Source organism: Macrobrachium nipponense, chromosome 42 (genome assembly GCF_015104395.2).
Source record: "Macrobrachium nipponense isolate FS-2020 chromosome 42, ASM1510439v2, whole genome shotgun sequence".
In the NCBI taxonomy this organism is placed as follows: Eukaryota; Metazoa; Arthropoda; class Malacostraca; order Decapoda; family Palaemonidae; genus Macrobrachium; species Macrobrachium nipponense.
Window position 1 is genome coordinate 51180643 of NC_061103.1, and position 67500 is coordinate 51248142.

General features: G+C 38.4%; 1 protein-coding gene across 1 annotated transcript; it reads left to right on the forward strand.

The window, feature by feature from the left end:
- The first annotated feature begins 38356 nt into the window (after positions 1-38356).
- On the forward strand, positions 38357-56593 carry LOC135213208 (cyclin G-like). The gene is made up of 6 exons (XM_064247189.1): positions 38357-38727; positions 39117-39322; positions 47359-47499; positions 47756-48241; positions 51789-52003; positions 54006-56593. Exons 2-6 carry the CDS (start codon positions 39170-39172, stop codon positions 54208-54210), a joined length of 1200 nt encoding a protein of 399 aa, XP_064103259.1. The 5' UTR covers positions 38357-38727; positions 39117-39169; the 3' UTR covers positions 54211-56593.
- The last annotated feature ends 10907 nt before the right edge of the window (positions 56594-67500 follow it).

Sequence of the window (67500 nt, forward strand, 5' to 3'; positions counted from 1 at the left end):
GAAGAGGAGATTTTGGAGGGTCACAACTAATTTTTTTTTCTTATTGTTGATGATGTTATGCACTATTGTGATATATTTACTCGACAAGGACACCATACTATAGTTGAAAATGTAAACTTGATAGAAATGAGGCTAGTGTTGAATATGAGGTTGTGAGGAAATTATTGGTGCATTTGCATATATATATATATATATATATATACAACCAAGGGGCAGGCAGGTGACGACCAAGGAATACATCAAATCAGGTGTTGACTGAAGGAAACAGGCCAATCTACATAGTTTTTTTATTCCAACGTTTCGTAATAACATTTATTACATCTTCTGGGAATCTGTCAATTAATTAAAATAATAATATTATAAAACAATCTTAAATTTACTAAAAAATTAAAAAAATTGTAAAAAGACTAAAATTTACTAAAATATACAATTACAGAAATTATTATTTAAAAGCTGGAACCGCCAACCAACCTTAAGTTAAGAGAGAGAAAGACTGAATGATAGGAGACAACAAAAAAGGAGACACGTTAACTAAGGTACAGTTGGATGGAGGAGGTTTGGGTATTCAACTGGGGAACCAGCTGCTTAATGAGTAATGACTCTAAAATGGGGTAATTCTTTGGGGGTTTGGTGTTTGCACCCTATAATTGCAAAAATCGTCTCTTCGATATGTGTTTTGCAGATTTTTGCATGGTTTCCTGATATTTGAATGTTCAGGGTTGGAGAGCCTACTTCCTGTTCGGAAGCTTATTCCACGATGAGAATCGATTCTGACCTTCAGTAACTCTTCGTAGATCACGTAAGTCCCGAGTTACACTTTGGGCAAGTTTATATATACTACATTTGAGGTCAAGAAGGGACTCAATCGATCTTTATATTTAAAGAAAGACCCAATTGTTAATGGATTTTTTGTATTAGTTTAATACTAACTGCACCATAGTGTTTTTCCATAATCTGAGTAAACTTTTTTCTGAAGGAGTCATCATGTAAAAATGGAAATTTTGCATAAATGACTAACCTTTGGTACCGTGATAAATGTTTTTTCGTATTGTTAAAAAACCGCTTATTAAGAAAACTCCGAAGCCTCTTATAAATAGCTTTTGAGGGAAGCAATTATTTTTAAAATATTCCCAATAGGTAATTTATTTCTGATTGAAGGAATGCCAGTTTGATGTGATAAAAAATGCCCTATGTAAAAGATTAGTTGACAATGAATTAAGCTTAAAATTATAAAAACATGAGCTGTAATAATTAGATCCTAGACCCGTAAAAGTTTCTTCCTAAAACAGAAGTGTTAAAGAGCCATTCTCTCGTGTAACGAGTACATCTAAATAAGCCAGTTGACTATTTTCCTCTCTTTCGACCGTAAACTTAATTATTGTATGTTGGGAATAACATACGCTAAGAAAGAGTCAATATCAGAGTTTCTCTTGAATAATGCGAATGTGCATCCACATACCTTCACGTAAAAAGTAGGGTGAAACCTAAGAGGACAATCATCAAGCATGCGCTCCTCCAGGGTAGGACATGAAGATGTTAGCGAATGTCGGGCCCAAAGGAAAGAGGCCCATGGCTACACCGTCTGTTTGTTTAAAAAGTTTTACCATCAAAAACAAAGGCAGTCCCGCACTTGCTAATTCTAAAAATGTTTTTAAAATGAGACCGGTTTAAAATTGCTAAAAACAGAATCGGGTCAGGAAATAATTTATCTAATATGATGTCAATTGTCTCCTCCACGGGGACATTTGTGAATAGAGATTCCACATCTAAACTGGCCATTATAAACCTGAGTCTTGTGATAAAATTTTTGTCTTTAAAATGGTACGAGTTATTCAGAGTAAAATTATTTTTTGTTATGTGGTCAAGTAAGGGTACCAAAATTTAGCTAATTTATAATTAGGCCCGGCGTATTGTATGATGCCAGAATGGGCCTCAAAGGAGTATTGGGCTTATGTATTTTTTGGGCAGCCCATATAGAATTCCATATGATGATCCAGTCACAAACAAATCTTGATATGTGTTTTCATCAATGATTTTCTCAGCTTTTAGTGTTCGTAAAAACCTGTTTATTTTGTCTTCATTTTTAATAATATGATAAAAGTCAGGTACTCCAATTTCAGTGAATTTAGTTTGATCACTTAAAATATTATGCATTTTATTTGTATAGTCAGTTTTTTCCAGTATGACTGTCCTTTTCCTTTGTCTGGTCTGGTGATTATGAGGTTTTCTTTACTTGCCAATTGTTTAATGTGTTTCATGATCTTCCTTTCTGAAAAAAGGTTTTTACGAACACTAAAAGCTGAGAAAATCATTGATGAAAACACATATCAAGATTTGTTTGTGACTGGATCATCATATGGAATTCTATATGGGCTGCCCAAAATACATAAGCCCAATACTCCCTTTGAGGCCCATGTTCTGGCATCATACAAATACGCCTAATTATAAATTAGCTAAATTTTTGGTACCCTTACCTTGAACCCTACCTAAAACAAAAAACTAATTTTACTCTCGAATAACTCGTACCATTTTTAAAGACAAAACATTTTTTCACAAGAACCTCAGGTTTATTAATGGCCCAGCTTTAGATGTTCGGAATCTCTATTCACCCAAAATGTCCCCGTTGGGGAGGAGACAATTGGACAATCAATATTAGATAAAATTATTTCCTGAACCCGATTCTGTTTTTTAGCAATTTTAACCGGTCACTCCATATTTTCAAAACATTTTTAGAATTAGCAGTGCGGGGACACTGCCTTTGTTTTTGATGGTAAAACTTTTTTAAACAAAACAGTACGGTTTGTAGCCATGTGGGCTCTTCCTTTGGGCCCGACATTCGCTACAACATCTTCATGGTCCTCCCTGGAGGAGCGCATGCTTGATGATTCGTCCTCTTAGGTTTTCTACCCTACTTTTTTACGTGGGAGGGTATGTGGATGACCACTATTCGCATTATTCAAGAAGAAACTCTGATATTGACTCTTTCCTTAGGCGTACTTAATTAATTTTTTTTTTTTTTCCCAATTCCAACTAACAATATTTAAGTTTAACGGTCGAAAGAGAGGAAAAATAGTCAAACTGGCTTATTTAGATGTTACTCGTTACACGAGGAGAAGGCTCTTGTTAACACTTCTTTTTTAGGTTTTTACAAGAAAACTTTTACGGGTCTTATGGATCTAATTATTACAGCTCATGTTTTTACAAATTTTAAGCTTTAATTCATTTGTCAAACTCTTATAGCATAGGGCATTTTTTATCACATCAAACTGGCATTCCCTTCAATACAAGGAAATAAATTAACCTATTGGAATATTTTTAAAAAACTAATTGCGCCCCTCAAAAGCCTATTTTATAAGAGGCTTCGGGAGGTTTTCTTAATAAGCGGTTTTTTAACAAGTAAGAAAAACATTTATCAGGCGGTACCAAAGTTAGTCATTTATGCCAAAAATTTCCATTTTTTACATTTGAATGACTCCTTCAGAAAGAAAAAAGTTTACTCAGATTATGGACAAAAACACTATGGTGCAAGTTAGTATTAAACGAATGCGACCAAAAAATTCCATTAACATTGGGTCTTTTTCTTTAAATAGTAAAGATCGATTCGAGTCCCTTCCCTTTTGACCCTCAAATGTTTAGGTATTATAAATATACTTGCCCAAAGTTGTAAACTTCTGGGACTTACGTGGGGATCTACGAAGAGGTTACTGAAGGGTCCAGAATCGATTTCTAGCGTGGAATAAGCTTTCCGAACAGGAAGTAGGCTCTCCAACCCTGAACATTCAAACATACAGGAACCCATGCAAAATCTGCCAAAAACACATATCCGAAAAGAGGACGATTTTTGCATTATAGGGCAAACACCAAAACCCCCAAAGAACTTACCCATTTTAGAGGTCATCTTACTCATTAAGCAGCTGGTTCCCCCAGTTGAATTACCCAAACCTCCCTCCATCCAAACTGTACCTTAGTTTAACGACGGTCTCCTTTTTTGTTGGTCTCCTATCATTCAGTACCCTTTCGCTCTCTTACTTAAGGTTGGTTGGCGGTTTCCAGCTTTTAAATAATAATTTTCTGTAACTTGCTATATTTTTAGTTAAACTTTTAGTCTTTTTACAATTTTTTTTAATTTTTTAGTAAATTTAAGAATTGTTTTATTAAATTATTATTTTAATTAATTGACAAGATTCCCAGAAGATGTTAATAAATGTTATTACGAAACGTTGGAATAAAAAACTATGTAGATTGGCCTGTTTCCTTCAGTCAACACCTGATTTGTATATATTATATAGATTATAATTTATATATATACATAATATATAAGATTATTATAACTAAACATATATATAGAATATATATTTATATATTATATTATATAAGATCATAGTGAGTTGATTTAAAATGAATTGAAAAATTGAACTCTATCACTTTCAAGGCACGGTTTAAAATAGTTAGTAGTTATTTTCTTTTCCTTCATTCACAAGTCGACAAATATACGATTGGGAATAGTATGTTTTGTCTTTTGCCCCCCACCTAGGGAACCCCACCACAGGCTTAGTCGTTGTTTACGCGTAATGAAGTTACCATAGTTATAATCAAGGATAGTCGAAGTTACATTTCCATGGACTGCGGTATGGCCCGACTAGATAGCAATGCCTTGTTATTACTAGATTGGTGGTTATAATATTTACATCAAAGATTGCAACAACCGAACTGAGATACAAGTAGGAAGCAGTAGTAGGGACTCAAGTATTGGTAAAGGAAAGGAACTTAATAGCCTTTTCTGGTATGATTTCGGAGATCAATATTGAGCCCATGTTTTGTATGATATATATATAGACTATATATAGATATATCATATATTATATATATATATATTATATATAAATATATGATACATGACCGAGGTTATACTAACTTCAACTTTTAACTTAGCGTTCGAACAAACAACTTTTTCGGTCCATTACACAGTTTCTTCCAAGACAAACCAACCCTATAGCCCAAATGAAACCGGCCGATTTCACAGGAAGGGTTAAAACAAGGGGACGGAAAAATTTGGCCTGGGCGGGTCCATATATATAAAAGGATTTGCCTTGCAGGTAAAATTGGTGGGGGGGGGGGGGGGGTTGATCAGACTAGAGACGCGTAAAGATGACGTATACAATAAAAAAGTAGGTCTAAGATAAACATGCCGTTCGACCTATTAGTTCATTTCAATTTGTTTATAAACATTAGATGCCGAAGCTCCCTAGCTTGAGAACAACTTACCCCGACCTATAATTCAAACGGCCTACGTGATCTGTAGCGTGTCTTATTTTGATTGTGTGTTTCGTTATGAAACTAATGTCATTTGTAATGTAGGTTTTACATATGTTCGAACTACTGTCTGTTCCTTCATAACTTTGTAACAGAAGATGGTAGACAGGCAGAACGAGTTAGCCTATCGTACATTTAGAAGACCTGTATTCTCGACCTAAGCTTATTTATCCATGTTAGAGAGAAACAGCAAAGTAGCCTATCATCGTTGGTCAGAAGCGATCAAGCTATCGTTATTAGAAAGACTTGTTACCAATCATACCTGATCTTCACCATGGTAAAACCTTCAGAAGAATATATAGAATTTTTATTACTTCGTGGTTTTCTAACAAGAACCTCCTCACCGAACCAGAACAGTGAGTTTTTTGCAACACAATCGATCGTAATAACCAACAAGATAAGACCGACGTTCGTTAAGTGATCCTACCACAAACCCTCCCCCAGACACCTCCATTGAAGTATGGAAGAAAGGCAATACCAAACCGGACTTCAGCGTAAGATTATTACGCCAAGTCCTAAACATTACCTCATAAAGGGCGGGCCCTTATCATACAAGGCACAAGCCCTACAAGACTTGGTGGCAAGCTAATGTACAATTTGTTACCAATTTTTCATTTCATTTGGAGTTAACTTTGAGTGTTTCCTTTGCAGGTCGAATTTCGTTTATTATCCTGGGCTGAAGTTACGAGACATTCTTAATCTTACCTTTTTTTACAGAAATTATCTACATCATTGAGATTTCGGCTACTGCGAGATTTTATTTTTTCTTTGAGGTGTCTGTTTCCCAGAAAGTTTACTAAACTAAAAATTATCATAATCATCATACTTATGATTAATTTTAATTTTTTCTTATTTTGGGCCCTAAATGCCTGACCAGGGATAGAGCCAAGGATACCCTCACTATTTCAAATTTTAGCAAAAGAATTGAAGTACAAACAGTTAATTAACTATTGAATGCAGTAGATGATTTAACTTGTCCTTAATTAGTAAATCGCTCAGTTCCTAATTAATAGTTTCGCTCATTCATTTGCTTTATTTTAATCGTAACCAGCAACAATTAATGCAAATAAAACACGACAATACGTTGCCGATGGGGGTAAAAATTTTTTTAAAGAGAAAGGATCCTAATTATTACAAAAAAAAGAAATAGAAACAGTTTAGCCCGTTCAGAATCAAACAAGCAAAACTCCGGTGACTGTCGTCACCATAGTCAAGTAAGCGGTCAAGGTTAGTTTAAATCTCGCCCGAGTTGTTCAAAGCATAGCAAATTCCATTCCACCAATAAGCGACTTCCTAGCCAGCAGTGGGAAAAGGCGATGTTTGGTTCATTACATGCCAATATCTTTTTGAATTAAAAAGGATTTTTCCTATGAAACACCTAACACCGTACCCATATTAAAGTAATCAGAGCCGGAGGTTTTCGGTCTTTTTTTTAATACGGAATGTTTATTATAAGTTAGTGGTGGATTGAAAGCCCAACTGGTATCGCCGCCGTAAAACTTTAGAACTAATCTAGTTTTATTTCTGTTTAGGTACAACGTAAGATCCTGTATTTTACGGACTCAACCGTTCTGTTGTTCGAACTTCCCTAATGAGAAGTCCGGATAAGCCGAAGCGTTTACAGAATACCGTCTATGAGTTATAAACAAAAACATTGATCTGTACTCTAGGTATAAATTGGTAAGAAATTCACTAGGGAGGGTATACCAAAATAATTAATCCTACAATCCTGCACAAAATAAAGGTCGTGTTTAGCAAATGAAATCCTAAAATCCCAAAACCTTCAAACATATTGAAAATCCCTGTGAGGAACAAAAAAGAACAAAAGAACAGTTAATCAAAATAATAAAACTTATATAAAGGAACCATACATTTTGTTCTCATGAAATAGTAACATTGTTCAAATGACCCAACAGAATTTCTCCACCCAAACCGCAGTCGTAGTTTTGCCAACGCAAAATCTAGAAGCAAGCATGCACCCTCAAAAATGTCTTAGAGCGTGTAAAAGACTTTGATGGGAAATGAAATTTTAAAATCCTTCCCGACACTCTGGAAATATAACGATTTGACCGCTGAACAAAGCCCTAGAAACACTGTTGACTCACAGCAACAAGTTAATCTATGTGATCCACCCAAACGTAATACATAATCCGTGGATACGGAGGAAGTTATAAATATCGCATTCCTTTTTTTTATTGTTGCTAATTTTTAATCCCGCCCCCAAACCAGTCCGTAGAATGGGAATCTCTACCTGATAATCCTATCTAATAAATTAATTATCCGTAAAAGTCATAATCAAGCAGAAGGTGATTCAGCAGAATTGTTTTTTTTTATCTTTTACCCTGAATACCAGGAAGTTTCTCCACTAGCGAGTGATCTCTGGGGAGAACAAAAAAACGGATGTCCATTTGAAAAACTAAATTACGGTTCCTAAGGGAACAAACATAAAGCTATAATATACGGTACCTTTCGTATAGACTCTTCAATGAAATTTCAAAATAGAGGATAAGAAATGGAACGAAGTTGAAAAATGTTAATTTAATAAGAAGTCATTAGCGAAATCAAATAAGACCCTGCCCCACCCGATTTTTCCCCTCCCAACGTACCCCCCCACCTTACCCATATAATTGTTTCCCCAAACGTCTATGCCATAAAGGATCGGGGACTGGACGTATCTGAGTAGATTAGGATTTCTGTCCGTAATTAAACAATGGAAACGGACTCCCGAATAGTTTCCAGGGCCATGTTACCGATGACATCGTTATCTTATCTCTTGTTAGGTTAGAATAAATTTTTCACGCCAGCTTGGGACTTACTTAAAGGCTTTTTTACCTGATACCATTACCTAAGTGATTAGTACCTTCATACACCGTTTTCCAGCACACTCAGGGGACGTTCATCCAATTGTTTTACGTAATGCCTCCCGGCTTACGCTTACGGCCCCAACTTAAAAATATAGTGCTTTTGGAGACTTTTAGGGGATACCCTACATGCTTATATGGTTTGGTTTATAATCTTTCTAAATTACCTTAGAAGACTTTCACAAATAAACCTTAGAAGCTATTGCTTACACAGAGACAAGAAAATAAATCCTCAGAGTAAAATATCTAAATGTGAGTTTTAAAATCCGAACATGTTTATCTAGGTTATATGTTGACTAAAGTAACTGGTTTCTTTTCCTTAATCCAACTTTCTTTCAGTTTTCCTTCTCTTCTCTTTACTTCTTGCTTCTTCCTTTCTTAAAATCTTTCTTTCTCTCTTCTTTTTCTCTCCTCTTATCTCTCTCCTAAACTCGTTTGGCCCTTTTTAAAAACCTTAACTATTCTTTAAAACTTCTTCGAGGTTCCTTTTTGTCCCGTCTCTTTTTTTCTCTTCTTTCTTCTTTCTTACTTCCTCCTTTTTTCTTTATTTTTTCTTCTTCCGGATTATTAAAGTAGGTCCAATGGTATAAGGTGTGCGGCTATTCATAACTTTCCGGTACTTATTAAACGTAAAAGCGGGGATACCAGCACTTTTGCGCTGTAGTGGGTATTACAACTCGTATGTTAAACATATTAAAACTTCGTCAATCATGTAACTGAAGCTTCCTTTGCCCAACCGATCTTAACGATAGAAGAGCGTAGATTATTTTTATGGTCTAGAAAAAGCATCAAACAGGCGTTCGATAATACCTAAAAGCTGAAGAAACAAGCAGCTCACCATAAACTTAAAAATCCCTGATTTAAATAAGGCATTTTTTTGTTTTTTTTTTTATTGCAATAGACGCCTCAGAACCAAAGGGGTCAACGAAGGGAGATCTACTTCAGCAATCAGGATAAACAGTTTCTTTTTGCCTAGAGCTTTTTATTCATGTAAACTAAAGACCCCTCCGGAAACAGTAAATATACAGGTAATAGGCAAGGAAGGGCTAGGCTATCCGTTTAAACTCATTACGTACATTTTAGTTTCATAAAATTCTATGGCTTATAACTGATACAAGTCCTTACTTGAACTGACATGGAAGTCCTTTACCGGAGTTTTTCAAAGGCTTTAATCCCACCGTCCAAAAGGTAACTCGGTGACAAATGATCTCATTCAGGTCTTTGGAGGCCTAACCATAATAAGATGCTAACCAGGGGAAAAGCAAATATCATAGCTGACGCATTATTCCAGCAATACCCGCACCATACTGCAAAGAACCATTAATTGGACTAAAAGCTATTAGAAAACATTCCGTGACCGATTGTTAAAACCCAGTATCTAAAACAAGAAAATTCCTCAAAACCAAGGAGATCGCGAGAATTGAATATCTGGGTCGGAGCGCAGAACTGTTACAAAAGCTGAACAAAGCAACGAGTCAACAGACATAACCAAAACAATAAACACTTCGGGACGGTAAACAGGGTCCAGCGACTACAAGCAAAAACAATACAAACACTTCCGAGCAGAAAAACCCTAAAGCAAAAGTAATATTTTAAAGTAATGGTTTATGAGAATAATGTAATCAAATTGTAATATTAGATGTAGGTCCGTGACGAGGGAAACCCCGAAGAAAACAACAACGATGAACTAAACGACCAGGTAGTCAGTAATAATCTCTTTCATACCAATCGTCATAACTGGTTGCATTCCGTCATCCCAGGGCTTTACCCTACTATGTCACAGAAATCCCAAATCAACTGTTTACTGGCCTACAATGGCTTACAGATATAAATTAAAAAGCACATAACTGATTGTAACAACGTGTCATGTTAAAACAATGGGAGACACTAAGACACCTGTCAGTTTAGGAGCCATATCCTGTGCCGGAAACCTCAATCCTTGAAAGAAATATAACGTTAGAATTATTAACAGAATTACGATGTTCTGACAGAGGAGAATAAACAACTTCTTAGCGTTAATAGTTCCTTGACACCCGTTATATAGAAGTAATAGCACTAAAAAACAAACACCGCAAATTGAGTCGCATTAGGTTATCTCCCCCCCTTCTTCTCGGTGGGGTTTCTAATATTTATGAGCTGCCTAAATCAAGTAAAACATGGAATTCAACACATGATAAATGTGAACCTCGGGTGGTGGTTTGGTTGTAAAAAATCAATAATGAACTCCCTTCAAACATGTTTGTGTGAATTCCTTTCCATTAACGAAACCAACCAACCACTAATTATTTTATCACCACCCAGACGATCAATCGGGGTTTGGTGCAAGAATAACGGAATAATTTACAAATAGGAACGTTGTCAATTGTTTCTTATCGAGTTACAACTCCGTGAATGGTTTGGTATCGAACTGGATTATTTAGCGGTTCTTCTCGCAGTTTTAAATACCTTTATCATTTATAATCTTGGATATCTATAGAATTGATGCCCAGAGCAAGTAGCCTTATACGGTACGCCGCTAGAACACTTTTTCCAACAGATGTTCAAGCCAACCAAATTAACTTTATCAAATTTTTAATTTTTAGTTAAAAAAATAAAAAAAAATATAAAATAAATAAATAAATAAAAATAAAAACAAAAACAAATATGGATACGAAAGTGGGAGGTCGAATATAATACACCTCCGTAAGAAGGCTGGAACGGGTTAAACAAACATTTAATAAAAAAAGCGGAATCACGATAAAATTCGATATAAGCAAGACGTAACAACCATAGATTAATTAAAGAATTGCCAATATATATGCGTTACAAAGATTTTGAACTCTAAACTTAAACGCTTTAAGTAATTGTACAAATAAGCTACAAAAGTTCAAACACATATCCCAAACCTACTGACATATTGTCTGTACCCGAGGTGATTTGTATTCGTAGTCAATGAAAAAATAAAAATAATAATAATAAATAAATAAATAAATAAATAAAAATACGAACTATAAGAGATTTTAAAGTCAGGAAGTTCTAGAAGTGAAAATGTTATTTCTATGGAAATAATCCTAATATGAATCTTATAACAGGGCCTAATAACTATAGTTATGTGAGAATTTGTATGGAAAACCTTTTTCATTAGTTTGATAATTGGATTAATTTAATTTTAACATCAATTACAAATTATGCAGACTTACCAACATGAAACTATAATTAATTGTTCCACTTTGGTTTCTATCTGGTTTTTTTTTTTTTAGACATCTCTCATGTGGGTCGAGTATTAAAAAACAAAACCAAAAAAAATTTTTCATCCTAAAGTCGTATCTCTTACAGCAAGTAACGTAAACTTATTAACTTGGTGACGACTGTACATCAGTTCTTAGAAGGTTCTGTCGCCGTTTCGGCCCCCCCGTTATCCAGCATTGAATTGCCTTTAACCTGCAAATATCTGGCTTTGCACAAGGCGTTCATCTCGGCGCTTGCAAAGCAGATTGACATGGAGAAAGGGAACTGCTTAGAGCCCGAACTTTCTTCATGGGCAAGGCAGAAGACGTTAGGTAGCAAAGTGTCTGATTGGTTTATGCGAGAAATGCCAAACTTGCAAATCATTTTAAAATAAGAAAACCAAAATAAGGAAAATAGAATTTCTATAATCAGCAAAATGAATTAATTTTTTTTCTGAACCTCATAGACATTTAGAAGGTATCCACGATATGGGATTATGGATTATTTACTTGCCAAACAAAAAAAACATTAAGCTTATTACAATCCAGGTAAAATCACATCATGGGAAAATGTCACAAATTTTCTTGAAAAACCCAAAGTTATTTTATAGAAGAAATTAGTCTTACCATAGTGGGTTTTTCGTTGCCCATCTCCTACCACACTTAATAATGGTTTTACAAAAGTTAAACCTCAGAGGATGCGCGCCGAGAAAATTGAATATGAAAACTTTTGTTTGTTTAGGGCACATAGGATCAGATTATTTATCACAACCTTAAATGTTTCAGTTTAGCATAGAGAACTACAGAATCATAATTAATCTTCTCTTTGACTCTTATGTTGCCTGGCAATCTTACAATTAGCTCCCCCCCCGGTTTTCCACTTCGTTTGTCTAGTAACTTACTCACCAGTAATATCGAATTTTCTTTGAGATTCGTAATGGATATCCTTATTTATTTCTTTTTTATTAATTATGGATTAATTTTTACAAGTCCCATCATAAGACCTGGATAGGTTCACTCATTGTTAAAAATGCCATGGATAAAAAAGCTTGTACAGCGGATTCTTTTTTGAATTCCAAAATAATCAGCGAAGTTCAATGTTGGGTTAGCGTCTGGTCTAAATGGCTCTCTTCCCTCCCCTGTTTTATTTGGATGTCGTTATCTGAGAATTTACTTTTGCCCTTGTTGACCAAGTATAATTTCACTTGCAGGCTGATTAACTGGCAACCTGGTTGACAGTAATCCTGCAGTACGAGAGTTTTTTCACATCGCAAACTTTCAAACAAAAATCGTTCGTCGCCAGCGGACGACTACAGGTCAAGTTAAGCAACCGCCTACAATGGTGAAAGGAATTTCCATGGACTTCTTCGACCGACCCCACCGTATCTCGTCGTTCAATCTAGTTTTCATGCGGAAGGCGCAATCCTTGAGCGACCTGTCGGAAATCGACTTACGAAAGGGACAAATAACTTCCGAAACAATTACGACACCCGGAAGGATATTCAAACCTACTTTACTTTGGCGGAAAAGAAGGACTCGTGCTGGTGGGATGGTTTTTTTATTCATCGCAAAACGTTAATCGTGGTAGCTTTAGGATGGCAGAGAATAAGTATTGAAGCGCAAAATAGAACGTTGCGACCCCGCCCAAGGCAAATTTTACCCCTTGTTTTAACCCTGTGAAATCGGCCGTTTCATTTGGGCTATAGGTGGTTATCTGGAACTGTGTAATGGACGAAAAGTTGTACTTCGAACGCCTAAGTTCAAAAAGTGAAGATAGTATAACTTTCGGTCATGGTCAATCATATATCATATCAAGTATCGTGTATCCCTATATAATGAATTGATCCATAAACTTAACAGAAATCGGAAATATATTTTTGCTGTTTCTGTACCGCACCTAAGAAATCTATATAGAAGAAAATGATCATAAATTAGCAGATCGAAATAATATCTTTACGTTGTAACGCAATAGGAATCTATTTAAAGTGCGATCATATATTAATCAGAACTTAATAGGAATCCATATACATATGTATAAAACAAATCAGGTAGCCTATAATCAATCTGTTACCTTTTATCTTAACCAATATCTGCAGTTTATATATGAGTAGTATATTGATAAATGAATCAGATATATAATTTATTTAGCATAAAAAATCAACGAATCAATCAGCATAAAACATTAATAATTTTATTCAATTCATATATGAAATTTTTTTATCAGTTAAAATATGATTTTTGTTTTTTATCATGTTAATCTTCATTCTATGCAATTGTCAGAGTACATTAGTATTTTCAGTAGCATATGTATCTTAATGAAATGAAGTGAAAAACTGTATCATTTATATATCACGTGATCACTATTATTACCAATATCATTTGTTTTATATTTTATTACTTGATCAATTCATGTACACCATGAATTTTTATTTACTTATATATATATTCACATAGTGTCCTGTATCACATCCTATAAGTCAAATGCAAGTCAAGTTTGAGTAATATTCAGTCGTTGGTTTTGGTAGCTGACCGAGCTAATGTAGTGTTTACATAATAAAAATATGGAATGTTAGTCCATATATATAAAAGATTGCTTGCAGGAATGTGATCAGACTAGAGACGCTAAAGATGACGTATAACAATAAAAGTAGGCTAAGATAACATGCCGTCACCTGTAGTCATTCAATTGTTTATAAACATTAGTCCAAGCTCCCTGCTTGAGACAACTACCCCGACCTATAATTCAAACGGCCTACGTGATCTGTAGCGTGTCTCATTTTGATTACATTCCTGCAAGCAATCTTTTATATATATGGACTAACATTCCATATTTTTTATTATGTAAAACACTTACATAAATATATATATATATATATATATATATATATATATATATATATATATTATATATATATAAATACATGCTAGTGGTTAATAATGTGACAAATTTCAATTGCTGAAAGGAAGATGAGACCCACATAGAGGAAAACTGACCAAACATTAGTGTTTCATGTAACCACACGGCAAGTTCATCAGCTGTGCGTTGGCCAACGGTTCTACAACAACCGCCTCCCCGCTTCCCCCCCCCCCCCTTCCCTCTCCATACATACCCCCCTCCCCAATTCTCTGCTATCTTTAGCGCATTCTCACACTCCCTAGATACTAAGGCCTTCTGTTGGAGCGATTCTCACTCCATCTCGCCAACAGTTTCTGGGTCTATCTCTTGTCATCTTTTCATCCGACGCTTTCGAATGGCAGTATAATTCTTTTCATCTTCCAATCCATCATTTAATTCACACTAACTTGTTTACTACTGTTCTGTGTAAGTCACTCAAGAACTTCGCCGTTTTAAATACCATATATTGAAAAACCTCAAGTGGCTAGAGTCTAAACTTGCTGATGCACTGGTTCTACTTTACATTAGGAATCTTACTACCGTAATACTATTCTCCTTGCATATTACAACATTTTTATCTTTGTATTAATCTATTTTTTCTTTTATTAATAAGCGAGATTTCTTGAGCCTGTACTTCCCTAGACCTCATCTTACTTGTTCCTAATGAGCACCTTAATACACGTTGGGAGATTGAACATGAATTCATGTTAATGACCCTTGAGGTGGGATTGTTCCATATGAATAGCTTTCATCTCCTGAATAATAATAATAATAATAATAATAATAATAATAATAATAATAATAATAATAATAATAATAATAATAAATCATGATCATGCACCAGGTCAACCTTTCCTGTTCTAAACCACTCAAGGAGTGTTGGTTCTGGTAATTCATTGAACCTACATTCTGTAGAACTGTGAAAACGAGAGGGACACCTCAAAACGTAATAGAACACAAATCATAATAGAAAAAAAGAAACAGAGGAAGATACATGGCATGGCCTTTTATCAATAGAAATTGAAAGGGCTTTAACTGAGGGCGAGTTAGCTGCTCTCCTTTTCTTTTGAAATTTGTCCTTTTTCTGTTGAAAACTTGGTCAATAATTTCTTCTTCTTTGCAGAGTCCCATGATGCGATGTTCTCGAATTGCAGGAGGACGCTATTCGAACAGTAGACATATTTCTAACTGACAATTAACAATGGGTTAGGAAAAGATATAAAATTTTACGTAACGAAATCACAAAGGTAGGCCTCGGTTTCGATATGGTGTCATTCCAGGAGCATTTTCCAACAGGAAAAATACATTTGATTACTATTTTGGGGCCAGCGCCTCGGTGGCCCCACTGACACTGTAACGGAGAACGCGCCCCCCCCCCCCCCCCCATCCCTTGAGGGCGTCACGATGACCTACTTTGCCCCCTGTGAGCTGCCTCACCCTTTACCTAGTTGCAATAAATGGCCACTCATAACGGAGGCTTGTTTCTCTGGCCTCTTAACATTTCTGTTCGAGAAATATATCGGGAATGCCTCTTAAGCAACACCTCTGATACAAGACAGCCCATTCATGAAATCATTATGCTCAAAATTGGCCGGCTACGGTTTACCTATGTTGTCTTTACATAATTTCATTTAGTCAAGTAGTACTACATCAAAACAGCATGCAATATATCATTCTCTATAAGAGACTGAAATTAGTGTCAGTGCCAAGAATTTGCTCCTGAACCACATGACATTCCAATGCCATGGTGAATATGACCCTGAAAATATAATTTAAAACGCCATATAGATGTCTATACATCGGTCTAAGAAACATTGAGAATACAACCATTTTGTAAACCATGAAAAAATACGATTTTGGTTGTTATCTACATTAACCTTCTAAACAAGCAAAATCAGGTCTTATGTTATTATTGAAACACAGCTTATCAGAACTTTGACCAGAGGAAGCGTCATGAGTAGAATTTTGTGTTACAACATCCTGCATCCTTTTATTGTATGACTGTACTTTCGAAGGGCCCATTGAAAGTCACAAGGTGCAAGCATAATCCCACAATGGTTTGAAAAGGAGGAGACGCCACGATAAAGTACCTTTAGAAGAAGTGTGTGGCACTAGAGAAAATTATATCTTGTGCCACCGTATATCAATTTATAACCATCACACGCTTTGATTTTTGTGAGGAAGAGAAAAACTTGGGTGTGTGGTTCGAGTTCAAAGTGGAACATCAGTTCTGGTCACAGATGAATAATCTCCTGCGGAAGCTGTATGGATCAACCAGAAAGTGAGTGTACAGTCTCCTGGGAGTTTCCAGTTTGGTCATCTTCGTTGTATCCGGCCATCTTGCAAACAGCTTGACCATCCACAAGGTGTCAGTCAAGTTAGCGTGTACTGAGTCAGCAGTGCCGACGCCCACTGTCTTGGCTCATTATCTGGTGTTTGTCATTGAAAACAATGCGAGGAGCATCGTCGTTCGTCTGTTCGCAGGCACTTGATGCTTTCATACGTCCAAAATGGCAGCCATTCTCTTGGCTTTCTCGTGCAGTTTGAAGTAAAATGGTGCCATCTCTCCAGCCAACCATTTCCAGTCTCTGCTGGTTCAATGTTGGGGGAAGATCCACAGACATACTTTCTAAATTGATTCACAGCACCTATCAAAAGTTATAACTTTCATCACACCTCAGTTTTACCCTAAGAAAAGTAGTGTTACCCTAAGAAAAGTAGTGTTCCTAATTCCATCACTAAACATCGTCAAGCGAATGAGTTAAGTATTTTAATCATGTGTTTCAGTAAACTTAATGCTAAAATATATATAGTGAAATAACCATGAAATTTTCCAGTCCTGTGATTGGCTCATCACTAGCCAACCAGAAGCGTCGTAACGTATGGAGCTGGATACCAAATGCACGGGTGCTGTGAATTAATTTTAGTACCTCGGAGGAACGAATTTTGTAACTTTCTGCATTTTCTGTATACTGACAACATCTATAAATACTCCTTAATCGCTTCATTAGTGATGTGTAAACATCTCGATGTTTATCACCTCGCTCACCCACCCACCCAACTAAATCTGCATATAATGTTGCGAAAAATCAAAACTCTATTCTGTACATAATGGCAGCATCAGATACGTAACCTTCAGTAGGTCTAAGGATATCATTTCTCTGCTGCGAGGCCTTCTAAAAAGAAACAAGTAAAAAATATTAGACGCAATCGAGTTTTCTGTCCGGTGGTGGCCTGTGCTATTGTTCACTATAATGCTGCCAGAAGTACAATGATGGCTAACTGTAACCTTATATAAAATTAAAATTACTGAGGCTAGAGGACTGCAATTTGGTATGTTTGATGTTTGGAGGCTGGATAATCAACATACCAATCGCAGCCCTGTAAAATTCAAGCTCTGACGGCGGACGGAGTTCGACGGAAAGACAAAGCCATAGTTTTTTCCGAAGCATCTCTGTCGGTGTTCGAATTCATACCTTTCGAAAATGAAGTTAGCAACGAATACATAACGCAGCTCAGCTCAAAGTCAAGGGTTCGAATTCTGATCAGGATGTAGAATGTTCTTATCTAATAATGAGATGACCTTCAATGTCAGTCATTCCGAAGGCCGAGCGAATTCGATATTTATGGCTTCTTGCTGCGTTCAGTATTTAGTATTGATTTCTGTTTGCTTATTCGGAAGATGAAAGCTACCCATATAGAACAAGCCCGCCATAGGGCCTATTGACTTGGGTTCAAGCTTCCAAGGAATATGGTGCTGATGAGGAAGTGAAGAGAAGTCAAGGGAAATAATACAGAGTGAGGAGATCTCACTTATTAAAACGAAAAATTCAGTCCATAAATAGATATATATATCTCTACACACACACACACACACACACACACACACACACACACACACACATATATATATATTATAATATATTTATATATATATATATATATATATATATTATATATATAGATAAAGTGCCCATAAAACAGTTTTTGAACGTTGCAAAAAACATATTTCAAGCACTTATATATATAATCGTAATATAGGTATTATATATAATATATATAAGATATAATATATATATATATAAAATATAAATTATGTACATATATATGTATGTATATATATAATATTATATATATATATATATATATATATATATATATATATAATATATAGTTAAATGTATATGGCATATAAATATATTTCTTGCAAACGTTTATATTGTTCCTGAGACAGGAAATTCATTCGACAAATGCATACGTCCCGTAGTCTCAATTTTGAATTCGCTGAAGTTCCTGGATTGACCCGGGCCGATGTGGAGTCTTTGTCGTCCCCTCCCCAAAACGAAATGACTGAGAGAATTCCGTGATGCTTTCCACAACACCCTCCGGGGTGGTGAAGGGGTGGAGGCTACCCTCCCAGGGCGTAGATAACCTTGAGTGAGAAGCCACTGAGGTCACCCAGAGGGTATTTAGACTCGCAGGTGGCTGCTGCTTTTGGGGGGTAGGGGGTGGGGGAAGGAACGCCGTTGTCAGGGAGCGCCTTAGAGTGCCACCTCCGAAATCTTTGTGTTGCTGGGAGAGGAGGCCTTGGCACCAGGGCCAAACACGTGACGGTCTCACTGAGTGAGAGAGAGAGAGAGTGAGAGAGTGAGAGAGTTGGCTCCTCAGAAACGTTTGGGTCTCTGGTCCTTCCTCCCTTTTGACTTAGGTTTCATAACCAAAGACACTTTGTCTGAATTTGCATTTTCTCCCGACAGAAACGGACAAATAAAACTTGAAGCTGATGAAGTGAGACTCGATTAAGGCATCGTTTCTGTGATGGGAAGTGCGTTTGTTTCGTGTTTTGAACTGGCGAAGGACCTCCTTCTTCAGGATTGGCAAGGAAACGGGGTGGGAGGGGGTTTTGGGCGGGGGGGCAAGGGGCTGAAGGGCAGCAACTTTTGGCGCCGAAGCGCTCCCGAGAGCCTCTGTCCTCCTCCCCTCCTCCTCGTGCCTTCGTTTTGTCTGATACCATCGCTAGTCAGCAATCGTTTCGTGTATTTTGATGCAAAAGCTTCCTTTCTTCATATTTACATACTTTTGCATATATATATATATATATATATATATATATATATATTATATATATATATATATATATATGTATGTAATAATATATATATATATATATATATATATATATATATATATTCCTAAGAAATCACTAAGAAATCTCAAAAGTAAGCGCGTAATTTTGTTTATCAGCTGAGTAAACAGGGAAAATTTTAAAAAGTAAAATCAGAGTGCCAAGTACTTTCGTGTATTCAACACATCTTTGTGGCCCGGAGATGTGTTAAGAACACGAAAGTACTTGGCACTCTGTCGTTCCATCTTCACACACACACACACACACACACACACCTTGAATCTTTGCATTTCCACAAATATTTTCCAAGACCATAATTAGAGTTAGTTCCTATTTTCGTCTGACATTTTGTCATCCAAATCAATTATCGTGATATTATTGAGGGTAAGAATTTCCATTGCTTGGATATGGCGACTTGCATAAGTTTAACTGCAATGACCAAAGGTCCTATTGTAACAAAGAATATTTACCTAAAAGTATATTAGATCTATAAAATAAAATACAGTCTACAGTGATTTTACCAGATTTTGTCACGTGTTTACGCTGTCCTTTGGACAAAGAAAGTGAGAGACTGAGAGTTCAATGTTCATGCGAGGCTCTTCCTCTCACCATGATCTGCGGAACGGCGATCTTAGTTAAACTCTGTACTGCAGCTTCCCTTTCACTTCCGGGCTGTTTTCAGTGCAATTTGAGGCCGTCAAGCCAAGCACTGGGACCCTCTTATTATGCAGCGTTTAAGACCGTCATCGTTAGAGAGGCTAGATGGCAAAATCTGGATAAAGTTAACGGAAACGGAGGTCGAGTGAAAGGCTAATAGTGGGTGCGTCTAGGGATTGAAATATCTACTGTGCACCGGGTGAGAAACACTGGCGGCACTGACAGGCTACGTGGAACTTCTCAACTCCTTTTATTATATGATTTAGCAGAGCATTTGTCTTTTCTTTATCGGACGATATTGTCCTTCAGTTTGCCTTGACTGTCATATACATATTTCCCTCTATACTCTGTTTTTTTCCGTCTGTCCACCCGCCTGTGGTGTTTGCATATGGTAACACTGCGTTCCGGGCTTTAGATAGTTACTCTATGTGTAAGCTTTAGGTAAATAAAAGGGTATCTGGGTGTACATTTGCAACTGAAAAGTGTTTTAATAATTTACTGTATGCGAATTACACCGTTAATATCCGAAATAGGATATTGTTATTATTGCTGAATGTAACTATTTAAAGCCCGGGATGCAGTGTTACCATACGCAAACACCACAGGCTGGTGGACAGATGGAAAAAACCGAGTATAGTACTATATGCCTATACTCATTTCTATGGTACTCAACTTTTCAGAAAGACATTTCAGTGCCGCTCTTCGTTGGTTTTCTGTCATGGCAGATCATGTAAGTATGCCCTCGTGAATGTCTTTTCTTGACCTCAGAAGACCCAGAGCTGAGAGGTGTTTGTCAAATCCCTCGTTCCTAAAGAGGGACGCATTCCTCTCCCAGTTACATTCCCGTATTTCAATGAAAAGTTCCTTTTACAAAACCAACCTGACCACAGTAAGACATGGGAGGCGTCTTGGAATTCTTTGTGGTTTTCAGCAATTCGTGAAGCCAGCCAGGAGGAGATCAGGGGCGTTATTTCAGATTTTTCTTTGGTTGCGGGCTGGGCGCAGGGGGAGGTATGGTTGGGGCGGAGAGCGAAGTGAGCCGTACTATAACTGATTCACTTAAGGTAGATTCCCGGATGAGCCTTATTCTTACGAGACGTTTGTTAGGTGGCCGCTGATTGGCTGGTACCGGGAAGTAGGCAGCTCCCAGCCAATCAGCGGCCGCCAAACTAACGTCTCGTAGGCATAGGGATCATCCAAGAATCTACCTTAAGTGAACCAGTTATAGGTTGGGGGTAGCGGGGCCGCTGTAAGACCCCTGGATCATTTTTTATGACTTTTTTGCGTATCTTAGAGCATTTTGAAGCCATATGAGATTTAACTTTGAGTGAATTTAACTGTTGTTATTATTGTTTTTTTTCAAAAGCTGAAGGCAAACCAAGTCTTAGGGCGGGTCATCAGTGTCTTGAGGGGGGCAAGTGCCACACCTCAGCAGCCCCAAATGACGTTCCTGAAGGAGGAGAGACTCCTCGTAATCCCCCGAATTTTGCAACGATTTTGTCAAGATGCGGAAAACAAACTGAAGTCTTAAGGGCCCCATACACTGAACGATTGTCATTATCGACACACACACTCACGCACTATTCAGACAGTACGAACAATCTCCGCACCGATTTCAGTCTGAACAAAGATTTTGTCTCGAGTGGACACGGCATATCTCTAGAAGAGATGTGCGCGGTAGCATTATATTGGTAGACAAACGCATCCATTGAACGACCTGTGTATGACAGACTTAAGTCTCAAGCCAGCAACCTGGTCGTGACCACGGTCTAGATTTCCGCCGAGATCGTTCAGACACGAAACTCCGCCCACTTAAGCATTCAGACAAGCCTATACACCGTGTTTTTGCGAACGATACAGACAATCGTTCAGTGTATGGGGCCCTTTAAAGATTATTGACGATTTTCGACTCTCTAAAAGTCTTGATCAACGAAGACCTGAAACTAAAGAAAGAAGTCTTGACGCGCCATTTTTTTCCAGTTATTAAAGAGATGATGTCTTACTGTCAGATGAAGACGAAGATGAAGATGAAGAACCCTATTCACATGGAACCAGAAGCCCACCAAAGAAGCCACTGACTTGGAATTCAAGCTTCTAAAGAATATTAAGGCGTTCATTGGGAAGTAAGAGAAAGTAAAGGGAAATACAGAGAGAAGAGACCTCATTTGTTAGAAATAAACGGGTAAATTAATATATACATAAAACTGTATCAAAATGCAAGAGGATAGCAGTAGGGTAGTAATGCATTTCATCTTCACTTGACCTTCTGAAGTTCCTCCGTATAGTAACTCTAAAGCTAAATCTGAATAAAATAAGACATGAGATGAACTATTGATAAAGCATCAACAGTAAAATGACACAAAACATATGAGTCATTAGGTGCTACTTTAGTAGGCGTTCTACCTGCGTTTTTCTACAATGTTTAGTACTAGCCCGTCGAGGGTCAAATGTCCCTAAAGTAGCACCTAGATTTGTTGTTGTTTGAGATGAAGCTGGCCTTATGCCAGCCTCGGGGATCCAAATGTGGTGAAATGCACTTAGGGACATTTGACCCCCGACGGGATTGTACTAAAAGCGACGAAACAGTGCAGAAACACGCAGGTAGACCGCCTACTCAAGTAGCACCAGTTATCATGCGCGTGAGATCAGACTAGAAATAAATTGGCGGCAAGTGATGTCGTCATCACTCAATAGGGGCACCGCGACCTTGATTTCAAATGACGCAAACGAGCGCCTGGATCCAACAAACTGAAACTCCTGCAGCCCTTTAATACTACTGTCTTAGTCCTAGTTTAGTTACAGGAATCCCCGCTCTCTGCTCCGCACACTGGAATCGATAGAGCTTGTCCAGACAAGATGCCCAGTGCCCAGGTGTCCATAATCACTTCCCAGAAAGGTATTCGGTGGTATACAACTTGTCGAGTCAGGTAGGCAAAAAGAAGATCTACTCGCTCCAACCTTTCTGACTACAACACAGGTTCCCGCCAAATATGCCACCGTCTGTTTCCTCTGGAACAATCAAGAATGTCTTCTTCGAATATATACATACATACATACACACACACACACATATATATATATATATATATATATATATATATATATATATATGTGTGTGGGGTATGTGTGTGTGTGTGTGTGTGGTGTGTGTGTGTGGGTGTGTACATCGAGCTACAAATGTCCTTTAATATCGACTAAAAAATTTCCCTTTGGGTGGGGAACATATACATGAAAATATATTCATTCCGAGGTAGAGCGAATTGGACATTAAAGGACATCTGTAGCTCGATGTATTGTATTATGATCACGGTGATGTAATAAAAATTCATTATATATATATATATATATATATATATATATATATATATATATATATATATATATATATATATATATGTGTGTGTGGTGTGTGTGTGTGTGTGTGTGTGTGTGTGTAAATGAATCCTCTATATTAATTAGAGTATGTAATTGCCTCAAATATACGTATTACTTGTTTGTATTAAGGCTTCATCTTTATTGTGACATACAGAAAATTCTTAAAAAATCCGCGCTTAACTTTACGATTTGAAACGCTGGTATTTACTGTGATCATTTTCAATTGCACCTTGGTAAGGTTTATAAGTAGTCTTCATTACCGTCTTCTCCGTGACCCTTCCCTTTCCTAACACATCTTTAGACCTGCAACAAAGTGAGGCAAAAGTCCTTCGTCTGAGCGTTCTATCTCGATCTCAGTGTCAATTATTGTATCCACACTGTCTGCCTGAAGGTTGTTCTCCAGCTAAAAGTCAATTCAGTTAACTCGCCTGCAATGCTGTTTCCTTCTAAGTGTCTTTGATAGTCACTGGCACTTTTTTTTCGTAAAAGTCCATTTTTCTCTACCAATTCTTGAACATCCTGGGTATCATCCCCTGTCGAATACCAACTGCATTCTCATGCCGTAACCGTGCCCTTGCTTTGGACCTCTCTCCTTCCTCAGGGGGAGACGGGTCTAGCGACCCTGCTCCCACTGGCTCCGTACCGTCTGATTTTCTTATTCTCGCTCCGTTAATTCAGGTCATAATGTCTTCTTGATCCTGAGGTCAGATCACTGTGACTTCATCTACGTCCTTTGATTGATTTCTACCCTGGAGAGACTCTCTTCCATCAATTTGTCAGTTCTGTCAGCCGCTCTTCTTCTTGTTCCTTTCTCTGAAGTAGTCAGGGCTGAAAGGCGTTTTGTTAAAAAAGTGCTTGCTTTGGCAGTATGTATGGCAGTATGTATGGTTCACAGTGTTACAGTATTATTCAGGACGTTGATTTTACCACAGAAACACTTTTCTGATAGTTTCCCAGTCCCCTCGGAATGATCAAATAAGGCCCGAGGATTTACAAGAAACCAGTACAAAAATCGTTAAAAACATGAAAATACACTAGATGAAATATACATCAACATGAACTTACGGATGGAATCATTCAGAGATCTAAAACCGCATTATTCGTGACTTTAACTCTTTAAGTCTCAAATGTCTTACTTTACAATAGTTTCCGAAGATTATTACGTAGGAGAAGCCTTCCTTGCATACCTGCTCCATTGATATAGCAGGATTTTGCGACTAATTCTTCTTCTGGTGACCTTCCATTCTGCAAGTAAAGTATGGAAACGTTATAAGATCCCATATTACCTTTTGCTGACATCTCGGAGGTTCTCATTCTATTTAGAAATCCTTTCGGAGGCTCATCAGTTCCCTATATAGGTCTACTCAAAATAATGAAGGTGGTACTATCATCTGTCTCAAAAGGAGAATTCCGTACCGGTACTTGAGTCGTCACCTAGCTGAGGATTACTACCTAAGCATGATCACCTAACCCTCCTCACCAGACTTCGCTACACATTTTTTTAGACACCTCTACAAATTCTATGAAGACATGACAACCAGTCTTATTACTTCGCACGCCAATGATGTCATCACATTTCCAGTACTCTCTCTTCATTGTTACTTAAGCCTAGCGGAATTCTGTCCTTAAAATGCTAGGGTGGCAAAGACGGCCGATTTTTGTCTACAAAATGCCCCAGTGGGTTGCGAACCACTAAACCCGTGGTGCTCTTACCTTAGCCTTTCCAAAGCAGGGTGATTCTGCAGATGGCGTTTATAAGCAAGCAGATTTCCGGTTCCTGAAGACCTATGTTCCAAAATTCTGTGACTAAGCCAGCGGGGACTGGATCTCACCGTCCGACGTATCGCAGACCCAGCCCAGATCCTGCGCAGGCCACACTGCGAACAAACAAGTAAACGACACACGAATTAAGGTCCAAAGGAAGAGTAGGCTTCTCCCTCAAAAGTGATCTTATAGTATAAAATGATTAGTAAAAACAAACCTGAAATTAACTTGAGGAAAACTATCCTTAATTCGTGTGTCGATGACTTGTTTACCCGCTGGCAGTGTGGTCTGCGATACGTGGGATCCAGTCCCACCCTTTTCTGCCATAAAACACAGTAAGGAACAGGACCATCCTTTCACTGACTTGGATTTTAGAGTACTGTCTGTTTGATCAAATAGACTGGACCTTTTAATTTCATAGTAGAACAACTCGTCCGGTATTCAACTTTAGCTATCTGTGATTTCATAGCAGGTACACAAGTGGGGCGTTAGCCATTTTACTTTGAGTGTGGTAGTTTGTTTACATTTCATCTTATTTTTGCGTTTGTTTTAGTTTCTAGTTCGTAATTTTGTGATGTATTTCTAGTTTTTTTGTTCTGTTCGTTACATTTGTTTCAGCATTTTTAGTGAAGATTTTAGTAAGACAATTAATTTTATTGTAATTTCAGTGATTTCTCATCCTGGTCAATTTTTCAGCCTGATGATGATGATGAGGTTTTAAGGCTGGACTCCACCGGGGCAACATTTTGGCAACATGTGGCATGCTACGTTGTCGCATACGCCAAGTGTGTTTCTACCAATTTCAACATAAGGCAACATGCAGCACGCAACTATGTGGCATGCGACAGATGGCAACTTATGTAAAACTTGTGAGTTGGGGTGACTTTGATGCCAAGTACAGAATCTGACTTCATCACCAATATCTACTAGGCCAGGAGTGAACTTGGGTGGGTTATGTCACTGCTTATCTGGTTTCATTCAGCGTCTCTCATTTACACTTCCCTTTTGTTATAAATTACCTTCAGACTATAGTGAATTCGATGTTGGTAATAATAATAATAATAATAATAATAATAATAATAATAATAATAATAATAATAATAATATCCTTTATTTCAGCTCAGGGCCATACACATGGAATATACAAAATACAGACAGTAACATACACAATCTAGATACATGAGACAACATGATAAAAAAATGAATAATCGGTACTTATCCACACAATAGCTGAGGTAGTATAAAAGATAGTAATCATAATACTGGTAATAACAGCAATAATATTGGAGAGAACAAATTCATTGAGAGTTATGATAGTTAGTGCACATTATAACCTAAATTTCAGCTAGAGACCTTAGGTGGTTACAGTAGTCAGGTCCAGAGGGCTAAATACGAAAATTGAATGTAGAAAAACTTTAACTTGATAGTATTCACAGTAATAATGATAAAGTAAAATATCAGCAATAAATATAATAATAATAATGACAGATTCTGCAGATGACACCTGGCCAATACAGAAATTAAGTCCTTTAGGGAACAAAGGCCTCATTTTCCCATCTTTCCCACAATTTAGATCTTCTTCTTGCTTCACACCTTAGGATGCATTGTATGAGCGAATTGCTGCGGTTTCTCACTCGGGTTATCAGACTGGACATTGTTCGCCTTACAGTGAATTTTAAGATGTCCAGGCGGTTTTCTATGAACATCTGTGTGGTATGGTACGTGATGAATGTATAAATAAAGGCAGATGCCACGAAGGAAATAGTGAAACAATGGGGCGAGTCTGCTAGTAAACACCGATGTGTCGAAAGACCTGGCAACCACTCCGTTTTTTCCACTTCTTCCTTCGCGGCATTTGCCTTTATATATATATATATATATATATATATAATATATATATATAACCACACGGAACGAAGCTTAATACTCCAACTGTCGTGGTGGAGATAGACTGATAACGATTTGAAGTACCAAACCTGACTTCAACAAGAATATGTAGCCAGCAGAGTCGAAATCAACTCTTATCTGTCACCATGACGGACAGAGTGGGTTGTTACTGTCACCGTAGTTTCGAAGCAAAAAATTCATCAGAGGTTCAAAGTCTGGAGAGGAAATGTGTTACTCCCAAAGTATACAGCCTTTTTTTATATGTATTACTTCAATCTCAAATCATCTGTCTCCTTAAAGTGCTTATTCTCCCGGATATACATTACCTTTTAGTCTCAGTTTGTGTCGCTGTCGAGATAAAGTATATCATGAGATATCTGAAGCTTCTACTTAATTTTGTTACCAACAAGATATTTTGTTGTGGTGTTTTTCTCCAGGAAGTGAAGTCAGGATGACTTGCATATAGGTTGCCAAATTTGGACGTTAGACTCAACCCACAGGAAAACCAATATTCACACATACACACACACACACACACACACACACACACACAAATACATATATATTATAAGGTTCACTTTACACTGCACCTTTGAGTTACCTTATACACTCTCTGAGAAAAGTTTGCAAGACTCTTCCAGTAAATTTGGCTCACAGCATGATCTATTCCTTTGACAAACATAAGGAAATTCTGTTAATTGGATGATAACTAATCATTAGAACTCCATAAAACAAAAAATCAACAAAAACCCCAATGTTAAAATGTGCAAAACATTTTGACAAATGCCCTTCAGATCACCAGGAAGTAGAGAATTGAACATTTAGGAAACTGAACTTCGAGTCCAAACATGAAGCGTGATCACTCATCAGTCATATCTAATCTTTGCTGTCGTAACCACTCTGAGGACAAAGAAATACCTCTTCCGTAATGGTCATCGAAAACACACCAAGAAAGAAAGAGAGGAAAAACCCTTCCGTAATCTCGTATCTTATCTCGGAACATCACACATTGTCAAGAAAAGGAGAAAGCCGCCGACTCCATGCAGATAAGATCGTGAAACGAGTGAACGTACCCTTATCTCTAAGTTCAGAGATCATTAACTTGCACAATGCTTATGTTTCAATATGGGAGAGATAAAGAAGAGGACGTGTGAATATGTCACACAGAAGTGGATTACCCCTTTGCACTGCTATTCACCAAGATCACCAGACCACTGGCGCCCGTAAAAACTGGCATTATGATCAAGAAAGAAAATCAACTTCAAAACTTCATGCTGATGCACCAACTGGACGCAAGAGGCTATGCGTGGGCAAGGCATTTCATCACGATCCTGTTAATTAAGAGACCCTTTCCACCCGAGAACCACAAACGGGAGGGGTTTCGACTTTGTTTGTGAGGAGGAGTGGCATCTTATGCGATGAGGAGACATTACCTAACCATTAGCAGCGAGGTCTTCCCTGTTGATCTATAGGAAATCAAGCTTAAGCTTCTTGTAATTAGCTAAGTGTATTGTCGTCATTGCTCAAAGCATAATTGGATACCAAGTAGTTCAGCAATAAACATTATACATGGCAAACCAGTTCAGTCAGTTATCTTTATAAGAGCGATTAAATTGGTAGACCTCAGCAGCATTATGAGAACTCTGAAAATACACATGAAAAAGGTCAGGGCATACATATATATATATATTATATATATATATATATATAATATTATATATATATATATATATGTGTGTGTGTGTGTGTGTGTGTGTGTGTGTGTGTGTATGTTTGTGTGCGTATCGATATAGATGTCATCTCAAGCAATGTAATTGCCCTCTCGTCCCGTGCTTTTCCTTCTACAAATCTCCACACATTTCCAGCTTCCCTTCTCATATTTCTCATCCAAGTAGATTTGGGTCTTCTAACTCTTCTGGTATCATCTTTAGCCTGTCCGGAACTATCAAGTACTGCTCTCTCTGAGGTTTTGCGATGGACATGTCCAAGCCATCTCTTTCTCTTTTTTCATCATCTTATGTACATAAGGAACCTCTATAATTCAGTTAATAAATCATTGCTGGCCATATACGGTGTTTTTACGTTGCATGGAACCAGTGGTTATTCAGCAACGGGACCAACGGCTTTACGTGACTTCCGAAACACGTCGAGAGTGAACTTCTATCACCAGAAATACGCATCTCTCACTCCTCAATGGAATGGCCGAGAATCGAACCCGCGACCACCGAGGTGAGAAGCAAACACCAAAACAACCACGCCACTGAGGCGCTTCCTAATATTCTTCCCTGTGATTCTCCGATGGAAAGGGTCACTTGACAAGAACACGAAGAGATGTCTTGGCCACAAGTAGCCTGTTGAGAGTGTCTTGTGCATCAGCATTCATTTATTAGTATATTCAGGACTTCGGAGTCTGGTATACATAATTGAACCATCCCTCTCAGGTCTTTTATTCAAAACCCCACAAAAATGTTGCACCGAATTTTGGCTTCGTTTCTTCTCAGAAATGATTGACCCCCCCCCCCTTTCTTTTTACCATTTACTTCCCCTCTCCTCCTTTTCACCCTTGGATATTTCATGTATAATTCTGTATGCTACCTTAACACCAATCACCTTGTACAAGCTGCTTAGAAGCAAGAGCCCGTACTGATACAAAGCTCTTTTAATCTAACGACGACCAATCACCTTCCCTGAAAATATGGCCTGGTCAACATCATCAGCCTGTTGGTCCCCTGGCATGGTTGCTAGTGTCGTGGCACGCTGCTAAGATGTCGCGGGTTCCCGCCTCCCCTAAGGTGATGAAAAATCACCGGCTCTGTATTATGATCAGAAACTGCTGCAGTGTGGGGTCTGCAGTAGGCGGTTGAAACAAACATTCTTTGGAAGCTTACATTTCAAATCAATGGCCCCTTTGGAGGGCTTGTTCCGTGTGAATAGGTTTCATCTACTGAAATAATAATGATAATAATAATATTTTTTCTTATTTCTTCTAGATAATCATTTAACTTCACTATCCAGACTTGAGTACTTGGCACATTCTGCTTTACATAGTCACCGCTCCGACATTTGCCTCCCCGTACCTTTTGCTTTCTGGCCAAGGTTTGTCTTCTTGTCCCTTATCTTAGTACTGCTTTACCAGCAGACTCACGTTTACTCTCGATATCAAACCATTCCTCACTGATATGGTTTCTAGAAGAGCAAATCACTTAGTTGCAAAAGACTCTGGATGTTCGCCTTCAAGAGATTTTACGCTACCAACCCTACTAACATCGTTAACTTTTGTTACCTCCAAATACCCAATTATATGCAGGACAAAACTTAGAAATTACACCTCATTTTTGTTTGCAGTCTTTCTCAGCCCTTCCTTGCCATAACATCCTCCATATCTTCGCTGCATTCTATTCATTCCCCAATCTCATCACCAACAACAATTCCTACATCTTTCTGCAGTTCAGTATAAAATCCATCTTCCATTTCTTTGGACAGATCACTTGTTGGTGCATTGTTCATTATAATAATCATGTTACACTGCTCTAGTTTAGATCTTGTGAGGGGTAATCACTCAGCTGTTTTGTTTGTTTGTATGGTGTTTTTACGTTGCATGGAACCAGAGGACCAACGGCTTTACGTGACTTCCGAACCACGTCGAGAGTGAACTTCTATCACCAGAAATACACATCTCTCACTCCTCAATGGAATGGCCGGGAATCGAACCCGCGACCACCGAGGTGAGAAGCAAACACCAAACCAACCACGCCACTGAGGCGCTCTTCAGCTGTTTTGTGCCCTCCAGCCACCAAGTGCCTTTTCTGCATTTGGGGTTAAGATCATGAGCACTCACTCCCTTCCGGTTCCAACTGTTTTCACTACATAAATTTACTCTACCCACTCCCAAGTCTTTTATGATCCCCAAGCATAAATTCAGGATACAGCCTGAGCAGTTCCTTCACTGGATTATTATTGAGCGATAACTAGTATTTGTAATTAGTGCTTGTTGGTTCCTTCGAATTATGGGTTATTAGGGTCTAGGCCCAGGCCTTATGTAGTATATGTTAGTCACTTCTGTATTGACATGTTGCTGATGGCTGCATGTCTCCCTGTTGGGACCTGCTACTTCAGCTCTTCATCCTGCCCTTACCGGCTCACTTCTGTGCGAGGAAAATGTGGGAAATAATCAGTATTTCCAAGGTATTTCTCCTCTATATCTCTCTCTCTCTCTCTGTATGCTTTTGAGCCACTAGGAAACCAATCTTAGCCCACTGAATCAACATACGGTTTTCCTCTTTGTCTAGGAATCAGACACTCTCTAGCTGCAATCTGTACTTTTAGACACCCTCATAGGCCAAAAATGAATGGTGATGAAGCCGTGCACTCTAGTAATATCTATCAAGACTACATTTTTATATAAGGTAAGCTATGATTCATTCACTATACTCCAGTTTTTTTTTTTTTTATTTGGACGAATGCTAATGATTCTTATACATCTACCCTATTGAAATTTAGCTTGATGCTTGTGGATACTTTTACGTTTAAAGTTCCCGTTGTAGAGAAATGTCCCCTTCAGTCCCTTTTAATCTTACCTTCCATACATAGCATTACCTTAGTACCACCACCAAGGCTACAGCCCCACCAAATCCTACATGTGAGTCCCATACTGCTTAATCGTTTGTGCGTCTATTTAAGTACGTACGCCTCCATCAGCTGCCATAATTCAAATACGAGCGTCCCCCCCCCCCCCCCAACTCCCCGCCACCCCACAGGCGCGTGAGCGTACGTGGCGTGGCATCATGCGCGTTAACGGACAGTGCGCGCAAGGAGGACCCTGGACCGAAAAACATTTACATTTTGTTTCTAGCCGCTGGTGAACGTCCTTCTTCGGGCAGTTGTTTACATGAAGGAGGAATCAGTTACACTCAAATGTTATGATTTTGTAGCATTTATGATACAGGATTTAAGTATTTTTTTCTTAAATTATTTCACAATGGATGCATTTACGTAAGTACTTATGTTTCAGAAGTTAAACATACATTTAAAAAAAATATGCTTTCGTTCACTGCTTCATATCTTGTGATCAATTCATATATATATATATATATATATATATATATATATATATATATATATATATACAGTTGATGAAATATGTAAATTTCCTTGAAATAACTTAGCACTACAAATACAAAACTAATATTTAATATGCACAATATCTAGTGATCAATTCCTTACTAAAATAATATGTAGATATATATACATATATATATATATATCTAGAATTGATCAAAAGATATATATATATATATATATATATATATATATATATATATATATATATATTAAAGAGCAAAATAAATCCATGCAACTTTACAGATCTCGAAATCAACCATGCTTACTTTCAAGTTACTGCGAGTCTCTCTTCCGCTGATATTGCTCGTCTGTAATGATCGTCAAATCTTGACATCCGAGACTGAGCGCCCTTCTGAACCAAGTCAAAGGTTTTGTGGGATATTTTGCAATAATCAGAAAACTCGTCTGGGCGGTGCCGTCACTTAAGAGTGTGATATTCTCCATTCTTTCCTTTGAATTTATGTCATGAATCCAAAGTTTCTCATCCTGCAACACTTCTAATTTGGATGACAGAGTCGTAGACCAAAAGCTCACAACTCCCTACATAATTGCAAGCGCTGCTGAACTGTCCAACTTGGCTTGCTTGTCTGGTGGGGCCACATGTTACGCAGAAGACGGACATGCTTATATAGACGGACGAGGCTGCTTTTGGCAGTGTGAGACGCACATATCGGATTTGGTGGGGCCGTAGCGTAAGTCGCCTTCATCCACAGAGATTTTGTTCCCTTTGTAGAGAATATTTGACCTCATGATGAACTTGATGTGAGTCCTGCACTTTGAGCCGGGAACAGGCTTATTCGGACCTTGGCTGATTCGGACCATGTACTGGCTCATTCGGACCTTTATCCAGGCTTATTCGGACCTTCATATGATTGGCAAATTTTTCTATGCAGTTTTACCTCCTAAACAAGAATTTTAAGTAATATTTATTCGGACGACTGTAATTAACCCCCAGGGCTCGTACTAAACACGGCGAAATACATTTGACGCCCCAATTCCTGGTGGCTTTCGTATTCGCGGGGGACGAACGATGCAGAATGCTTATATAGAAATACCCATTGCTATAATATAAAATTATTAGTAGTATGGGTCCGAATCAGCCAAGATTAAGTTCCGAATCAGCCAAGGTCCGAATAAGCCTGCATCCTTTGAGCCAATCACTGATCTGAATCATGGAGGGGCATTCCTGGTTTGCATAATGTTCCCTCACCCAGTCGATTCTCATTTCCAGCAAGGCTCACTCTCCGAGACTCTTCAAGCAAGGAATTTGACATCGCATTGGCACCAGTCACTGGGCGGATTTATTCTAGCTGCCATTGACCATTTTTACTGAGTTCCATCAATTTCATCTGTGGACAGCTATGCACCATCTTTTCTCTGCTTAGCTAGTGAAAATACTGTTTCCGATGTATGTGAGGTTGGCCGTTGGCAGCTTTTTCAGACTACGGTTGGGTTTCTGGCTACTGCAGTTAGATACTAAACATGTTTATCCCATCTAGTACCATCTCGCTAGTCACTGGCCAGATTAATCCCGTCCATTAAATAGGCTTATCCTGGCTCCTGCAGAATCCAGGATTAACCCAAGTCAACCAAAGGCCATTGGTAAGTTACACATGGGCAGATTATCCAGACAATCATTATCTAAGCTATTCAACTGATTTATCCCAAGTAGCGCCAGGCAAAAGTCTGTATTCAACAGGCCCAAGACTTTAACTTTAAATCCTTACTGAGAGCACTGAATGCACTCTGTTGTAACTTCAAGTTTATTTTGATAATGAGAAAGATGTTCAACAAAATTTTCATAAATGACAGATGATATAGCTGTTCTCCTTATATATTTTACTCTTCCTATTCTGCTTTTTTGTTTCCAGTCTATTCATGATTTTTGCGCCTTGCAAACCCTACTCGCAACTTCTGTTATGGTCTGTCTCTCCTCCTCTCTTTATCTCGCTTAGAAAGCAGTGGAGATTATGACCGATTAGATGAAGAGCCTCTTCTGTGTCCCTGAGCTCATTTCCACCAAGTATGTAGTACCATAGATTGTATCGTATCAATAATCGTTCTCGTTATCAGTAAAGTTAATATTTTAATCTTTTTCCTGTTCACGAAGTATTTGGGTCTTATGACAGTTCACTCAGAGCACCTGATGAGCTGCACAATGTCCAAACACTTCGACCCTTCTTCCTCTCTTGCAGGATAGGATGCTTCCCTGTACGTCGAGGATCCGATCTTCTGCGCTTCGAGACATTTTGTTCATTCTTTGGTGTTCATGCTCCTGGCTCCGTTAGTCTGTCTGTTAGGAAGAACAGATGATAGAATTTAGGCCAAAGGGCAAGCACTGGGACCTGTGAGGTCATTCAGGTTTCCTGAAATTGATGTTTGGATTTTAATGATGTTTTAGATACTCCCCAAGTCAGTTTACGTCTACATAGATCTATGTTCAGAAGTTTATCATTATCATATTAAAAGAAAATGACAAGTGTGTACCTACCCGCTGTTCGTGAAAGAGTAAAATGATGCGTGTATAACTAAAGCTAATCTAGTTGTTATTATGGAAGAAATATGATACAGTATTGCAGAACTCGTAGTCACCTTGGTAGATATTTGCAGTTACCGGTTGCCATTGAGTGTCTTAGTGCAAGTGTGTTGGTGTTGTTCACCTGTTCGGCAGTGTGTATGCCCGCGTGAATACGCACAATTTAATTTTCTATCTTTCTTGGTCAGTCAGATTATCCTTTGCTTAAACATGGTGAACATTGCACTCCGAGGACGGCTGATTCCAACAGAGAAGAATAATGTAGGAAGTAGGTCTTCTGGGGGTTTAGAGTTCAGTGGAATCAGGGGTATGTGATTTGTGGGTGGTAAAAGCACATTTGACCAACTCGAGTCGGTCAATGTTGAGATTTGACCAACTCGAGTTCTTTTTTTTTTTTAACGTTTGACCTGCTAAGTACTGTTTGGTGTTGTAAAAAACTAGAAGAAACATATTAAACACTACAAAATTGAAAATAATTATGTAGTATACGTAGGATAAATGAATAATGTTATGACATATACTACTATTCAGTACTGTTTATTCAAAATCACATATAGTACATATGCTGCTATGCATATATAAATACATTATGCATATACTACATATGCAGATATTCTATCTACGGTCTGTCTATATATATATATATATATATATATATATATATATATATATATAGTATATATATAATATATATATATATAATTATGTCATATCACATTACCGTGATTCATATACATACATCGAGCTACAAATGTCCTTTATTATCTAATTCGCTACTACCTCGGAATTATCATATTTTCATATATTTTAACCAAAGTGGAATTTTTTTGTCGATAAGAGATTTTTCGGCTCCCGGACGCGAACCCTCGAAACCAAACAAATCCAACGACAGTGAAGCTTAAACCCACGCCGCCACCGCAATTTATTTGGTTTCGATGGTTCGCGGCCAGGAGCCGACAAATCTCTTATTGACAAAAAAAATTCCCCTTCGGTTAAACATACATGAAAATATATTAATTCCAAGGTAGAGCGAATTAGATATTAACCCCTTCTTTACCGGGTGGGTGAGCAGAATGTAAACATTGTGTTCGCTGCCGAACTGAATCTCTGCGGTAGTGACGCGAGTTTGGAGGGGTGCCCATCGTAAAAAATATTTGCCAAAAATACACTAATCAAGACAGGCTAATGAAATTATCAGGTATTATTAGCACTATAATAACGCATATTCTCTGTTAGTTTTATCATCCTACAGGGAAAATAAATGATTTTATGAAAAAAAATGTGAAACTCAGTGTCCCTTGTACAAGGGACACTGGTGGTCGATGAGAAAAACTACGGTCTTGAATAGAAATTCGGTCTTACAGAATGTTGGTATATTGCACCTGGAACATGCACATAAAGTATTATCAAAATAGAACAGTAAATAAGCACGTAATAACAAAAAAAAAAGAGCAAAAACTAAAGCGAAAGCCCCACCCGCCAATAAATATGGAAATCGCAAATTTTATAGTATATCTTTCAAAAATTGGCGATGTCATTTTCTACGTTTTCTAAGATTAGTTTCATCACAGAAAACAACTTATGGGGCAATTAGGGGGTATCTAAACTAATTTTTCAAGTTTCTTGTCCTCAGAAAAAATCGCTTTTTTGCTTTTTCTCTGGTTTGGTTTTTTTTATATATAAAGTTTACTATAAGGCTTTATTTCTACCTTCATTTATCTGGTGTTCATATCTTTTATTTGTAAAATGTAATAAGTGAATAAATAAATAAATACAGTAAATGATGATACAACTGGTTTTTTACTTGGGTAGAAGTTATTACATGTTTACGCTTGTCTGGTTTTGAGATTTTTTGTTGAGACGCAGTTCATCTGTCACCTACACACGACTATAAGCAGTAATAATACTATTTTGGGGTTCATCATACGTCTGGCATCGTGTCATACTGTTTATTTTGCTCCAAACTCTTCAAACCGAAATTACAGAATGATTGGAAGTCCCTATCTGAAAAGAGGAGTTTTGGTGGTACTATGCGTACCACCTTTATGCACCCGGTGCGGTATAGTAGACTTCAATGGTGGTACCCAGGTACCTCCAAACAAACTTTCGGTAATGAAGAGGTTAAAGGACATTTGTAGCTTGATGTATACACACACACCACACACACACATATATTATATATATATATATATATATATATATATATATATATATATAATATATATATATATACATATATATATATATATATATATATATATATATATATAATATATATATATAGTGTGTGTGTGGGGGGCGACTACCGAAAATTTGTGGAAAAACATCACAGACCTGGCACCTGTATCCAGAGGGCACGTATTCAACAAAATATTAGCGCTGGCCATTTTCGACCATCCAACTCGTCACGATTTGACCAACTCAGTAAGGATCATTGCGGGGTGGGGTCAACCCCCACCTTTGGAGCCTTCCCTGAACAGAATAATGATGAAAGTAGTACGTAGTACCTGTAGAAAGGGGTGGGCAGCAGAGAAACCAACCACCTCACCGTTAAAAGGAAAAGGGCACTGATCCACAAAACCGCCTTGGATTCCATTGTACTTATATCGGCACGGGCAGGAGATGAAGGACAGCAAATATATGAGAACTGCCTTCTTAGGAAGGACGAATGACTGACGTAGAGTTTAACAGACCTGAAACCTATTAACATTAATGATATAGTAACCAGGTGTTAATCTGGATAGTTTCGAGTTGCTATAATCCACCACTGTTAGATGTACCTATTGTTGACGTGCTTATTGTCCCTTTTTTCCAGCGAAACCAGAGGTGGTTGTGTAGCAAATGATTGGTTTTGCTTCCGCAGATGAAATTACTCGTCTGGATCGACCGTTGAAATATGATCTTCCACTGTTTATTTCCTTGCCAGTGAGGGAAGACTCACTGCATGAAATGATCGAAGCTTACATTAAGAGTGCGAATGTTTTTTAAAAGCAATCTAATATGTAGTATACGATTTCTCGTCGGATTGAAGACATATGAATGGAGAGTAACGATTTTTTTTTTTTAGTAAATAAACAACATGGCAGTTGTCAAACATCCCATCCCTACCCTAACCGACCCTCCACTCCAGGCCTCCCTATGGAGTTACGAACGTCACGGCCACAGAGGCCACAGGGGGAGTTGTCTGATGCAAGACTGTCTATTCCTATCTATCACGTACGTTATAAGCGCTTTGTCTTCCTAGTATCAGGGAAAGCTAAAGCTGCGTTACTTCAGTTGCAAAATGTTTGTTTATAACGACAGACGTTTCTAGTTGGATGACGAAAGCTAGAAACTTGCACGGAGGAGCTAAACATCAATATTTGAACCCCCCATCTCCCGTCCCCCGCCCCCAGCCATCAGCTGATGAACAAAGCAATCATTAGGAAATGTGACAAAACGAGGCTATTATTTCAAAAATCTCTCACCAATGTCACCGTACGTTATCATTCACGTATATGGCTTCTATAAAATATAAAAGTAACACGAGGAAACCTTTATTTTGAGCCATATCTGGTGAACTACTTGCTCGGGCGGAGGAATATCGGAGAGCGAAGGTGCACGGCGCACAACAAGCCATCTGCCCTGTTGTGAGAGAGGAGGAGGCAGCGGAGGCAGTCAGTATAAACAAAACCACGGTCGGGGAAAGAACGTCGCGAGTGGCCCGTCAGACTTGTACAAATCGTATCTGTGATAATCGGCGCCGAGCCTCGATCTCCCATGAAAGTACATATCTGAGGCTCTCCGAGTGCCATGCGAGTGTCCACACGCCCCCTCGCGCCACATTCAAGATAATATTGCCAAAGATTTTATCGATTCACCTTCCTCTATGCCTCCTCCTCCACCTGCATCGAGGACCTTCGTCGCCAGCAACTCCTCCCCAATTTCCTCTCTTTGTTAACCATGGACACCAAAAACGGCAAGATGCAGTAAGCCAAGTTGGACAGGTGAGCAACAATTGTTCCTTTCTTCTCTTCATTTCTTCTTGTCCAGTTCTGCTTCGTCCCTCTGACGAAACAACCCAATTTGCTCTTCCTTTTGAAGACGACCGACGATCAATTCTGTGGGTTTCTTGTTGCTGTGGGCGGCGAAGCAGTTCAGGGGCTCAGCTATTTTCAGCTTCACTTCGAAGGAAACATGCCTACCAACAGTTTGATTTGATGTAATATAAATAATATATATATACACATATAATACGCATTAAGCTACAAATATCCTTTAATATCTCTACCTCGGAATAAATATATTTTTATACATGTTAACTAAAGGTGATTGATCATATATAATATATATATAAATGTGAAATAGGATAACGAAGGCCCTTTTTCTTCCGCAGGTGGTGCAGCTGGTTAGTGTGGGTTGTGTGTATCGATAGCTGGTACTTAGGAGATGGCTTGTGCTCAGCTTCCTGCTGCTGGTGCTGTCTCTGGCGCTGCCATGGCAGCAGCTGACAGCAGCCACGATCTGCTGACGCCGTTGCTTGAGGCCCTCCTCCTCGAGCCTAAATACCAGCCTTCCTTGGCACTTCCCCACGCTGCCAAGGTAAGTTCCTCATCAAAAGACCTTAATAGGGCCGTGTTGGTTGGTGTGTATTTCGTTTTGAGGCCAAAGGGCAGCTTCTAGATAGGGTCAGGCCCCCGTTGGTTTAGTCAGCTATCTCCAGGGACCACAAATTCTCCTCCTACACTCTACAGTACTCCGTTAGGCTCCTCTGTTTCTCACTAGCGTAACTGAATGGGAAGGGTGGGTGTAAGTTCAGCACTCTTCTCTTTCCCTAATCTTTTTTATTCCAAATAACGTTAAATACTCAGCATTTTGCAGCAAAGTCCTGACTGTAGCCATATTCGTTCATATCACCATTCACTCTACAGTCTATACTAATACTACTCGTATCTGGACGCGGATCTTAAAGTGACGTATCGTGACCTAGAAATGTCTTTGACGTCGTAGTGAATAATAATATAATCATATTTCCAGCACCTAACTACCCGCTGCTGGTTTCGTCATGACGGAAAAAAAAGTAGTAGGGTCTGAGACGTTCGCGTTTGTACGTCATCGTCGTCGTCTACATCGCTCACACAACCCATTTGAAATTAAAGGGCCAACCATTTCCCGAGAGCGTTCGCTGCTCCGACCCCGCCCCCTCGCCGCTCTCTCTCTCTCTCTCTCCTCTCTCTCTCTCTCTCTCTCTCTCTCTCTCTCTCTCTCTCTCTCTCTCTCTCTCGTACTGGTTGCCCGAGCATTTGTCGTCAAATATTTGTTTTTGTTCAGTTAGAAGATAGTGTCACAGGGTTTTTTTGGCGTTAGTGTTTTACTGGTTAAAAGAAAAATAAAAGTTGCGTCGATATAGTATACAGTGGTTAGAATTTCTCTGTTGAGACCTGGTGTTATGAATCGCCCCGACGGCTTGATATTTGGAAGGCAACATCACCTTTATGACTTCAACGTATGGATTAGTAGTGCCCTTACCGACCCCCCCTCCCCCCCCCGCTGCTTCTCTTCCCCCAGCCAGTAGTTCCGTGGGTATCTAGGCAGTGTTGCCATCTTTGAATTCCCCTCCTAATGACGTCGCCAGCTATTTTTAACCTTTGCTTTTGGACACCGTTGGTCGTAGGGTAAGCAGGCGATGTTTGCGAGCCGAGCTTCTCGCCAAGTGGCCTGTTTGTAGATGAGTACATCTCACAGTTTCTTCCTACACGAACATTTCATCGGTTTATCGAATGAAAATTGAAGAAATTCCCTGAGTTTCAGTGCGGCCAATGGCGGTAGTTAGACGGACTGTAGTCAACGGAACATGTAGTAGTAGTTAGGCCTATCGACATCTGCTTCGTTATTTCGATTTAGTCGCCAAGTGATCAGTGGCATATTGGCATTCAGTATCAGTTATGGTATGTTCCAAAGTCAACCACATTCTTAAGCTCGTTGCATTAATGTAGACGATCGGAAATGAGTGAACGATTGAACGACCTACGCATTTGCAGTCTTGTGAGGTTTGCGGGTGGGGTCATCTGGTACACTGGTAGAAGCGTACGGCGATACAATCAGTGTACGTTATGTATTATAATAGTACGCGTATTAATGTTCATTATATATATATATATATATATATATATATATATATATTGATATATAATATACACATATATATATATAATACATATATATATATTTTATATTTAAACAGGCCACATAGCTTAAGGCTTCATAGTATCTGTGACAAGGACATCAAGAAAAGTCATGATAACATCCAATCGCAATTGAATTGGGACGAGAGCATTTTGCAATGGTATATACACTGTATTTATGAAGGCTAGCTGCGACACTAAAGTGATATTAGTGTCGCTTGATAAGGTTGGAAGCGAGTCCACCAGAATATAATAGTCCCTAGCTTTGAACCAGTGTGTTTTGATGAGCCTTTTATACTTGAGATGTATCCAGTTTTAACAGAAGAATTTAGTTACATATATATATTTATCATACATATCATATATATATATATATATATATATATATTATATATATATATGTATATGTATATATATATATAGTTATAATATATATATATATATATATATATATATTTATATATTTTATATATATATATATTATTATATATATATATAAAGATAAATGCCACGAAGGAAAAATAAACGAAGGAGTCTGCGAGATCTTTCGGCTGAAAAGACCCCTTTACTGAAGCAGCTGCTTCAGTAAAGGGCTTTTCAGCCGAAAGATCTCGCAGACTCCTTCGTTTATTTTTCCTTCGTGGCATTTATCTTTATTTATGGATTTATCACGTTCCTAACTTTCCGTGATTCTGTTATACATATATATATATATAATATATTATATATATATATATTATTATATATATATTATATAATAATATTATATATATATATATATATATATATATATATATATATATTATATATATATATAATTATATATAATATATATATATATATTATATCTAATGTGTGTGTTTTTGTAACCATGAAACGTTTGGAATGTAGGTCATTCTCAAGCAAACATACCAAATAAATCTAAGAGACACAATGGCATTACCAAGCACAAACATTTGTTTTATAAATATTGTGCATTTAATATATATATATATTTATATATATATATATATATATATATGTGTGTGTGTGTATTATGTACTGCAGATAATATAGCAACAACTATTTGTATCTACAAACATCAGGCATAAGTGAAATGCTGTCAGTATCAACTTCAAAATTCGCATATCATTTATGCACAGAGAATCAGAGTTGCAGGAGTTTTTATATGAAATTATTGTCCTTCACATTTAAAAGTTTATGGAAACTACAGTTACTCACTTGGAAATGAAAATTCATTGGTAATTATTTGTAATTTGAGACACTGGAAGATGTTAGTTTAATTTCAATATACTACTGTAGTTTTGATATGAAGGTAGCGTAGTTTGGTTTCTGTTGTCTGGAATCCTCCTTGTGTCCAGTGATGAGCAGAAGTGGTATTTAACTTATTTATTGTATGTGAAAGTACAATTCCATTTGAGATTGATTCATTAGTGTATGTGAAACCACAATTCTATATGAGAGAGATTCAGGGTGATGCTTTTCAAGTACTAACCTCAATGCATGTTTAATTCAAGGGGGGTGGGGACTGTTTTATTTTTCAATTGCCACAGCTTTCGGGGTGGATTAAAATTTATCCCAGCCACTAGTGTCACGTCGCAATCTAGCAGATGAACATAGAAATTGCCTTATAGTAAATGGAACCGAGGTGAACTGCTTCACTCTTTGTGATGACAGTTGAGGATGAGATTGTAGCATGTCTGTGTATGAATGTTCTTACAAATATAGTTGAACCATAGAAGTAAGAACTAATATTAAATGTTAGCTGCAGGCAACCATGTTTGCCAACTGCTCCAAAGATGGAACTGCTATGGAAGGGAGGACTTTTCACTTCACCTGATTAGATTAAACTTACAGTAATTAAGGCTTGATGTTATGGCTGACTTGAATTTCCTGAGTAGTTGAGAAAGAGGTGAGCCAGAGGTCATATTTTTCAAAATGCTCAATATCCCACCATTGCAGCCAGTGATGTAAAAGCAATGCCTTACTTGGGGATGGGGCGTATTTATGGTTCTTTTGGCAACAATGGTTTTAGTAGACTGTTTGTGTGTGTTGGGAGAATGGGCCAAGTGACAGACAGAAGCTGCCTTTTCGACTGGCTGAAACTTCAGTTCTTTGCTTGTTGTTCGAGCCAAGATCTCCATTTCAGCGGTGTACTCGCAAATACTAACCAGAGCCTTCATCATCTTTCCCACCCGTGTTTGATGCTGAATGAAAATGTGCCTGGCGATGGCAGGTGAGTGTGGTGGTATTCCTCCACTTGCCAAAGTACCTTGTTGCCAAGATGCAACAGCTGATTCCAGGTCATGCTGAGGTATATTCCATCTTCCTAATACGCTCTGGTTTCCAAAGTCAGGACAAATACAAATTACAGTACTCTTATATTTATTTTAATCGAGCAACTTGGAACTGTAGTGTGGGCTGTAGCAGTTTTTTTTTTTTATATAGTTAAGAAGAAGAAAATCTAAATGTAAAAAGAAACTTAAATATACTCTATATAAATAAGGTTGAGAGAAAGTGTACTCATGAGTGGATTCTAGTTTGTTCATTTCATGGGGTCTGCAGTTGATTTAGGGTAAAGTGTATGCTATTTGTTTTGGGGGAGAAGAGGCAATGTATGGTTTGGAGATAGGAGAGAGACTGCCAAGTAATGTGGCCTGTAACCTTTTATGTTAATACATTTTCAAGTCTCAGATGTGTGGATTTGTTTACACCCAAAGGACTAGCAGTGGTGTAAAAAACAATTGAAGCATCATTGCAGTGAAAAACTTGGAAATGATGGCAAGTGAAGACGAGTGTTGTGAAATGATGGAAAACATAATAATGTCAAGAGGGAAATCCAGTAACCTGTATTATTTGTGCCAGTAGGTGACAAGTGCCCCTGTTGTAAAGTACAAATTATGCATGAGTATTGTGTGCTCAGGTGCCTGGCTGTTCAGAAATCCTTGCCCTTTAAGATGCCTTTAGGTGCAGAACATGCATGGTCAATATATGTCAAGAGTCCACAGAAAAATAACAAAATAGCACTGCAGTATGATAAAAATAATTGAAGTAAAAACAAATTTACTTGCAGTACACCCACAAAATAAGTGTTTTAGTAAGAAGAATGTCGATTTGAGATCCACTTTGCTGCCATCAAGTTTACCCTATTGTGTATCTGCTCTCAATTCATTATCACCAAACAGTATTTTGATAAGTAATGTTTGCACTGTACCATGCAACAAGTTTAATGAAAGACAAATAATGATTGTGCAGTGCTTTAAATGTTTGAGTTTCCATTCCTCCATCCCCCTCAGTGCAGTGTTCAGTTTGACTTAGATCTGTTAGCAGGAATATGATGTCTATTAAGCCCAGCATATCCATGTTTTCATCCATGCAGCTATTTGTAATTGAAGAGGCTTAATACGTCCCCAGTTCCAACAGGCACTGGCAGGCATGTGAGAAGGTGGTGTGATGACATGCGGTTTGTTTGCCGTACTAGGGATGTAAACAGATTCCGTAGAGGTCTGTGAAGAGAGTGTAGGTTGTGACTGGAACGACCATGACAGACAGTGTGTTGGAAAACATGGTGTTAATGCACTTGGATGCTGTTGGGGAGCAGCCGGGAAGTTCTCAATCCTACCGACATTACACAGTAGGAGTCAATCAGGGCATCAAAGAATCATTTCCTGTTATACTTACTATGGTCATGAAACTCATTTAGGCTTTTGGGTGCTTCCTGGATCTTGCTAAGCCATGACCTAAAGGCATATGGCCATTGTCTGCTTTCATTTTTTTCTGGACAGTAGCCACATTTCCAGATGCCTGATATCCAAGGTCATGGTTGTCCTCATACAAACACCTCAATGCTTACTCAGTGTGTACATATCAGCTACACTCCAATGTTGGAACAAAGATTCCACAGAGGGTATATTCCATGAGTATACAAGTTAAACTCTCCCTCATACACCACCAGCACTTCAAATGGCATCCTCTGTTGCTGGTGCTTATTTGCTGCCATGAATACCTTTGGCCACTGGTTGAAGGGTAGTAGTCCTAGTAGGGGCCAAGTAGACACCCAATTCCTCAGTTCTGTGCAGCAAACTAGCTTGTCAGATGTTCAAGTGCATTTGGCAAGAAGCAGAAGAGCCTTGACCTCTTCTCCTTTTGGTAGTGGATGACTTTGTTGCAATTGTTTGTGAAACAATTTCCTAGTGACTGGCTGAGAATCCTCCTGGACTGTTGGAAGTCAAAGGATTTTGTTCAGTTTAGCACTTAGGAAAACATGTTTGCTGAAACTGTCACCCAAGAGAGTGACTTGTCTGTACAATTACAGTACAGTAATTCATCCTGTTTTGCATTAGTATATATTTTGGATGTTGCCTGTTGGTGAGCCATTCTTCTTAAACACTGATACCTTCCTGGGGAGTGTCCAAAACTTTGCCGTGAGCTTTACACTTAACACTCAAAGACCAACTTTCAGTTATCTCTTATTCACTTATTCAGTGATGCTTTGCAAACTGCAAGCACTCCTATGAATAAGGGTGTACTCAGTGTTGCTGATGATTCCACAGAAGAATGGATGTTTAAGCTCTTCATGTTTGGGATGAGGAAGTCTTCCTTCCTCTCAGGCCTTTCACTACAAATTGTAGTTGATTTAACAGAAAAGCAAAGCTCTGCAGTGCCAACTGCTCTTGAGTGTACACTTTAATTTTGAAGAGTTATAGGCATGCATTATTATTGTAAGGTAATAATAATGCCAAATGCTAACCTGTATCAGTGACATACGGGGATGCAGAAATGCCCAGATGATACATCTTGGAAAGAGATGATGAAAAGACAGATTTTCTTGTACCTCATGATCTTGGGTTGTGATGCAGAAAAGCTTAGAGGAAGTAGTAGAAAAGACCAATAATAATAATAATAATTAAAAACAATATTACATGTTTCTGAATGCCATTGGTAGTGGTTCATCCCCTTTAATTTTGCCCTGTCTATGTATTACTAATGCCAGTGTCTAGCAGCAACATTTTAATTTTCCCCAACTAACTGCTTCCAACTATGACTGTAGGTTTTCCTTTACTTGAATGAGGTCCTGCATGGTCATCTTTATTACACCTTACTCTGTGCAAACAAAATTATGAGACCGCCCTGTAATATGAAACCGTTCGTAAGTTGTTGTTGGGAGGACCTCCCTCTGCCACTTGGCAGGTGGTGGTGGTGCTCTTGACACAAAAAGGCACAACAGATGAACAATGAACCTTGGCAGATAGACTAACACTTGCTTCCCACTAAATTTTAGTGTGCGCATTTTAATTGTAAGGAAAGAAAGCCTTAGGATTATTAGAAGGTCACTTCAGTGTTCTTCCTTGAAATTCATGATGGAGACTTTCCCATTGAACTTGGTGCTGTGGTAATAGTTACCCTCTTTTTCTCTCTAAACTCTAAACCAGTCAGTACATCACCATCTCATAAAGCCAGAATTCATATTTTTATTACTACTGTAATTGAGTTTGCATATTTGCATTACTGAGTGAGTGTGCCTGGTTTAGCTGAGGTTATTAGGAAAATATATTACCTCCCACTGAGAAAATATAGTGCCTCCCACCAAGAGCATTCAAATATCTGCTTGCACACTGCAGTCTTATTTGCCATTTGTGCAAGTGAATATGCAAACATTTTGCAAAGAAAAGTTTTGAATAAATGTGTAGCATAGGTCATGGGAATGTGAATAATGTATAGTGGGAATGCTGTGGGTGAAGATGTTTTAGATGAAAACACTTTCAACTTTGTACTAACTAAAACTTTTTCAATTTCCTTCTGATTTAAAAGTTCATCATCTTCCATCAGTTATCAGCTATATACTATATAATACCCTGGATGGATCGTTGTCACAGATTATAATAGCTTTAATAGTGCTCCAGAATGTGTTTGCTGTCAGTAATCTATTGCAGTTAGCATAGTCTTGTAAACCAATTAGTATGCAATAATTGGGCTGTGTATTTTGTACCATTTAAGTAGTTAAGAATTCATTATGTTCAAGGGTTGTAGATCTGAATGACCCTTTAGCAGTTAAACATCAATGTTATCAGATTAAACTGCCCCTGTGTGCGTGAGCTCTTCCTGTCCTAGTAATATCCTGTAGTTATGCTAAATACAGGTGCACCAGTGAAAGGTGTAGAAGCTAGGTACAGAATTGTTCCCCAGCCTCATGAATGAAAGAAATGCATTTTAGCCAGTTTTTGGGAAGGTTGAAAGAATCTGGAAGCACTGTCCTTTGTGCCATTCTTTGTTAGTTTTAAGAATGAAATAAAAATATGCCTGTTGTGTATATAAAAACCCGGAACTGTTGCTTTTAATTGAAAAAATGCTGAATCTCTGTATATGCGTTCCAAATTGAAATATATAGAAATGCTAAGATTTTTTAGATTAGAAATTGGTTATCCGTCAGTAAGTAGCTTCCAACTTCCACAGCAGGATGGTGGTGAAATCAGCATGAGGATGCGTAATGGGTCAGCTCATGTTTTGCGCTGCTTGAAGGTGTGGTATGATCTTCCTCCCGACACTTTCTTCAACGCTGTCAACATCATGGATCGGTTCCTCACACGAATGAAAGTACGTAAGCAAACTAGTTTTTAAAGTAGTTTAAAAAATACCTTGTGCTTATATATTTATTACATGATCTCTCTCAGAACATTTTCTTCTATAGTGTTCTCAAAAGTTGTTGGATGTTAAGTTAGTGTAATGAGACTAATGTATGGATTAAATTACTCTAAGTCTTAGTAGAATTGACAAAAATATGGATCGAGTTGAGTCTGCATGTATGCTGAAGATTGTTATCCCAGATACGAATGAGGTTTGATTGTTTCAGGCACAGCCAAAGCATTTGTCTTGCATTGCTGTGAGTGCCTTCCATCTGTCCTGCCAGTATACACCAGGATACAACCACTTGCGGGATGTACCTCAGGTGGTACCAGATAGCAGAGACTTGACCACCATCTCTCAGTGCAAGTGCTCGTCAGGTGATGTGACCCGCATGGAACGCATCATTATGGACAAGCTGGCCACCGATTTGCGCTGCCAGCCACCTGTGACGCCCCTCACTTTTCTCCGCCTCCTTTTTGCTGCTCACGCTCACTTAGCTGCCCCACACTTAGACGACCAAACATCTCAAACACTTCCCCCTTCCCTTACCACACTGATCCATAAGCTGGAAATTGTGGAGTGTGATGGCGCAGCTGCTACGTTCAGGCCGTCGGAACTGGCGCTTGCTCTTTTGGCTTTGGAGCTGAGGCAAGACATAGTCAACAGGCAACTTCACCTTGCATGTGTCGACCACCTGAAAACTATATGTAAGGTATGTAGTACTTCATGTGTCGCAATGAATTCCTTCTTTGGTAGTGATGCTAACGTGAGAAACAAGCTGACCCTGGTGAGTGGGTTGGTTGATGTTACAATTAGGGTTAACCCATTTATAAGCCAGAAACCAAAGTGGTTCTCAACAGTTCTAAGCAGTCTGCTTATAGTAATTGCAAACCCCTTGAAAAATATTGTTTGAACATGAATGCACTAGTGAAACAAGTATTTAGTTGATAAATTCATCAAAAGAAAGTATTTTAATTGATAAATTCATCAAAACAGAATTGAATGGTGGATCCTTCAAGGTAATTTCAGTGGAAATTGTTGAGTTGTTTCCCCTTGTTTAGCAGTCCCTCAGTGTACGAGTGGGTTGGTTGCGGATTTGCTTATCAATCTGGTAGCCTGAGTTCACTTCCCGCTGCTGCCAGGAACCAGAGGAATTTATTTCTGGTGATTAGAAATTCATTTCTCAATATAGTGTTGTTCGGATCCCACAATAAGCTGTAGGTCCCAATGCTAAGTAATATACAGGGTGTAACACGACTTTATGCAAATATTTCAGGAAATGAAAGAAAAGGACATTCTAAGCAGAAAATGCTCCATAAACAAATGCATTTTAAGGCTTTGTTTCTCGGTGAGGCAAGTTTTTCAAATGACTGGTTTCCCTTAATGCTCCTCTCAGCCAACATGGCATACGCTGTCTGAGTAGTCAGGGGCAGGAGGAGGAGGAGGAGGAGGATGGTTGCTGAAGTGCATTAGTTAACTGGATTGCTAGTCTTTAATTATGAGATTTTCTCGCATGTTTTTGAAAAATGTAACATTACAGTCCCTTCTATTTGCAAATCACATGTGAACAGACTTCACTGTAATCTAATTTTAATAATTAGCTTCACAAAAAAAAATAGTGTAAAAGTTACAGAATTGTTGAATCAGGAGTCAGGACTAGGCCTATGGTGAATTGATGATGATGAGGGGAATGCAGGTAGGGAGGTTACTACACTTTGAACGTCAGCTTTTTTACCTCTTTTGATTACAGCATGAATATAAGTGCAATCTTTTCGTGAAAGACTGAAGAAAGTTAATTTTCCATAATTTTTGTCTGACAGACGAAATCATTTTTTTTTTGTGTGTGTTTCCCTTCGAGTGGTGTATGCCATTGACAGGGGAGAAGGTTTCAATGATACTTAAATTTTCCCCTTTCTTCACTGTCTAAAGAATTCATTTGATTTGGAAGTATTTTATTCACTTTGGCCTAATTGCTGATTTCCTTTTTATATAACACGAGTTCATCGTTGTAAAACCCATAAAGAAACATCATATCAGCATATTCCACATTACTGGAACGGTAAGGCATTGTCGCCAGTTTCTTGCTCACAAAATGAATAAGGAATCTGACACTTGTAACTTGGACACGCTCTTGGCAGAAAAGTCATGTTGTTTAGAGTAACAAGTGAAGTGATCAGCTCCTCCCCCCAGACCCTCTCCCCATAGCAGTGTGTATTCAGACATCCCGTGCACGCCATCTTACTTTGCCATTCACCTTACCCACAAACGACACCTGAAAATGTATGTTTATAGAACATTTAAAATTATGTTTATAGAACATTTTCTGCTCAGATTGACTTTAATTTCCCAAAATATTTGCATTAACTTGTGTTACACCCTATATAGATATGAGAGATATAGGTACTATAGGTATATGTAGATAGTCTTTCACATTAAAGTGTTGGAAGAAAGTTGATGACTTTTCAATTGTTTAATTATGATTGATTAAGCTTCAATCATTGCTGACCGTACACAGCCTCATGGATACATTGGAGGTTGTTCATTTTTGGAAGTGGAATACTTATGATTTTATGAAATAATTAGTCTTGTGAAAAGCTGTGGCTATGACCTTTTGTGCTCCAGCTAAAATATTTATTGCTGCTGTAAAAGAAATCCATTTAGGTGTAACTTGTTTTGTGAATTGTGTGCTTCTCTCAAATTTCCTCACTTTGGCCTAGACTCTGTTGTGCTCAGTTTGCTTAAACTTGATAGCAGTGGCATGGACTGTCTGAGGAAAAGGCAACCTGTATGCCATACATTTGATAGCCAGCAGACAGAGTAATGTGAAACTCACTGTCTCATTACAGTTTTCATGATTCTAACTGGCTAGGTTAGGTTTTAGGTATCAAGAAATGAAGAATCTTTACTGGACCTGAGTTGTAAGAAAGGTGTTTGGTGTATATTTCCTGTATATTTGGCAATAAGTACAGATTACTAAGCTCCCAAGTTTGCATATGTTGGAGGATTGGTAGTATGACTCCATGAGGTAGCTGTGGGATGCCAACTACTTGGCCAGCTAGATTTACCCAGAGGTGTTGGATGTGTTTGGTGTGGCTTAAAAACAAATTACTTGTTAATACAGACTTGGTGCTGAATCTATTAGCACAAAGTTTAAGCTCAACAAAACCTAATTATGACTGTTAGAAAGTTTAGTGCATTGAATTAATACCCAGACTAGTGAAAGGTTTTCTTTAACTAAAAGCAGTTTATCATTCTTGCCTGCAAATTTACTTGTGAAAAACTCAATAACACCTCCAGTCCATTTGTTGCAATGATAAGAGAATTTACTGGTTTAGGAATCCTTTCAAGGTTTTTGGAGACTGTCTGTGCTTAGAAAAGAATGTTATTGTATATTATGGTTTAATCTTTGGTTGTTGACTTTCATCTTAAACGGGGGAAACCTTGAGACCCTTAAAATTTCATATTCCAGATCCATGGTATTCATCTTTGTTCCCTTTATTTGGTGATTTCATTGTGCATGCATTAGTGAAACTTTTGCATATTTTTATATATGCTTTATACCACCTCTGACTACTGTCAACCTTGTCATATTTGGTATGCTGTTTTTTCTAACAGTCATGTTGTTGAATAATTGGAACTTTAAGTTCAAACTATGTACTTGTTTTTCCCCCTCTCTTCAAGTTACTGTACTAAGAAATTAACTTTGGACATATATATCTTGTTTGTCACTTCTTCATTTGCACATATGGACACTTGAGGAAGCCTCTTGAATAGGTGGTTCAGGAAGTGGGTCCTATGGAAAGGTTTCATTTTTTTTTTTTTTTTTATTCGGGAGATAACTAGTTTTTAAAGTTCTTCACCCAAGACTTGAGTTTGTTAGTTGTTCCAGATTTTCATATTAGTCCAAGGGAGTTCAGCTAGCTCACTGCGCATACTTCAAATGTTTAATGCTCTGTCTCCACAAAGTATGTATACACTGGGCTTTGGGTATGTGAACCTAAGATTTGGTGTCTAAAGAACGATTTATCCTTTATCCTTTCTGGTCAGTTTGGTAACTGCATCAGTGGTCTTTTTGAAGTAGATTAATAATGTTTAATTTTGGGATTTTTAAGAATTTCTTTCAGTTTTATCAAAACTTGAACCTCGCAAAATGATTTTCATATAAGAAAGTAGGAAACTTTGCTAACAGTCTTAGTCTTCTATACATACAATGCCTTTGTTGAAAGTTTTTTTTAAATCATTTTTTTTTCCTTTTATAGGTAGGGGATGAAAGCTTTGGTCGATGTCAAAAAGTAGTTGCAGAACTTATGGACCAGTATGAGAACCAGAGACACTCCCCTCACCGCCAGCGTCTCGTGTGGAAGCTTTCCAACAGAACTCTACGACAGCTGAGACCCACCGATAAGTTTACTACTCGGCTGCCAACCATCGTTGAAATGCAAGGTCCAGTGCATCCTCCTATCATAAGGCCAAGGTCAGTTGTGTAATGATGAAACTTCAGTTAGAAGTTATTTTTCATCAAGAGTGAAAAGCAGTGCGTACATAATGTTTTGATAAGGATGGGAATGTTTAGCTCTCCAGTGTAAAACTGATATTTATGGATGTTGTTATACTACCAGCTGTTGAGATGTCAGTGACATCAAATAATGTTGGTAGAAAATTTTAATAGAGATTCTGTTCAATGAATTATTTAAATGGTGTCTGAACATTGTGGGGGTAAACTTGAAAACAACATTTCCAGGGTCAGTATTAAAGGGTCTGGTATGAACTCATAGAATGTTTCATATTTTCTTTTATACTTAGCACAGTAGCTGACATGAATAGGAGCTATTGTAATAGTGTTAAGATAATTTATTATAGCTTTACTTGGTGAAGCAGCAGTAAAGTTTAAGGTAACAGTTGTGTGCATTCATTCATTGTACTAGTGTAAATACAAGAGTGTTCTCAGCTCACTTGTCAATAACATGTTGTAGGTTTTTTTTATTAGGTTAAGCCTAGTTCTTATATTTACACAAGGTTGCAGTGAACATTGTATGATTGCCTAGGTTCAAGTAGCTTTTACTTGATTATCATTGAAGACCCAAGACCTGTTGTGAAGCTTTGTACGTAAATATCCCAGTGCAGGTGTAGCAATAGTGTGAAAACCTATCTCATATGATTTTCCTCTAGTTATATACTATTACTTAACTGTAAGGTTTGAGGGGGTGTGGCAGTATGTTCAGTAATGAAAGCAATATAAGATATGAATTTTTTTTTTTTTTTTTACTGTAATTTGGTTTACAGTATCCACGTAATAAATATAAAACCCATGTCATTTAAATCTGAGTGTGCAGGGGTTATTGAAGATCAAGTACAACAGTATAATTTATTTGATAAGTTATACAATTTATAAAATCCTTCATCTCTTTCATTGGTTGAAACCTTAGATAAGAATGTAATCCACTCTATTTACTGTTGAGTTACCTTGCAGTAATATTTGTCTAATTAATAGATAGGCAATTGCTGATAGATTTGTAATAATATTTGAGTAGGCTGGGAATATTTACATGTAACATTCCATTGAGGAGTTAGAGATGTGTATTTCTGGTGGTAGAAGTTCACTCTTGACGTGGTTTGGAAGTCCCGTAAAGCAGTTGGTCCCGTTGCTGAATAACCACTGGTTCCATGCAACGCAAAAACACCATACAAACAATAATTACATGTAAAACTAATGGTTTCCAACTTGGTGTTAGTGACAGCATCATCCTCTATGCCAGGGGTGTCAACTCAAATCCTTTCGAGAGCCAATTATGCACTGGTTATGGTCTCGAGGGTCATCAAAGATTTGGTATTACTTATTGCCAGCAGTTATAATATGAGATAAATTAATAAATTATTGTCATATCAATGAAAGGTAAAACCTTTTATGCCTCGTTTTAACAGTTTAGTAACGTTAGTTAAATTTTCCTCGGTTCTAACAGTTGTAGCAGCTTGAGTTGAAAAATCTCTTCGCACCTCGCGGGCCACGTAAGACCATCCCGTGGGCCAAATATGTGTTTGACACCCCTGCTCTATGCTGTCGTTAATGCTGTAGTGAAAATCTCTATTAATTTGTCAATTAGTACTCATAAATATTCTTGCACTTCATCAGCAATCATATTAAACCTCTCTCTTGTTAGAAACAACTGTTTGGGGTTTCTACACAAGTGGCTTTTTAAAAATTTTTTAATATCTGTTAGGTAAAATGTGATTATGACTGATTTTTTTTGTGGGGAGGGGTGTTAGTACATTGTAAACAAAGGTAATGTGCCAGTTTTAATCAATTACTACTAGTCATATCATTAAGGAATTGAAATTTACTGTACTCTTCCAGTAGAGCCTTGAGTTACAGTGAGTAATTCAATAAATAGTCATTTGGTTAGCTATGTTTTTATAGCAGCAGAGCTACTTCACAATAATACGTTGGATATAATCCTCCAATTTTGTTTACTCCACAGAACGGATAGCGAGAGCTCTGAGATGTACGTGTCGTCATCTGAGGAAGAGATGGACTATGATTATGATGAAGAGTTTCCACCGTTGCCAACTCCTGCGACGTCATTGAAGTCTCCAAGGAAGTCCCTCAGCCAGAGCCCCCACAAGAAAATTCCCTCATTCCTTCCCTACCCCCAAGCTAACAGAAAACATAACCGTATGGCATAATTTCTGTTCATGTGTATTGTACCCTGAAAAGAACAAGCAAAGAGATGTAAAATTCTTTATTCCAAATAGTGTGCTTGTTTGATGTTCAGGAATATATAAAAATGATTATCTTCCGTTCCTATACGTGCAGTTTTAAGTGTTCTATGCTGTCCTGACAGGAAAGTTTATCATTATGTGAGGAGTCTTGACAGACCAGTGGCGCGTTCATAGTTTGTAAAATGAACGTGGTATCGTTGTTGTTTTTAATTGATGTTAATGACAAAAAAAAAGCTACTTGTCTGCACAAAGCTTTCTATAATGAATCACTGCAACAGTTTTATTGTGAACAACAATGATTTTTATTTTTATTTTTTTTGTATTATTATTAGTTGTGCTATACAGATCTCTTCAGTATGTCTGTCTGTCTGTCTGTTAGATAGTCTGGTTCTGTTGAACACTTGAGTTTTTTGTTTTGAAGGAATATGAAAGTTGAGGTGGATTATACTAATTTCAAATTTATTTTAGTCTCGTTAAAGTGTCATTATGGGAACAGCCATCATAATTGTTGGGCAGTTGAATCGACCGACCCAATGTTTGTCACTACTGTATGATTATTTTTCGTGTTCTTTAGCTTCTTCATATTTGCTATAGAAAATTTTAACTGTCTATTGATAATGATCTTTAGTGAGAAAAAAAGAAAAAAGCTTACAAAAATAATACTACTTTATTGGATGTATGTGTTAGTCTACTTGTAGCTTTACTCAGCATCTCCTTCAAGAAAAGTACAAAAAAAACATAAAATTACAAAATAATTACTAACAAGTAGGGTTATACTGTAATAGCCTTTCTTTCCATTATTCACTAATCTCTTTGGGTAGCCTATAATAGCCTGGCCATAAAGCAGAAATGAAGTTGGCAATTCTTTCCTGGCTGAATACGGATGGGACAGGTTTATCAATCGTTTGCTGAAGCTACACTAGTCCCTAGTCAGTATTGTTCTGTGCTGTGAACAGTTCTCCCCTTGCAGTGTTGTTCAGGTATTATGTTGAAATATCTTGACACCAACTACCAATCCTCAGTTGGTTGAAGCTGAACAGCATTAGACGTGTCCTTCACTGGATGCAAGGCTGTGATAACCCTCAGACATGGAGTCTGTTCTATAGATGCTGGGGATGACAAGCTCCGCCTTCTGTGACCCTCACACAATCAGTTTCTAACTGTATCATGGGAGTACTTAGGGTTTAGGTTTTGCCTGAGGTTGCCTGCTGTGAGAAAGGTCTTCGAGGAAGTTGACCCGAGGTGAATTCTCTGTCGGGAACAGAAGGCTCTGACCCTATTGATGCTACAGTTGGTGGTGGTTGCTATCCCTTTGGGGAGTCTGATTCACGTATTAAGGCACAGTAGTAGATACAGGGTGGTTTTGATGGTTTTTTTCCGAGCGATGGACACCCTTCGGGGCGACGAGTCGCGGAGATAACCCATCCCTACCTTCTCTAACCAACCAGCATAAATGCTGTTGATTTTACAAAAGTAGATTATTTGTATTAGTTTTGGGGAAGTTTGTTAGCAGTTTGTGCAGCAGAACGTGCCCCCTACTGCTATTAAATAGTGTACCTGCCAATTTGTAGAGTTCAGAAAGTATATCGGTGCTGGGCTCGGGAAAAGATGAGCCTTAGTGCAGGTTTTTTCTGTGAATTTATTTATTATTTATACATTTAAATGTATGTGCACATCTGATGCAAAGCTTACTTTAGTCCACAAGAAGGTATTTATTATGTTTGATTTGATAAGGGAGTGTACTATTAAAGGTATTTGAAAAATTACAGCCAGCAGCAAATGCATTTCAAGTAAGAGAAAAAAAAAAAGAAAAAAAAAAAGTCACCTTATAAAGAATGTTGTCCTTAAAGGGCAATGCTTAGCTCTGGTATGTCTTAACCAGCAGGGTTTTGTTGTAATATCTTCAGCCAAACCAAAGTGATGTTCCCTAGTCCCAACAAAATGGATCCTCATGTTTGATGTAAATTGTCCATGTAAATTGCTGCTGTGTAGCTGAATGAAACCAAAAATGTTCTGTTTCTGTGCTTTTAGCTGTTGTAGGTAAGACTTTTAATTTTGCAATATCAAGAAGTCTTTTGAGGGAAGTCTTGTACAAAATCACATGGAATAGTTGAAAGGCTGTGTGAGTAGGCAGGATATGTTGGGTCTTGTGAGATGAAAATGGTTTTGGCTTGTTTGCTTATTGGATATATGTACAGAATATTAAGTTATTTTTAAAGATCTATCAAAGCTTCGGGCATTTGACAACAACCCAAAGAGCAAGAAGTGTAGTAAATTCTCGTCATACACAGTTGTCTAGCCTCCACAACAAAAAATGAAGTAAATGATTACATATTTTTTTAAACAAGTGTTTCATTAACCCAGAAAATTAGGTTTTCCTGTTATAAAATTTTTGGGGGTAAAGCTGTCATATTTGATGTATTTTTAATATAAGACAGCTATGCAGATTCCAAATAACAATTTTTGAATTGTAAATGGTGTCCATTTTGGAAGGAAACTGATATATAGAAATACACTAATTAATTTCCAGTACTTGAAAGAGTCAAAGGAATATAATCCTTTATCTAAATATATAACTGGTAATATATGTAGGAAAAGCCAAGCTGTTCCTATGAACATGTCACTTTTAGAATTTTATAAGTTTTTGGGGGGATTGAAAATACTCAATTTGAAGAGAAATTTTAGTGTTGTGATAAACTTCAGGGGATAGTGCCGTCAGTGCACTTTGAGTGGCACACTAAGTATTACTTTAAATTCTTTGTTACTTGCCTTTGGCCACTAGCTGCAGCCCCTTTCTATCCTTTTACTGTGTATTCACTTAAATTCTTTCTCCCATTTTACTTTCCACCATCTAGTGATTTGTACTGCAACTGTCGGGTTTTCCTATTACACCTTTCAAGCCTTTTGATGTCAATTTCCGTTTCAACGCTGAATAACTTCATAGGTCCCAATGCTTGGCCTTTGGCATTGCAAAGGTTCTTTGCAGCATCCCTTCAGGCCCCAGCTGCAATTCCTTTTACTGTACATCCTTTCATACCTAACTTCCATCTTGCTATCCACCATCCCCTAACAATTCTTTCATAGTGTAACCGAGAGCGATCACTCCTGCTACACCAAACCTACTTATCTCAATTTCCTTTCCAGCTCTTGAGTGACCTCATAGGTCCCAGTGCTTGGCCTTTGGCCTAAATTATGTATTTCATTCCATTCCTCAACCTTTTAATTTTCACGCCCATCTAGGAGGTGGTCCTTCCCTCGAAACACCCTTCCATCTAAAAGTAAAATTCCCTCCGCTGATTTAGAAGGAAAAAGAGAGAAAGATGGGTTCTTATTCATTTGGGAATGAATTAGCGAGATACTTGACACTGCTTCTTATCTACAAGGCCTTGAACGCCAGTGTGTGTTGGTTCGGAAGTCGCGTAAAGCTGTTGGTCCCGTTGCTGAATAACCACTGGTTCCATGCAACGTAAAAACACCATACAAACAAGCCAGTGTGGGCACAGCGTTGGTCTCCTAAAGCATTTGGGTTGTTTTTGTAATTGTTCTTGAGAGTAACGAACATGAAAAATACAGCTACAGAAAGATGCATGGATTCGAAAGAGTCCAGCTAGAGCAATAGACTAAAACGAAACTAATGTAAGGCGACACTACTGCATTTTTCCATGTATTTCTGAATATTAGTTCCTCCCTTTTTGAAATAAATATAACTATAGAATTCAATTTGTGCAAGGGTTGAGAACCACTGGTTTAGAATCCTGGATGGCAACTTAAGTTATTCATTGCACTCTACTGTATAATAATGCAACTGCTGTCTGCAATCTCCAGTACATTTTGTAGAAATTTCGTTTTTCTTTGAAGAGGGTGCGAGGTAGCCAGGAAGATCAAAGGAAAAGGTCCTGGAAAGAGGCAGAAGTGTGAGAACACAGAAAAGGGCACAGACCAAACAGAAGGAATGGCCAATGAAATAAGAGGAGACACTGGCCAGGGAAAGAGGGAGGCCATGATGAGGGAAGAGGCCCCCAGCCACATATTTCCTTGGTCCCCCCCCCCCCCTTCACGTGTCTTGGGTCACCTTTTGTCCTTTGGCCTCTGTGTGATCTCGACCTCCTCCTCTTCTCATGTGACCCTCTTCAATATCCTTGCCATTTTCCTTTCACTTCCCTCTCCTTGGACCCTTAGCCTATTTTTGAGTCACGGTTCTCCAAACATTAGTCTTTAGGCTCCTCTTCTCCTACTCCTCCTGTTTCCTTGCCCCCTCCCCTCCCTCCACCTTTTTCCTTTATCCCTCTTCTCTGCTTTCCTTGTCTCAGCAGCTCCTCATTTCTTCCTCTTTCCTTGATCCCCTCATTGACTAATCTGCTCCCTACTCTTCCTTGGACCCCTCGCCTCTTCCTCTTTCCTTGGTCTCTTCCTCTCTTCTTTTCCTGCACGCACCCAATCTCTCTTCTGGTTACTGTCTCCTCTTTATTTCTATGGGCCCTTCCACTCATTCCCTAGACCCATTCCCTAATCTTTTTTTTTTTTTTAGGTTCCTCCCCACCTTCCTTTACCTTGGGTTCCACCCCTCCCTTTCCTTTGCCTGCTCCTATCATCTTCCTCTGGCTCCCTGCTCTCCTCTTTCAAAGGCCCCATCCCCATCCCTTTTGTTTGTCTTGCTTTTTCCTTGCCCTCAATATATCTTTATGGTATAGCTGTTTTCCTATTGTTTCCTTAACCCCCTATCTCCTCTTTCTGTGGCCCCCTTCCCCTCTCATTCCTCGACCACCTTCCCTACTCCTCTTTTATGGGAACCCTCTTTCCTCTTTTCTTCGTAGCTTCACTTCCTCCTCTTTCATGGACTGCCAACCCTCTTCCTCTAATCTTACTCCACTCTCCTGTTTCCTTGGCGCTCTTTCTCTTCCTCGTCTTTCCTACCTCTAATCATGACAACCTCCACCTCTCTCTCATTCCCCTTCCCCCTAACTGTGACTTATTCTCCTTATTTTCTGTTCCCTCCCCCCACTTTTATTCTTTTGTGGTCACCTCTCATCTTCTCTCCTTGTGACTCTTAAAGGCCCGTCCACACGGTCGAGCAAAGCTTGATGAACTCTGCGGATAAGGTTCTGACGTCACATCGAGCAAAGTTTGTCGGGCAAAACTTGACTGTGTGGACAGGGCTTCATGTTTTCTTGCTACCTCCCTCCCCTCCTCTTACCTTGGTCTCCATTTCTAGTCTTCCCTTGAGAAATGCAGCTAAGGACACATTGAAGTGTTGTTGAAAAAATTCTAATGCAACAATCACTCATTTTCTTATCACCAATAGCAGCAATTAACACAAAACAGCAATCATCAAATGACCATAAACGAACAGCCAGGCTACCAATTCAAGAATGGGAAAAATTTGCTTCCTTCAAAGGATCATCCCTTAATACTGGAAATGATTAAATCCCAGACCAAATTGATGAGAGGATCTCGAGCGGTTGGACAGCAGTAATGGATGAAAGGATTTCCCCAAAAAGGTTGACTGTCGAGAGATCCTTAACGTCCTGCAACCCACTTTCTATAAGGAAACAGTTTCTGTAACCCATCTTCATTAAGGAAACAGTCCATGCAACACAGCTTTTAATAGGAATCAGTCCCTGAAATCTAGAAAGGTCCCTGCAACCCACCTAATATAAGGAAACAGTCACGGCAACCCACCTCCTATAAGGAAACAGTCCCTAAAGTCCAAAAGATCCCTGCAACCCCCCATCTATAAGGAAACAGTACTTGCATTCCACCCTCTATAAGTAAATAGTCACTGAATTCCAAAAGGTCCTTGTAACCCACGTCCTATATGGAAGCTGTACTTCCAATCCACTTTCTATAAAGAACCAGTCCCTGAATTCCAAAAAATTCCTTACAACCCACCTTCTATGAGGAAACAGTCCCTGAATTCCAAAAGGTCCCGGCAGCCCACTTTGTATAACGAAACAGTCCCTGTAACCCACCTTTTATACGTAACCTGTCCCTGAAGACCAAAAGGTCACTGCAGCCCAACATTTATAAGGAAACAGTCCCTGAAGTTCAAAAGGTCCCTGCAATCCACCTTCTATAAGGAAACTCCTGAATTCCAGAAGGTCCCTGCAATCCACCTTCTATAAGGACACAGTTCCTGAAGTCCAAAAGGTTACTGCAACCCAACTTTTATAAGGATACTCTCCCAGAAGTCAAAAAGGTCCCTGCACCAACCCACTTTCTATAAGGAAACAGTCCCCGAATTCCTAAAGGTCCCTTCAACCCACCTTCTATAGGGAAACAGCCCCCTAAGTTCAAAAAGTCTATGCAACCCACTTTGTATAAGGAAATAGTCCTTGCAAACCACATTTTATAAGTAAACTGACCCTGAAGTCCAAAAAGTCCCTGTAACCCACCTTCTATAAGAAAATAGTCCTTGTAAACCACATTTTATAAGTAAACTGACCCTGAAGTACAAAAAAGTCCCTGTAACCCACCTTCCCTATTCAAGAAAAATGGGTCCTTTGGTAACCAACCCAATTTTTAAAAAAATAAGTAAGACCTGACCCACATGAAGCCAAAAAGTTCCCTGTAAGCCCATTCCTTCGCTAAAGAAACTAGTTCCTTGGAAAACCCCAATTTTAAAAAATATTCTGTAACCCAAACCTTCTATAAAAGATGGTCCTGTTAAAACTAATGTTATAAGTAAAACCTGACCCTGAGCAAAAAGTCACCCCTGTAAACCACCACCCCCTTCTATAAGAAAATAAAAAGTCCTTGTAAACCAACATCATTTTATAAAAGTCAAACCCTGACCCTGAAGTAAACAAAAAGTCCCTGTAAACCAACCTTCTAATAAGAAATAAAAAGTTCATTGTAACCAAAAACATTTATAAAAAGTAAACTGACCCTGAAGTTCAGTCCCTTGTAAACCACCTTCTATAAGAAAATAGTCCCTGCAAACCACCTTCTCTAAGGAAACAGTCACCGAAGTCCAAAAAGTCCCTGTAACCCACCTTCTATAAGAAAATAGTCCCTGCAAACCACCTTCTCTAAGGAAACAGTCACTGAAGTCCAAAAAGTCCCTGTAACCCCACCTTCTTATAAGAAAATAGTCCCTTGTAAAACCCTTTTTAATAAGTAAACTGGACCCTGAAGTCAAAAAATCCTGTAACCCAACCTTCTTAAGAAAATTATTTCCCCCCCCCCCCCCCCCCTGCAACCCCCTTCTCTAAGGAAACAGTCACTGAAGTCCAAAAAGTCCCTGTAACCCACCTTCTATAAGAAAATAGTCCTTGTAAACCACATTTTATAAGTAAACTGACCCTGAAGTCCAAAAAGTCCCTGCAACCCACCTTCTATAAGAAAATAGTCCCTGCAAACCACCTTCTCTAAGGAAACAGTCACTGAAGTCCAAAAAGTCCCTGTAACCCACCTTCTATAAGAAAATAGTCCTTGTAAACCCAACATTGTTATAAGTACTGACACCTGAAAGTCAAAAAAGTCCCTGTAAACCCACTTCTATACGAAATAGTCCACCTTGTAAACAATTTTATAAGTAAACTGAACCTGAGTCAAAAAAGTCCCTGTAACCCACCTTCTATAATAAATTAGTCCTTGTAAAAACCCTACAAATTTTAGAAAGTAAATTGACCCTGAAGTCCAAAAAGTCCCTGTAACCCAACCTTCTATTAAGAAAATAGTCCCTGCCAAAACACCTTCTCTAAAAAGGAAACAGTCCCCAATGAAAGTTCAAAAAAGTCCCTGTAACCCACCCTTCTATAAGAAAATAGGTCCTTGTACCAAAACCCAACATTTTATAAAAGTAAACCCTGAAACCCTGAAAGGTCAAAAAAGAAAAAAGTCCCTTAACCCACCTTCTATACGAAAATAGTCCTTGTAAACCACATTTTATAAAAGTATACCCTGAAGTCCAAAAAGTCTGTAACCCACCTTCCCTGATAAGAAATAGTCCCCTTGCCAACCAACTTCCCTCCTAAGGAAAACAAAAGTCCCCCCCCCCCCCCCTCCCCCCCCCAAACTGGAAAAAAGTCCAAAAATTCCCTGTAACCCACCTTTTCAAAATAAGAAAAATAAGGTTCCCTTGTAAAACCACATTTTAAAATAGTAAACTGAAACCTGAAGTCCAAAAAGTTCTGTTAACCCCACCTTCTATAAGAAAATAAAAAATCCCTTGTAACCCATTTATAGTACTGACCGAAATCAAAAAGTCCCTGTAACCCACCTTCTATAAGAAATAGTCCCCTGCAACCACTTTCCTCTAGGAAACAGTCACTGAAGTCCAAAAAGTCCCTGTAACCACCTTCTATAGAAAATAGTCCTTGTAAACCAATTTTATAAGTAAACTGACCCTGAAGTCCAAAAAAGTTCCCCAAAATGTAAACCCAATCCTCTATCAGAAAATAAAAAGTCCTTGTAAACCACAAAATTTTATAAACCCAAACTGGAAACCCGGATGTTCCAAAAAAGTCCCTGTACCAACCTTCTTTTAAATAAGAAAATAAAAAAGTTCCCTTGGTAAACCACATTTAAAAATAAGTTAAACCACTTACTCCTGAAGTCCAAAAAGTCCCTGGAAACCCACCTTCTAAATTAAAGAAAATAAAAAAGTCCCCTGCAAACCTTCACCTTCTTCCCAAGGAAAACCCGTTCTAAGTAAAATGACCCTGAAGTCCCTAAAAAAAGTCCCTGTAAACCCACCTCTATAAGAAAAATAGTCCTTGGAAACCACATTTTATAAGTAAAACGACCCTGAAAAAAGTCAAAAAAGTCCGTAACCCCAAAAACTTCCCTCCTAAGGATGTCCCTGCAAACCACCCTTCTCTAGGAAAACAGTCCACTGAAGTCCAAAAAGTCCCTGTACCCACCTCTATAAGAAAATAGAAAAATCCTTGTAAACCACCATAAGTACTGACCCTGAAAAAAGCCCTGAAAGCAAAAAAGTTCCCCTGCAACCCACCTTCTATAAGAAAATAGGTCCTTGTAAAACCACATTTTTATAGTAAACTGACCCTGAAGTCAAAAAAAGCCCTGTAACCCAACCTTCTTAAAATAAGGATGTTCCTTGTAAAAAACAAACATTTTATAAGTAAACCTACCTGAAAGTCCCAAAAAAGTCCCTGTAAAACCCACCTTCTATAAGAAAATTAGTCCCTACAAACCCACCTTCTCTAAGGACAGTCACTGAAGCCAAAAAGTCCGAACCAACTTCGATAAGAAAATATCCTGTAAACCACAATTTTCTAAGTAAAACTGACCCTGAAGTCCAAAAGTCCCTGTAAACCCACCTTCTATATTAAGAAACTAGTCCTTGTAAACCACATTTTATAAGTAAACTGACCCTGAAGTCAAAAAAGTCCCTGTAACCCACCTTCTATAAGAAAATAGTCCCTGCAAACCACCTTCTCTAAGGAAACAGTCACTGAAGTCCAAAAAGTCCCTGTAACCCACCTTCTATAAGAAAATAGTCCTTGTAAACCACATTTTATAAGTAAACTGACCCTGAAGTCCAAAAAGTCCCTGTAACCCACCTTCTATAAGAAAATAGTCCTTGTAAACCACATTTTATAAGTAAACTGACCCTGAAGTCCAAAAGTCCCTGTAAACCACTTCTTATAAGAAATAGTCCTTGTAAACCACATTTATAAAGTAAAAAGACCCTGAAGTCAAAAAAGTCCCTGTAACCCACCTTCTATAAGAAAATAGTCCCTGCAAACCACCTTCTCTAAGGAAACAGTCACTGAAGTCCAAAAAGTCCCTGTAACCCACCTTCTATAAGAAAATAGTCCTTGTAAAACAAAATTCATTACAAGTAAAACTGACCTGAAAGTCAAAAAAGTTCACTGTAAACCACCTTCTATAGAAAAATAGTCCTTGTAAACCCATTTATAAGTAAATGACCCTGAAGTCCAAAAAGTCCCTGTAACCCACAGTCTATAAGAAAATAGTCTGCCAAACACCTTCTCCCTAAAAAAGTAAAAACAGTACCTGAAGTCCAAAAAGTCCCTGTAACCCACCTTCTATAAGAAAATAGTCCCTGCAAAAACACCTTTCTCTAAGACAGTCACCCTGAAGTCCAAAACAGTCCATGTAACCCACCTTCTATCAAGAAAATAGTCCCTTGTAAAAACACATTTTAATAAAAAGTAAACTGGACCTTGAAGTCCCAAAAGTTACTGCAACCCACCTTCCTATAAAAGAAAATAAGTCCCTGCAACCACCCTTCCTTCTAAGGAAAACAGTCCATGTGAAAAGCTCAAAAGTCCCTGCAAACCACCTTCTGTAAGAAATAAAAAAGTCCCTAACCCACACCTTCTCTAAGGGAAAACAGTCACTGAAGTCCAAAAAGTCCCTGCCCAACCCACCTTCTATAAGAAAAATAGTCCCTGCAAACCACATTCTATAAGGAAAAGTCCTCAAAAACCACCTTCTCTAAGGACAGTCACTGAAGTCCAAAAAGTCCCTGCAACCCACCTTCTATAAGAAAATAGTCCCTACAAACCACCTTCTCTAAGGAAACAGTCACTGAAGTCCAAAAAGTCCCTGCAACCCACCTTCTATAAGAAAACAGTCCCTGCAAACCACCTTCTCTAAGGACAGTCACTGAAGTCCAAAAAGTCCCTGCAACCCACCTTCTATAAGAAAACAGTCCCTACAAACCACCTTCTATAAGGAAACAGTCACTGAAGTCCAAAAAGTCCCTGCAACCCACCTTCTATAAGAAAACAGTCCTTGCAAACCACCTTCTCTAAGGACAGTCACTGAAGTCCAAAAAGTCCCTGCAACCCACCTTCTATATGAAAACAGTCCTTGCAAACCATCTTCCAGGAGTCACTATAAAATCCAAAGATGTATAATAACGTGATTGATCTCTCAACCCATTCTCTCGCTCTTCACCTGAACTTTCCTCCAAGGGTGAACTGCGTTAAGTTTTCTACACAAGCGACTCATGTGCAATGAAAAATTCAGACTAGTGATTTTCATAAAGACTCTTTCTGCCTACATTCTTCATTTCCTTGTCAACCTCTCTTGTTGCAATTATCTTTTGAGTGGTTCGTAAGAAATTTTTCTTTTAGTCCTCCCTCGTTTCTTGGGGAAACTTGTTTACGAGTGGACTGGAATATAGAATTTTGCTCAAGGCCAAACCCTGGGTCCTAAGAGGATATTCGGCACTGAAATGGAAACTGACAGTCCAAAGGTTTGCTAGGTGTTACAGGAGGTAAATCTTAAAGCAGTTGCACTATGAAATAATTTCTAAAAGAGAGTGGAAAGTAAGATGGAAGAAAGAGAATATGAAAGGAGGTACATTAAAAGGAATGAATAAGGTTGCAGTTATGGGCCAAGGAAGGGACGCTGGGAAGAACCTTAAGCAATGCTTACAGTGCACCGAGTGCGGTGTACTGACGGCACTTTCCCCCTACAGGGCCCCCGGGTAATTATTTAACCTCGATTAGATTTGATCAAAGCTCCATCTTCTTTATCTTTCCAATTATCACTGGAGATTTTTTTTGATTGAGATAAAAATGGAAGCTTTTTGAAAATGTTTTTTTCTGAGTGGCTCCAGTTTTCACAGTATGACTATAGTAGATTCATATCAACTGTTCATCTGATGTCTAGACCAGTCCCTTACGACGCTCCTGATTGGCTGTTCATAAGCCAATCACAAGGCTCGGATCATACATCCTGCCTATCTGAACTCTCTCGAGAGAATGAGAGTTTCCAGCCAATCAGGAGCATTGTAAGGGACTGGCCTAGACATCAGATGCACAGTTGATGTGACTCTACTATGTCTGTATGCACTACGTATTACGCACCAGCACTTTGAAAGTCGTTCATCGTGGAAGATGAAGAAGTCAGACCAAAAAAGTTTGATATAAACTTCTAACGTCAATTTAAAGCTGTCAGTCTGGGAAGCACAACCATCGCTCAGTCACGACACTGAAGTCGTAAAGAAGGTCACGTGGAACCTATTTCGTCTCCCCTGTTTAGTGCCATCAGTGCTCCTCACGTGGTGCATTGTAAGTATTACAATGCAGTGCTCCTTCGGCTCCTACCTACAACCCCTTCCATTCCTTGTACTGCCTCTGTTGATATTCTCTTTCTTCCATCTGACTTTCCTCCTTCTCGCAACAGCTGATTCATAGCGCAACTGATTTGAGGTTTTCCTCTTGTTACGCCTTTCAAACACTTCTTCTCTCATTTTTCCCCTCTCAGCGCTGAATGACCTCGTTAGTCCCAACGCCTGGCCTTGCATTCCAGTTCCTATACTCCGCCTCGGTTAGGTAATTTGTTTTATTACAGAAATTCATGTGTACATAATATGTTTAAAGATTAATTTAACAAACACTGAAAACCAGGCAATTTGGATATTCTGAATGATGATAATCTCATTAGAATTTTCCCACTATTATAGCATCTCAATTTAGACCCATTGCAGAATTAAAACAGAATCAATGTAACCGAATTCACTTATTAATAAACTTTCACACGTGAAATAAATATCGGACAATTTATCGGATGGCAAATGAAACTCATTATAACTATTGTAAATGAAATTAGCGCTGCTCCAAACAACTTTCTGTGTAGCATCATTTTGAATAACAAAATGAGGGATATTCAAAGCCAATAGCCGACATCGCCTGTACAGTAGGTAGGTACTAGTTATGGATTCATCTGGATACAACTCTATGCTCAAATTTTTTTCTCAGAAATAGAATCAGTTTACCTTAGCAAAATTTTTTCATTACTTTCTTAATTCTTCATTGACTCTCCAGTTTAATTTTCTGTAAAGGAACACTAATGAGATGGCTTTGTCTGTCCGTCCGCACTTTTTCTGCCCGCCCTCAGATCTTAGAGACTACCGAGGTCAGAGTGGCTGCAAATGAGCACGTTGATCATCCACCCTCCAATCATCAATCGTACCAAATTGCAGTCCTCCAACCTCGGTAGTTTTTATTTTATTTAGGGATAAAGTTAGCCATGATCGTGCGTTTGGCATTTCTAGCAACACAGGCCACCAACCTTAGGTTGGGTGAGATCGGAGAAATACTGCTGGTGAAACTTGGGTGAGGGAGACATAATGAGATTATCTTCCCTTCAAGAAGATCCTGTAGTTAGTCCCGCTTGTTTCAGGGAAGGCTCCGGTACTCTGTTACAGTTCGGGAATATGCCACCGGGCCGCGGCTGAAATATTCATGGGCTGCGACTGCGAGTTCCATACAGTATTATGCACTATACAGAAAACTCGATTGCGTCGTA

What these genes read in the sequence shown, in the direction of transcription:
- LOC135213208 (XM_064247189.1), top strand. Translation starts at nt 39,170, where the DNA reads ATGGCTTGTGCTCAGCTTCCTGCTGCTGGTGCTGTCTCTGGCGCTGCC. An exon ending in CACTTCCCCACGCTGCCAAG is followed by an intron (nt 39,323 to 47,358) that starts GTAAGTTCCTCA and finishes CAACTTCCACAG; the next exon opens with CAGGATGGTGGTGAAATCAG. An exon ending in CCTCCTATCATAAGGCCAAG is followed by an intron (nt 52,004 to 54,005) that starts GTCAGTTGTGTA and finishes TTTACTCCACAG; the next exon opens with AACGGATAGCGAGAGCTCTG.